General features: G+C 38.4%; 1 protein-coding gene across 1 annotated transcript; it reads right to left on the bottom strand.

The window, feature by feature from the left end:
* Positions 1-15,587: 15,587 nt before the first annotated feature.
* On the bottom strand, positions 15,588-44,901 carry TMEM244 (transmembrane protein 244). Its single transcript, XM_070461601.1, has 5 exons — positions 44,723-44,901; positions 23,852-23,937; positions 21,520-21,593; positions 17,980-18,105; positions 15,588-15,697 (listed from the first exon to the last, which is right to left on the bottom strand). The coding sequence occupies exons 1-5, from the start codon at positions 44,753-44,755 to the stop codon at positions 15,588-15,590; spliced, it is 429 nt and encodes a 142-aa protein (XP_070317702.1). The 5' UTR covers positions 44,756-44,901.
* Between the last annotated feature and the right edge of the window lie 27,188 nt (positions 44,902-72,089).

Below are 72,089 nucleotides of genomic sequence, written 5' to 3'. Positions count from 1 at the left end.
TCCCAATTTGGAACCAGTCTGTTGTTCCATGGCCAGTTCTAACTGTTGCTTCCTGACCTGCATACAGATTTCTCAGGAGGCAGGTCAGGTGGTCTGGTATTCCCATCTCTTGAAGAATTTTCCACAGTTTGTTGTGATCCACACAGTCAAAGGCTTTGGCATAATCAATGAAGCAGAAGTAGATGTTTTTCTGAAACTCTCTTGCTTTTTTGGTGATCCAACAGATGCTGGCAATTTGATCTCTGGTTCCTCTGCCTTTTTGAAATCCACCTTGAACATCTGGAAGTTCACAGTTCATGCACTGTTGAATCTGGCTGGGAGAATTTTGAGCATTACTTTGCTAGCTTGGGAGGTGAGTGCATTTGTGCTGTACTTTGAAAATTCTTTGGCATTGTCTTTCTTTGGGATTGGAATGAAAACACCTTTTCCAGTCCTGTGGCCACTGCTGAGTTTTCCAAATTTGCTGGCATATTGAGTGCAGCACTTTCACAGCATCATCTTTTAGGATTTGAAATAGCTCAGCTGGAATTCCATCACTTCCATGAGCTTTGTACATAGTGATGCTTCCTAAGGTCCAATTGACTTCGAATTCCAGGATGTCTGACTCTAGGTGGATGATCACACCATCGTGGTTATTAACTTATACTTAGGTATAAAGCAGTGAGGTGTGTGAATAAAATCCCAGGCAGAGAATGCAGAGTGGGATGAGTGTTTAGGACAGGCCCACAAAGAAGTCAGTACTTATTCAAGGAATAATAGTAAAGGTGCCCACCATGACACTGATGAGGAACTGCTGGGGAAGGAACAGGCAAGGGTGCCAAGTATAAGGAAGTGGTTGGTAGGGCCCCTGCCAGGCCATGCCCTGTGGAGGGCTGAAATCAAATCACTGCTAAACATGTCTCTTGATTATTCCACTAAAGGAGGGCTCAAGTTTCTCTAGGATAATTTCAAGAGTGTGATGGGGCAGAAGCGTGACCTGAATAGGCTGAAAAGTAACTGGGAACTGAGTCCTAGTGAGAAGGAATGAAATTCAGAGCATAAGTGGAAGAATGAACTGCAGAGGTGGGAAAGAAAACTTGCTCCATTGCAATAGAAGGAAAGGAGAAAGAATGAGAGCACTTAAGTTTTCATAAAGAAAATTTAGTCTCATCTTCAGCTATTAGAGAATGATTTTCTGATATCTAAATTATAAGAAAGAGCAATTAGAAATCTTGAGTTGTCTCAAATGTCAGAACCAATGTCAGGACCAGTGAGGAAACTAGAGAAAGATCAGGTTTGGCTTGACATCAGGAAGAACTTGTTAACGACAGTTCCCCAGAATGGAACGCTCTTGTTAGCAAATTGTGAGTTCCCTGTCATGGGTATGATTGAAATGAACACAGTCACTACTGCGAGGAAGAGTTAAAAATGTAATGGGAGACGGGATGGAGGAGAAAAGGATTGACGACATGTTTTTGAAAATCCCCTCCTGTTTTTCACATTCAGTTCTGTAAACCACAGCAAGCCTGTTATGTATTGAGTACTGTCTCTCAATTCCTTTTTCTTGGACTTTGCCCAATTACTGGTGGTAAAAATTTCATCCTTTAGACATTCAGCTTCCAGATTCAGAGACAGTTACAAGTATATCAGACCCAGAAACTGCATCACCTCCAGAATGGGGACTGGAATTAGTCTTCTGACCTATGTCTAGTTTCCAGGGTGTCTGAATGGAGATCCACAGGTCTCTAAAGGCCTGTGACGCTAATCACCACAACTGTTCGTTATAACTGAACATCTTGTTTATTACTAAACACTTGCTATGTTCTAGGCACTAGTCGAGGTGATGAAAGGGTGAGGTTGAAAGTACATTTAATAAGGATGCAGATATTTGTCTGAAGACAGTTCACTGATGTATTATTCCCACACCTAAAGCAATGCCTGGCACAGTGCAGGTCTCAATAAATTTTTGTCCAGTGAATGACACAAACTCTGCCTGTAAGTTGCTAGAATCTAGTGTACATGACAAGCATCTTCATTGCCTCCTGTGATACAGTGTGACAAGTACAGTTATAAGAAATCACACAGAACACACAGGAAGGAGACGCCTTCCCCAGCCTAGGATTCTTGATTTGTGTTCCAGTTCCCAAATACCGTGGGGGCCTAGCCTGAACTGCTTGCCAACCTGTCAGACTTTGCTATTCCTCTAGACCTAAAAATGAACCATGTCATTCTACCCCAAACCATTTTCTGGGACTTCTCTTTAATCAAGCCACAGACATCATGATGACCATGAGTGGCTATTGCTTCTGGTCAGAGGTGGGAACTTATATCTAGCAGATCAGAGTTCTTAGAGAGAAGCCTGATCGTCCTAACTGTTCCTTGTAAGTCACTCGGTCATGTCTGACTCTTTGCAATTCCATGGACTGTAACCCACCATGCTCCTCTGTTCATAGAATTCTCCAGGCAAGAATACCAGAGTGGGTAGCTATTTCTTTCTCCAGGAGATCTTCTGGACCCAGGGATTGAACCCTGTCCTCCTACACTGTAGGCAGATTCTTTACCATCTGAGCCACCGGGGAAGCCCATTGGACATCATACTTTGGACAGCTATACAAGTTCTTAGCGGCCAAGGCGCTGCCAAGACAGCATCTCTAGTGCAGGCCACAATACTGGCTCCTGTGCTGGGTACCTTAGAATCCCAGCATGACTCATACAAGTGTTCAAGCAAATTCTCTAGGAATCATGCCAACGTACTACTACAATGCAAACTGCAGTCACAGGGAGAGGGAGGTGTGGTGGAAACAGCAGGAGTTTGAGCCCTAGACAGCTTCTTTGCCTCTTTCATATGACTTTGGAAAAGTCGCTTAAATCCTCTCATTCTCCATCTCTCTCTCTCTATTCTTAAATAACTTTTCTCTATTTTGACATAACAGACTTATAGAAAAATGGTTGGTTGTGGGTCTCTATGGTTCCAGAACTGGTACCCACCCACTGTTGGGTGAAGCTGGGTCCTGGGCCTAGTGTCAGCCTACAGGTGATGGGATCTGAGTCCTGGGGTCTCTGGTTGTAAGCTTTGGAATTCCAGGAGCTGGCTTCAGCCTGATGGTGGCTAGGGTGATCCCAAACATTGGGGCTAGTGCCAGCCCACAAGTAGGTGGGACTGAGTCCTGGGCCCTGTGGTGGGTGGGGCCATGTCCTGGGATGGTTGGGGGCTCAGGAAATAATAGGGCAGCTGGTCTGCTGATAGGTGGACTGTGTCCCCATCCAGCTGGCTGCTTGGCCTGACACACTCCTAAACTGTTGCTGACTGGCTGGTGGGCAGGGACAGAACCTGGTGCTAATAAGCTAGAAGGAGGATTCCAAAATTACACTTACCAGCATTAGTGTTCTTGTGGCAGAACAAGCTCCCCCAAATGGCTGCCACCATTGTTTCTGTCCCCAGGGTGCGCTCCAGTCACCTCCTGTCTCTCCAAGAGGGTCTCCAAGATCAACAAGTGGGTCTCAGCCAGCCTCCTCCTAAATTATCGCATCTGCCCTCGGTCTTAGACTGTGTGAGATTATTGTGTGAGTCCTTTTGAAGTGGAGTCTCCATTTCTTACACCCCTCTGCTTCTCCTGAAAGTAAGACCCACTGGCCTTCAAAGCCAAATGCTCAGGCGGTTCATCTTTCCCGTGCAGGACTCCCACGGGGGGAACTTGATGTGAGCCTCTGACTCCTGGTTCATCAGGGAGAAACTCTGCGACTGTAGTTATCCTTCCATTGTGGGTCAGCCATCTGGGGATATGGGTCTTGACTTGATATACATCTCTGCCCCTCATACCCGTGTCACTGTAGTTCCTTCTTTATATCTTTGGCTGTTCAAGACGTTCTCTGCCAGTCTTCAGGCTGTTCTCACCAACAGTCGCTCTGTAAATAGTTGCAGTTTTGGCGTGCCTGGGAGGAGGGGGTGAGCTCAGGTCTCCCTACTCGGCCACCGTGGCTCCTCCTTTATCTTCCTTGCTGCTGGTGCAAATGGGGTTTTCTGTACCACTGTGTTCTCTCTGTTATCATTTTGTAAGTAACTGCCGTTGATTTCTATGTTAGTTTTAAGGCCTGCTACAGTAGTAACTTCTTTGACTGTTTGAGTTTTATCATTGATTCTCTAGGGTTTTCCAGGTATAAGATCATAACATCTGCCCATAGAGATAATTCTATTTATTCTTTTCCACTGATTATGCCTCTAGTTTCTTCTGTTTAATTGCTTGGTTGACATTGCCAGTACACCGTTGATGCTGATGGAAATGATGGTAGACTTTGCTTTAGTGTCTTGCCATTAAGTAAGATATTGGCTTTAGAACTAAGGAATGTATATTTTGTCATGTTAAGAAAGTACCAGTTATTATAATCTTAAGTGTTTTTATTAGGAAAGGGTGTTGATCTTTTTCAAGGACATTTTCCAGCATATATGGAGATAATCATGTAGACAATTTTTCTTCTTACAGTTTTTAACATGACATAATATAGTAATGAGGGCTTCCCAGGCAGCACAGTGGTAACGAATCTGCCTGCCAATGCAGGAGATGAAAGAGACATGGGGTTGACCCCTGGGTCAGGAAGATCCCCTGGAGTAGGAAATGGCCTCCCACTCCAGTATTCTTGCCCAGGATATCCTATAGGCAGAGGAGCCTGGTGGGCTACAGTTGACGGGGTGGCAAAGGAGCTGGATTTTTCTATTTTTGAAATAACCTTGCATTCTAGAAATAAATCTTACTCGGTCATACTGTATTTTATATAAAAAAAGTGGAATAGATTGCTTTTGCTAATATTTACAACTTTGTATCAGTACTCATAAGTGACATTGAGTTGCAATTTTCTCTTTTTGTACTGTCTTTATCAGGACTAACTATTGTTATGCCTGCTTCATAACTATTACAATGTTTTCCTTCATTTTCAGTGCTCTGTAACATGTTAACAGTGGAGCGTTGGGGACGTGTGATATCTAGAGCTTAGATAGTGATTTTCAGCTCTCTAGCATAAAATGAAATAGTTATAATACGTCCTTCCCAGGAAGTTGTGCAATCAATTGAGTTGATGTATTTGAAAATGCTTTACAAATGGCACATCAATAGTTATATGCTAATTATTACAATTTAGATAAGAACCAGGGCTTCCCTGGTAGCTCAGCTGGTAAAAAAAAATCCTCTTGCAATGCAGGAGACCCTAGTTTGGTTCCTGAGTCAGGAAGATCCCCTGGAGAAGGGACAGGCTACCCACTCCAGTATTCATGGGCTTTGCTGGTGGCTCAGACAGTAAAGAATCCACCTGCAATGGGGGAGACCTGGGTTCAATCCTTGGGTTGGGAAGATCCCCTAGAGGAGGGCATGGCAACCCACTCCAGGATTCTTGCCTGGAGAATCCCATGGACAAAGGAGCCTGGTGGCCACAGATCATGGGATCACAAGGACTTGAACAGGACTGAGTGACTAAGCAGAGCACACAGGTAAGAACAAAATGTGGGCAGAATGGGTAAATAAGTCAGCCTGTATTGGGAAAAGGATAGATACATAAGAAGTTTTCATAGAAATTATCCTTTAGTTTCAAATAGGATATTTGAATAGGATAGTTTCAAATAAAGAATAGGATTTTATTGAAAATGTACTGAAGTAAATATTCCAGATAAAGGAAAGAGCATAAGTTAAGATTTAAAGCTTATGATTTTAAAACTTACTAATTTTGTGATATACATTCATGACCCACAGTTGACACTTTTACTTGTTAATCTGATTTTTTGAGGAATATAGATGGCTGTTATTTGCATCTTAAGGTCAGGGAGGGCAGTGACTTCATAAGAAGTGACAGAGCTCAGCATAGGACCTGGAACAGTTGCTAAATAATTGGGGCATTTTCTGATGATACAAAGCCACAATAAATTTTTGTTTCTTTTGGATTTTTTCTGTTCCTCTGTTATTTTTGTGTATTATCTAATTAAACAATTATTACCAATGTATAGTGTTGTTTTGTATACCATATTGCCCATTCACTATTTCATTTATGTTTTTCTTTATCTGTGCAAATGGCAGCTCCTTTTAATAGGTAGAGTACACATTTGCAGTCTTGACTTCTTACTGACAGAATTTCATTCTTGTGTTCTGCTTCCTTCAAGTAGCTCATGAGTTTCAAGGGAAGCTGACACTCTCTTCCCACCCTCCTACCCTTAGACAGGAAGTGCTCAGATTGTGACAGGAAGTGCTCAGATTGCCCTAAGCCAATCAGTGCATCCTATTGCCCTGGCCACAATGACTGGCTCAGGACCCAGAGTGAGCTAATAAGACTGGAGGCTTCTGGGAAAGAAACATCCTTGCTCTTTCCCACTGGATCTAACAAGGAATATGAGCAATCAAACAAGAAACACCAAAGGTGAAACCTGCCAAGAATGAACCTATACAAGGGGACAGATTGGAAATTAGAAAGAAACAAACAAAATCTTGAGCTATCATTTCATACCTCACTTGAAGTCACATTATCTTGGATTTTTCAAACACAAAAATCAATAAATGTCTTTATTCTTAAGATCAGTTTCTGTCATTTTCAATCAAAGATTCTCACTGATATAATTTATATAGTGCTTTATATATCTGACGTACTTCATTGGAAGTAAAGAGGTAGGCTAAAAATCATTAACCCGAAATTTTGTGAAAACTATAATCATAGTGTATCTATTCATTTATTCATTTGGTATTCACTGAGCATCTACAATGCCACTGTTATTCAGTTATTCATATATAGAATTGAGTTACCATTAATATGGTCTTGGATTTATTTTTCCACAAGTGACCATTCATTCATTCACTCAACTCAAAAAATTGTTTTTGAGCATCCATTATGTGTTAGTCCAGTATTTCTCAGAGACCATTTCCCTGTGACTAGCAGGACTCATTTGTAGGAAGCACATCAGTTAATAAAGGTAAAACTATGGCTGATTCATGTTGATGTTTGGTAGGAAACAACACAATACTGTAAAGGAATTATCCTTCAATTAAAAATAAATCACTTTTAAAAAATAACTGCAAAATGAATTCACATTACCAGTCCAAATGGTAAAATCAAAACTTTGCACCACTTTCTCAGTCCTTTTCCCTATATAAATAAAAGCACAAAAAAGAAAAATGAACACAGTGAGTTCAACTTTCATATAATTACCAAATCAGATTGTTTGGATTTTATGAGCAGTATGAAAAACAGCTGAGTTTAAAAATTATTACAACTCCTTATTATACAAAAATGTCCTATAAAAACTGGAAGTGTGTTTGAAACTGACTTCATAGAAAAAAGTACATCGGTCAGCAGCTCATTATATTCCACTCTTTGTATTCCACTCCTAGACACCATAACCACATGTCCAGGCAATTGGTATCAAGAATTTGATATGAATCACAGCACCATTCCTGCCATATATCTATACACCCATACATAGTATGCAGCAATATTTGTGTGCACGTTAAAAATCTACACAAGAGAATCAACAAGTACTTTTATTATTTTCACAAACATTTCTGAGATCTATTATGTTCACTTATCAAATTTCTCTGACTTTCTTTAAAGTGCTACATAGTATTTCACCTAACAATAATTTTTTAAAACTCAATGCTCATTGATGGACATTTATGTTTCTTCAATTTACCTTATTATAAACAATGGTGCAGTTCACATTTTGTCCTTGAGCAGGAGTTTCTCTAGGGTACCCATGTGCAAGTTGACATGTGGGGCTCCTGTATCTTCCACAGGCATACGTCATAGATACTGCTTTCCAAAGAGGTTGTACCTACTTAATTCCTATCAGCAGTGTTTGAACAATCTCTTTTCTCTTCATCCTTGACAACGTTTAGTGTTGTCAGATGCACTTTCAATTGGAAATTTTCTAATCTCAAAGCACCTTTGACAAGTCCCCAAAATATAGTATCTGCAATATAATCTCTCATGCCACTAGTGGCCTCAGTGTTCCTCTATTAGCCTATTTGTTATTTGTTAGTCGCTCAGTTGTGACAGGGAGAAGGCAATGGCACCCCACTCCAGTCCTCTTGCCTGGAAAATCCCATGGATGGAGGAGCCTGGTGGGCTGCAGTCCACGGGGCTGCTAAAAGTTGGACATGACTGAGCGACTTCCCTTTCACTTTTCACTTTCATGCGTTGGAGGAGGAAATGAAACCCCACTCCAGGGTTCTTGCCTGGAAATTCCCAGGGACGGGGGTGCCTGGTGGGCTGCCGTCTATGGGGTCGCACAGAGTCGGACACGACTGAAGTGACAGCAGCAGCAGCAACAGTTGTGTCAGACTCTTTGTGACACACAAGTCTCCTCTGTCCGTGGGCTTTCCCAGGCAAGAATACTGGAGTGGGTTGCAGTCCCTTCTCCTGACACCAACACAGCGTACGAGTGAAAGTGAAAGTCCCTCAGTTGTGTCCAACTCTTTGCAACCCCATGGATTATACAGTCCATGGAGTTCTCCAGGTCAGAATACTGGAGTGGGTAGCCTTTCCCTTCTCCAAGAGATCTTCCCAACCTAGGAATCAAACCCAGGTCTCCCGCATTGCAGGTGGATTCTTTACCAGCTGAGCCAAAAGGGAAGCCCCACATCATACCTTACTAGACAATGTACACACGGTCTTTATGCATCATAGCTGGCATGACAATCTCTGGGTTTTCTATGCACTTTCTCCTTTCCTAAGGATGGATCTTTCTGCCCTAAGTAACTCAGCCTCAAACTCAGCCTGATGGGTTGAGTTAAAATACCTGCAGATGAAACCAGTTTTTCATTCATAAACAAGGAGATGCTCCCATCTTGTCAAATATAGAAGCCACTAGTTTTAAATTTAAACTAATTAAAATTAAATTAAAATTCAGTGCCTCAGTCATGGTATCTACCTTTCAAGAGTACAGTAGGCATATGAAGCTAGGGGCTACTCTACAGGACAGTACAGATAAATGGAACACTTCCATCACTGTAGAAAGTTCTGTTGGATAGAGATACTCCAGAACACACAAAAAAGTATTTCCACTTTAGTAGCAAAATTTGGCCTGAGAAGGGACTAGATTTCTTTTGGTGGAGTAAATATTTTGGAAAGTCATTTGGGATAGGTTAAAGTGATACCCTGAACTGACATAATTGGAAAACAAAGAATGGTTTTTCCTTCAGGCAATGATAACTATTTTTTAATAGTTTTTAAAAAGATTTTTTTGATATGGACCATTTTTAAAGACTGTATTGAATTTGCTACAATACTGGTTCTATTTATGTTTTGCCCTCTTGGCCCTGAGACATGTGGGATCTCAGCTCCCCCACCAGGGATCAAACCTGCGGCCCCTCCATTGGAAGGCAAAGTCTCAACCATTGGATCATCAGGGAAGTCCCAATGATTAGAATCTTGTTTATATTACTAGTATAAATTAGCCGCAGTTAGAATCTGATTTGCTGGGGACTTACAGTGTTTTTAGAGGCTGTGTAGAGACAAAGTGAGGGAAGGAACAGATGCCTGGCCATTGACAGCAGCTAAAGAAGGAGGCCAGGATGTCTAGTGAGGAGGCAAGTAAGTGTGCTCTAATGAGTGCAATCCAACCCTCTTCTCATCTCCTCCAAAAACCTTGTATAAAATATGCATTACTCATAGTGCTTTAAGAGGTGAAAATGTTTTTTGTTTTTTTCTGAGTCCACTTTCAACATGAGTACAATGAAGGTACAGTGTATCCACTTATACTCAGTTTAACATTTTATTCCCTTGTTACTAGGTACCTTCTTTGTTCAGAGAGCAGTCTATGCTTCTCTTTTCCTTTTGACTGGATCAGTAAAACAATCAATCCCAAGTGCCAGGGGAGTTTTCCAATGTGCAACTAATTTGAAGGATTGTAGCCAACTGCTCTGAAGCAAGAAAAAAAATGTATTTGCTTTTCCTCCCCATTTAATTGTGCCTCTGATATGTATGACACAACCCAGACACTGTTCTAGGAGCTGGTTACATAGCATTGAACAAAGCCATATCCCTGCCTTCAAATAGCTTAAAGTTCTCCTTTAATGCCCTATTATCTACCCAACAATAGCTGGTTAAAGATCAACAACTACTTAGGTATGATGCTTTACCTGTGTGATACTTGAACATCTCCTAATGCCTAGGAAATGATGTGCATCGTAAAATTATCATCTTATTAGGTGCATGTTAATAGTGGAAAAACGACAGTCCCTAAGGTGAGAGGGATATGGTAAAATTGGTACTCATACTTTTGTTGGGTGAACACATTGGTTCAAACATTGTAAATAGCAATTTGGAAATATTTTTCAATCATTAAAAGATATTCATGCCATATGGTCTAATAATTTCACTTCTGGTGATCCATTTTATCTGAGAATTCGAGGAGCTGCCTAATGTCTATCTACTTAATGTGAGAAAAAAAGTATACAAAATTTAAGCATCAGTAAAAAGGAAATGGCTAAATAAGTTGTACTGTATTTATATTATAGAGATATATACAGCCATTAAGAACACAGTTAAATATATTATTGTGATGATCAAATATGATACCAGCTTTGTAAAACCGGCTAGATTAATAAGCTGATATTTTGTGCAGTTGTCATTTAAGATAGTTATTGGATAATATTTTCAGTTCCTTCCTGTTTGAAGTATTGAGCATATGCGGCAGGGTGAATATTCTTCACTAAGAAGAAAGTCAGATGGTAATTAACTGTTTTTAAAGATGATTTGGTTAGAAACCATTTTACTAAACCATCAGGAAAATTTAGATAGAATAAAGGCAAACTGAAAAGGAAGAGCTAAGGTAAGTGAGGCATAATACTTGGAAATACTTTATTGTCCTCTATTCAAAATGTGTAATACTCCCAAACTTTTGCATATTTTATGAGACCTTTTCTGCAGTAGAAATCTTTAGAATATATTATCTTCACGTCAACCAAGTTGCATTTCCTCCTTTTCCTGACAATTTTTACTAAAAGGATCTATGTATGCTTTTGTTATATATTATTTTACCTGGCGATTGAGGTATACAAAGTTTATAAAGCAACAACTTTAGGAAGTGCCTTTATTTTTTCCTTAAGATTTGCTATAAAACCCACTGTCACAAAGTATATGTCTTCTCACTTCTATAGGATGATCTCTGCAGCTTTAGAGGGATACCAAACAACTTTTGAATTTATCAATTCAGCTAGTAAGGTAAATCAGTTGAGCAAAACCCATAACATTTTAGATAGAAGTTTAATCTTTAGACTACAAAAGTGAAAATAGTCCTCATATATATTTTAGGATCACAATCAACACAAGTAAAGATAGTTTCATTCACTTACGAAATAATTCTTTTAAGTAAAACATTATTTAACATGTGAGAATTAATTTATACAATAACACTGTGGGGTATAATAACTTCAGAGCATATTTAGGGAATGGTTATACATAATACAAAAATATTACCATTCTTTAAACTATGAAAATAGTATCAATCTTGCCTGAAAAATATGCATTAAAATATAGGATAGGATTCTACCAACTTATGATTCTATATGGAATACTGGAAAAGTAAATTAAATGGGCATGACTCTTGACCTTTGAGAAATTTATATATGTATATATATATATATAATAAATTATATATATATATATACAGCAATAAAAACCAAAGTGAATATGTAGTTGATATGTCAGATGTATAGTATTTTTAAAGTAAAACGTGCATCCCAATTATATTTTAAGTTTTTGTGTATTAAATGGTGTCATCTAATAGACAATAATAATTATTCTGATGAGTAGAAGAAGAAAACCAAAAAATGAAGAAACTTGTGATCAGGAGAAAAAACAGAGAAAGATTAACATAATGGTAATTACCTGAGCAGATGGGTTCCTAATCCTAGAAATAAACATGCTAATTAAGTTATACTACAGAATGACAAGATTTTAAGGTCCTCTGAGTCTAGAGAGATTCTTATTCTAATTTACTAGTGTAACTTAATTCTCATTATATTAAAAAGTACTTAATCAACCAAATCTTTTTTAATTATCAAATTTACTTAGGCAGCTTTAATGTTTCTGTAAATTTCTTCCAAGTGTGAGTTAATATAGGGGCAGTCTTTTTCATCAGTGTATTTATGGTTTGTTTGATATTTGCATTTTTCACAGAGCAAGATTCAGTTTTATGTATCACTGACAATACACTTTTCTTTGTGCTGTCAATGGGGTTTTAACCAAGGAATCAAAGATCATAATGCTTACCCTTTCCTAGTTACTGTATCCTACCTTCCTTTAAGTATGAAATTTACAGCCCCTTGACTGATTTAAAGGAGTTACAGATTTTGATACTTCTATAACCAAACATTTTGAAGGAAATTAACAGGAAGCATGGGAATAATGGATGGAAAACAAAAATTTGTGTGAGTCAGTAAATGTGAAACAGAAGGAAGGGAGACAGTATCATTATTTTCATACTTACATATGCACAGGAAGCTTACATTATTTAACAAGTAACTGATCAATACAAGTAGTTTTTGGAAGGTTACCTGGAGTATATACAATTAGCATGACGTTTCTTAGAGGTTGAATGCATGTCTTTAAGGAAGAAATAGACTTTCAGGATAAAAAGACCCATTTTGGAAAAAATTCTAGAGATAGCTTCTAATTGTTTCCCAAAATGTTTTTGTGGGAGTGTGTGTGTGTTGGGGGTGGGGGTTGGGAGACAAGGAGAGTTGTCACTTTCCTATCATTTTTCCTATGCTTACATTTTAGTTGTAATCATGCTATGCATTTCTTTTGTATATGGACATCTTTAGCTGTAGTAAAAAGTGGGAAATAGTTGACATATAAATATGCCTTAAATATATAAATTTTAGATATATAAATTTAACTCAGCTCAGTTTTAATACAATTCAATAAGCATTTATTGAATAACCATGATACAAAAACCATAGGATGACAGTACAGAGGTAGACAACCTTAAAAATACATCGTTCAAACTGCTGAGACCTGACTTCTTAGAGTGTGGTCCTCGGACTGGCAGCACAGGCATTTCCCAGTAATTGTTAGGAATACAGAACTTCATGCTCCACTCCAGCCCTTCTAAACCAAATCCACACTGTAACAGATCTCCAGGTGATTCAAATGCACATTAAATTTTGAGAAGTATTATGTTAAAACACCATAATCTAAAGAAAGATGTAGGCACTAACATTTTTAAAAGGCAATACTCTCATAAGAAGTGCTCTAATAGATACTGTGGGACAATAGTAAAAATCTAATTCTGGTTACAGGGATTTGCAGTAATTTCAATCTGCCTTTTTCTATTACAGTTTCCACATGACATATTAACATTTTCTAAACTGTGTCTCTGGTCAAATATGTTTGAGAAACAGCACAAGAGGTTATCAACTCCTACTTAGTGATGCTGTGTTCACAATAGCATGTTAAAGATTCTAAGAAGTCCAAAAGAAATGTCTGTTTTACTAAAATACTTAAACATGCAACTTTTCTTTACAAGGCATTAGTAACATTGTTTGGAACTAGGGTTCTATGGAATATACTTTGGGAAACACTGTATTTATGACTTCGCATATTTTGCTCATGAATTCTTTACTAGGATTCTTTTGCTCTCCATTAATTTCTCTTGTTTCTTTTTAAAGTTACAAACCATCTAGTCTTTTTACAGTTAAAAAGTATCTAGAATAAATTCAACCTTGAATATAGGTATGAAGAAAAAATACAATCTAGCTTGGATACCATGTATGTAATAACATAGAATTGGCTGTTCTGTTAGAAATCATCCAGATCTGGATAGATAAAATTATCTTTGAACAAACAGTATGCTAAAGTCTGGCCTCCACAGATCATTGAAATTAAGCCGAATCCTGCAAGTAATGAAAGGGAAGTTTTGGTTAACTACTAATAATGAATAATTCATTGGTGAGATTATGAATAAGAACAATCATCATGACTAAAATAATGTTCCTGAAACTGACACAGCATTTGCAATGGAGGAGTTTATAGATTCAGCTAAAAGAGAGTAGGTATGTATTCTGTGCTGGTAAATTATTGAAATTCAAAACTTCCTTCAGGGAATAGGTGCGTGGTTCTGTCAAATTAATGGTAAGGAGCTCTTAAAACTCAGAAATTCAAAGGCAACAGAGTCAAAGCACATGCCAAGGAATTTACAATTCTCCATTCTTTCAGCTCATGTGACCTGCTATTTGTTTGTGTTGTTGCTATTTTAAAATATTCTTTAGAAGGTATTTTTCCCCTCTAATTATAAAAGAAAAATGTGCTTACTAATGTGGAAACTATTTTTGAGTAGAGAAAAGATTTTGAACACAAGAATTCCACCTACCTGAGCTATTTGGTTTTATGAAAAGGCCTTTAGCTTTGATTTCATTGGCCTGATGATTCTTGTTTGTTTTAAAATATTAATCTAGCCTTACAGGGCTTCCATAAATCTGTTGTTCCTTGCAAGGCAGTAACTCCATAACTCCCATGAATAGTAAAAGTCCCTGAGGTTAAGAGCCCTTTGTGAATCAGAGGCCTGGCAGGACTACACAACTTCCCCACACAAAGACACACATCCAGTGTGTGACCATGAGATAGAATTTCCAAGATGTTTGGCCACTATTCTCTTACTTTTAAATTGCTAATTGAAAGAAAAACCAAAGAAGGCTACCTTGGACATCATTGGGCAACTGTCCTCTGAGGAATCCAAACTTGACTATTGAAACTGAAATCATTACCCAATTATTTTAGCAAATTCTATTAGTTCTTTCATTATGCCAAAGTTGACTTTCCTTGTCATCAGGGTTGCATTTGATATGTGACTAAGTTGGCTAGGCCTCAATAAATTTTGCAGTATTGTAAATAAAATCACAAGAGAGAAGTTCTTGTTTTCCATAGAGACAAGATGATTTCTGCTTGGGCTTATTAAAGTATTTCTTTCAGTATCATATTTTCTGATTTATTAAAAATTGACATCTTGGGAAGGTTTATGCAAAATAAAACATCTACTTTCTACAAGTGTTTTCTGTATGCACTAAAAATTTTGGAGAATTATGGATATGCAAGGTAAGTAGGGAATTAAACTTGAGGGAACGGGGTTAGTAAATAATATAAATACTAGTACTAAAAGTAGATAACTTTAGGAGAAAGAAAGTGGTAAAGTGCTACATTTCCATTTCTCATTGATAAACATGAAAATAATTAGATAACAACTATTGCCAAGTTTACTGAAAAGAGAAAATCTAAAAATATTTTGAGACCAGTGTCTGGCTTAATCTAAAGAAAAAGCTTTAGAGAAGTTTACTTTTACTTGGCTAATTTTCTTACTACATACGTGACTGATGAATTCAGTTGTTCAATTGGTGGATAAAAAAATTAATGAGATAAAATAGTTTCCCTTCTTCTGTACTACTATAAAGACTATATTATCATTCATGGAGAAAGATAACTAAAAGAATATGTCACAAATATAAACCCAATGCTTTATCCTCTATAATTTTAGAATGATAAAACCACTGAGTAATCTTCTGGTCCAATTATCTGACCCCCATAAAAATATTTTTATGCCATGAGTTTATTTATAAACATATATTTATATTAAATAAGTATCATATATATGTATAATATATACATATATAATATATATCTATATCTAATCTCTCTATATATATACCTAAAGCAGCCCACCAATGTGATGTCAAGGGGAATTCCAACGTAACTGCAATAGAAAAGAAAAAGGCAGTGTTCATTTTTGAAATACACATTATTGTTTTACTCATGAAGAAATACTTGTTTGGTCAAATCATATCTCCATAACAAAGAGAAATCTTGTCTATATTCACAAAATCAAGTAGTGCCAAAGTGGTACTTAAGTCATTGTCTAAAAAGGTCATTTGTTAAGTCAAGTATTTGAAACTCCTCTCCTAGGAATGATGTCATGGTCTGTGGGATTCTCAGGTCAGATTCACACAGTCAACCTGAAGTAATACGTGGCAGCAATGATCCTAAGACTGTTTGGAATCCTCAGTTCCAGTTCTCTGGAGCTCTGGGTGACCTTCCTTCTGAAAGATCTATTGAGCAATATTTTGTAAGTGTTTTCTATGTGCCATGTGTTGGATAATTAACTTGTAACTTTTCTGGATCCAGAAAACCTATTGTCTGAAGGCTGAGACCCTAAAGACTGAGCCACTTTATGCTCCAAAATCTTTTTTGCAAATATCCTATGACTGTCTTCCAGGAATCCTTAAGCCCCAAAGTAAAATTGAGAATTTGAGATGGGCTTCCCTGATCCTCCAAGTTACTAAAAGAGTTTGTATCTGAGGAAACTGAAGCTAGGAGATTGATGTACTGGTACTTTCTCATAGCACTGAGGCTGAGACATAGCAATTCATTTTGAAATTGTGTGTTCTTAACTCGGAGACTGATTATACCCATCGATAGATCAGAGCACTGAAAATATGAGTGATATTTAGGTAGTTACATAGTAGTTAAACAGAATCTCCTGCAGCAAGAGGATAGCCCATGGATTCCGGAGAAAACAAGAGTTGGCTCCAAGTCCTGCTGGGACCTGTGGGAATTCCAGCGCTCTCCTCCTTCAATATGAAGGCCTGTTGAATCAGGAGCATGGACTCAGGCATCCTTCAGTGCATCTTTTCTTCTGGATTTAGGCAACAGTTTGAGGGATTTCAGTGAGGATAACTTCACATCAAAACTGGTTATTCTCATGTAATTAGAGTTGGGAGTCATTTATGTGGCTCAGTGGTAAATAATCCACTTTCAATAAAGGATGGGAGGGTTTGATCCCTGGGACAGAAAGATAACTTGGAGAAGGAAATGGCAACCCACTCCAGTATTCTTGCCTGGGAAATTCCGTGGACAGAAGAGCCTGGTGGACTACGGTTGATGGGATCACAAAGAGTCAGTCATGACTGAGCAACTAAACAGAAGTAGTTAATAAATAATAATAGCATTGAATTATAACTTGTGGTTGATTACCACTCATGTTTTTACTAACGTGTTTCTCTTTAATAGTGGAAGGCAGTAAGAAATAAAAAGTTACAAGGGAAGAGTAAACCTTGAATAAATGGATGAGGGAATGGATAAAATTACTTTTACTCATTAATTATAGGCCAAACACCATGTCAGACAACTTCTCGCACACAAGCTTCACAAGATACTACCCATTTTGTAGATGAGGCAGTTATGTCTAACAATATAAGTGATGTTATATCTTGCCTCAGACAAACATCTGACAGAAAGTAAGGACTGGAATTTGAATCTGTTTTATTCAAAGTCCAAAGCTCACAAGTAGAAATAAAAACCCTTTGATCTTAGAACCTGATGGTGGTAGTGGTTTAGTCACTAAGTTGTGTTTGACTCTTGAGACCCCGTAGACTGTAGCCCACCAGACACCTCTGCCCTTGAATTTCTCAGGCAAGAATACTGGAGCAGGTTGCCATTTCCTCCTCCAGGAGATCTTCCCTACCTAGGTACTGAACCTGCATCTCCTGCATTGGCAAGCAGATTCTTTACCACTGAGCCACAAGAGAAGTCATATTTTTGTTAAAATAATTATTAAGAAGTTTGCAAGGCTGCAAGTACAGATTTCCTCAGGTCCCAGCTCCCAGTCTTTGGACAAAATCTGCTTCAAGAAAGGATTTGGAGAGAAAGAATCTAACAGCGGAAAACCCTTTACAACTGATAACAAGTTGAATGGGAGCAACTGATAGAAAGTTGAACGGGAGACAATAGGAAACCGCTACATTTCAATACAGTTTTGAATTGGACAATGTAGCTAATCAAAACCTCTCTGAGGAAATGGTAGAGGAACTTGATGGGGGAGAAGGTGTGAGGGAGGTGATGAAGAACTTTTATCATCAGTTTTTATTATTTCTCCATCAGAGGACACTATGCATACATCAAAGTTTTACTCTTATGTATCGATTTAGGTACAATATCCAGATTGACTACATTTTGTTTCCTTTATTTTAGTTTGCTTACCAGTTGAAGTGATGGCAACATGAAGAATAGTTACTGAAATACCATAATCCCAAACCCACTCTTCCACTACCAGAACGAAAAGTAATCCACAAACAAAGTAGGTGACCTCTGTTGAGACTAAAAGAACTGCAAATAAAAGGAAGAATAATAGAATTATCGGGGATTAGAGCAATTAATAATTCTAAAACACAATTAGTAACAGGACCACCACAATTTATTCTGCAAAAAAATTTTTGTAAGAAACTTTTAACATTTCATCTAACATTCCTCAAATTTGAATAAGAACTTTAAAAATATTCCATCTCTTAATAATTGTTGGACTTATAGAGAAATAACAGTACATAATTTCTCTTTCATATTCTTTATATTTAGTATTTTAGAAGGTAAAATACAATAAAGAAAAGTTACAATGTAACTGATGCATGCTGATCTGTAACTAGATTTCAAATCTCATTTGAAGATATATTAAAAACTAATGAAAAATTCAGCTCTGGGTTTTCAGAAAAAAAAATGTTAATAGTTTATTGAACAATAATGTTTCCTTAGTACCAGTTATTGCCTAACTTGGAAATGAGTTCCTTTGTGTCTTTGTAATAAAAGGGTATGTTCAGATAGTCATCTGGGGAACATAATGGATAACCATGGATGAAAGAACGTCTCATAAATGACTCATGTGGATGGAGGTACTTTTCTAAATCCAGGATGCTTTTTCAGAGTGTTTTCCCTCAACATATATAAATAGCTAGTTATTCCTAGGTCAGTACCGTAGATCTCTAAAAGCCTTTAACATGTGAAGAGTCAACCTTTGCCTTTTTCTTTGATATAGATCTTAAGAGTGTGGTGGTTCCAAAGATGAGATTCATCAAACTTTAAAATGAAAATACATGGGACATACCACCAAGGTTCCTTCATAATGATACCAATGTCCATAAAAGCTATCTTTCTTTTAAAACACAGAAAATGATAGGTATGCTCATATAAATAATTAACAAATTGATCAGTCCAGGCAGGCAAATTGTGTACTTTTCAAAGCTAAAAGTAAAATAGTCACATGATCTGTTATTGTGCAGAAGTAATTTTTTTTTTCTCTCTTTTTTTTTTTTATTTTTATTAGTTGGAGGCTAATTACTTTACAACATTGCAGTGGTTTTTGTCATACATTGAAATGAATTAGCCATGGATTTACATGTATTCCCCATCCCGGTCCCCCCTCTCACCTCCCTCTCCACCCAATCCCTCTGGGTCTTCCCAGTGCACCAGGCCCGAGCACTTGTCTCATGCATCCAACCTGGGCTCAGAAGTAATTTATTAACAGACATGCCAGCCATTGCCTAGTGGGTCAGCAAGACATGAAATAAGTAAGCAAGTCTCAGGTGCCAGCCTTTTAAAAGACCTCACACTTATTCCTCTTCAATTCTACTTCATTCAATTCAACAGATTTCTAAAACGGAACAGAGAACTCCTACTAGCTTCTTTTCTGTTGTATGGAGTTACAATTATAGCATGTCCTGACCTCTAAACTCAAGGCTGTGGACGGAGCTATACTGTGGTATCACATTGCCATTAGCGCTGCCCATCACATCTCCATTTCTGCCTTCATCGGGGCTCACGGAGTCTCTCCATGTTACTATAAGGAAATAGATATGTCTCTTTTATCAGTATTTACAGATTTGACGAGTTAACCTGCAGGTGCTTAGAGACACTGATTTCGGTCTTGAACAAACTGTATTCACCTATATTGATAGAAGAGGATTGTGCTTTGTCTACGATATGAGATAGCATGATTTAAAGGAAGTCATACAAAATTTGAAGTCAGGATACCAGTGTTCTAGTCTCACCTTATAGCTTAAGAGTGCTATGACCTTGAGTAGGATTATAACTTCTAAGTCAGTCTAATTATTCCTCGCTAAATTGGGAAATGTATTACTATCATATCTACCTCAAAAACTGTTGAGAGGATTTTATTTTAAAATGAAAACAGTTTACAATCCAGTCTCTATGATGCAAGAGAAAGATGTTAGTAGTCAAATGTCTCAATTGGACCCACACTTTTCAATGTCCTTGCTAAGCCTGATCTCCTAAGTAACAAAACTGTTGAAACAGACAAGAGCCTGACCCTCAATACATGCTCAAGGCTCAGAGATTATGCTTACATTTTATCTCCAAGATTAAACAAGTCTGGATTCTCAAAGCAATAACTTTGAAAAGTTATGACACTTATCTCTCCAAGACCAAAACTAAAGATCTAATAGGCTAAGGGTTTATTGATATCTTTGTACAAATGTTAGTTGTTTTTTGAGAGAGGAAAGTACAACTTTGACTGTGCATGGCATTCTGAGGATTTTCACTAATCTCTGCTATGTCAAAACACAGCTTTCTCCAATAAGCCTGTGTCATTGTCCTATCTATCACTAACCGTCTCAAACGCAAGAATTAAATAACAGTTGGATTTTAAATCTCTCTACCCCAAACACTCAACCCATTTGTAACTCTTTCTTGTGACTATTTCTTTATCATTTATGGATCAGCTTGGAAGAAAAAGTTAATTCAGTCTTCAACAGGGAAATGTGTGAAGTGGAAGTTAAGATAGAAAGTTAGAACTCGTATCTCATTAGAATGAAAGTTTCTTGTACTAAGATATCTTTGTCTATCCCAAGTTGAATCAATAATGGCATGAGAAAAAGGTTACCCATTTGAAGAGGCTGTTCTGAAAGTTTTAAATTCAGTAGTTCTAGCTGACCAAGTTTCCTATACAAGTCACATTTGGCTTCAGGCACTTTTTGTACATTTGCATATTTGTTCCAAAAAAAGGTGTCCAGTGGTTTTCTAAAGAACTTTACTGTTTGAAGAATCCACAATTCATTTTTTTTAAATGTGGTAAGAAATTTAACATAATGTTAAGAATGATTATTTCTTCAACAAAAATAGTAAGTTTAAAAGAGATAAAATTTTTTCCTACTATATTCTTGCTTATCATTTTTCCTTTGCAACAAGTTTTACACTATTTTGGGGAAGGAAAAAAATCAAACTAAGCAGAAATGTACAAAGCAGAAAATGAAAGTCCTCTGTCATTCCAGCTGGGAGATAACAGTTTGTTGCATAATTCTCCAGATTTCTTACCACTGACATGATGTATTTTACTCTATTCTACAAAAATGAATAATTAGACTATACAAACTCTTGGTAGTCTTTATTTTCCATTTCATATGTCATAAATATCTTTCTACATCATTCCATTAAGCCATTTTTCTGCCTTTTCTTTGAAAAATATTTAATGCACAAACACTTATCCATAATATCACTAAAATAAAAATTTGTTTAGGAAAACTATCCTCTTATTTCATCCTATTCCATCTTTTAGCAATAGTCGTTTAAAAAAATTTGATGGCACTTTTCCACATTTTAGGAGTCAGATATAGGATACAGATGGCTGAGAAGAAGGCTTCATATTTTTAAAATTTTTGTAAAACAAAAACTATTTTGATTTTTGGAGGCATTTAGTTCACTAATTAACAAAGATTGGAAACTAAAACCAGTTACCTTTATAATTTGTGTTGAGCCATGAAGGATTTGTTTTGAAATCAAATGGTGCCAGGACATTCAACTCATACACCCTGAGGATGTTACAAATGAAAATAGTTTACTCTGGAGGAGGTAGTTCATAAGGTTGCACATTAACATTTTGCACCTCAAATGTTCCCATACAAGGACAAGTCAGCTTTAATCACTTTGTGGCACATTTGAAAACTGGCTGGCTTGAATGGGAGCCGAATGTCTTCCTTACCCACACTGTCTTCTTTGTCCAGTGACATCTGCTCTCCAAGGGGACTTTATGGTATTTGAGGTCTCCGCTGTAGTCTTGGAGGTCCCTTCCATCAAGTGTGGGTGCAAAACCTAACATTGTGATGAGGGCTTATACTGGGAAGCAACAGGGCCCAGCTGTAATTCTGATGATGCTGTTAACTATGAGCTTGGGCAGCTGCTTAACCCCTCTGAGCTTTCATTTCTTACCTGTACATTGAAGCAATTAATCTCTGAGGTCTCTTTCTGTCTAAAATCTGAGTCTACACTCACATTGGACATAACATGAGCCTACATTTTCATAGTAGACATAGAAAACAAAGTTCTAGCTACCAAAGGGGAAAGGGTTGGAGAGGGATAAATTAGGAGCTTTGGATGAGCAGATACATGCTACCACATATAAACTAAACAACAAGGACCTACTGTATAGATAGGAAACTATATTCAATATTTTGTAATTACCTATATGGGAAAAAAATCTGAATCACTTTGTTATACACCAGAAACTAACACAACATTGTAAACCAACCATACATCAATACAAAAGTAAAATGATTTAAAATGAAAAAAAAAAAAAAGAAAATTAAATCTGATTATAAACTCTGCATCTCCTACCACGCCCAAGTTTGTAGCTGTGTGTAGCTGGTCAACCAGTTATCTGCCTCCTGGGGCTTTAAGGCCTGGTTACTCCAAATTCCTCACCTCTGATTCACATTAACTAAAAACCCTTGGAATCCCACGCTCAGAGAACTTGGAGTATTCTGAGACCTTCACTGCTCTAGGCGCTGCCTCACCCTCTCCAGTCCCAGGCAACAGCTGAAACTGTGTGTGGACACACCAGACTCCCCCTCACTGGGCTTGCCTCAAGCAAGCTTTATAGCATCATTCCCACTGCAAAAGTCAATAGAATCATTTCTGGGCGTTGATTTCCACACTGAAATTGAAAAGTCCCAATTCTCTGCTTACACAATAAAATTCAATTGTATAAACAATCAATTTCTAGGAAATTCTTTGTAGCTATACAAAATGTATTTCAAAGAAATCAATGTATTGGCAAGCTAAATTTGTAAGGATAAAATTCAAGCCTAGCAAGACAAAGAAAAATTACCTTTAAAAAAATGCCTCACACTTAAAAATTTCTTTAAAAGTACATGTATTACTTAATCCTCATGATAGCTCTCTTTTGGATTATTACCTTCACTTGACAAACGAAGATAACTGAAGTAAGAGAAGCTCTCTGGCTTAGTCAGGATGATTCAGGAAGTTAGTAAGAACCTGGGCTGGAATGCAGATCTCCTGACTTCTCAGTCTAAAGCTATTTCCAGTATGTAGCAGAAAATATTTAAATTGGATGTAGATTATATCTAAATTCCCTTCTAGTTCAAATGCCCTCTGATCTCTGATGCAACACCAGCCCAGGGAGTAATAGCTTCACTTTCTTTCCATGATCATCCTCATAAGAGGAACAATCCTGCCTGGTTCTACTCATTTCATGATTGCTACTTGTATCACTTTCAAAGGTGACACATTTGCTTGTTTTCACTTTAAAAACAAACGAAGAAAGTATACCATGGGGAAAAATCTGCACCCTTTATTCAATAAAGATACGTTGAGTATTCTACGTGAACGTCTTTCGTGTTGGACCTGAACTTTTTTTTTTTTTGCAAACATCTCAGTTCCTTGAACTTATTTTCTATTCCTATAACAATCACATTAGCCCTTACTTAGAGTTACTTATCTTCATGCCTTTTTTTTTCTTCCATTTATTTTTATTAGTTGGAGGCTAATTACTTTACATCATTACAGTAGTTTTTGTCATACATTGAAATGAATTAGCCATGGATTTACATGTGTTCCCCATCCCGATCCCCTCTCCCACCTCCCTCTCCACCCGATTCCTCTGGGTCTTCCCAGTGCACCAGGCCCGAGCACTTGTCTCATGCACCCAACCTGGGCTGGTGATCTGTTTCACCCTAGATAATATACATGTTTCAATGGTGTTCTCTTGAAACATCCCACCCTCGCCTTCTCCCTGAACTTTTGAATTGTTTGAAGGTGATGTTATACTTACTTGAGCATCACACAGCACACACCCAGAACCACGTAGTACACAGCGTAGAAAAGGATGACACATACAAGAAGGTTCCTCCAAACGACCTGCGGAGAGCACAGGGGTGAGCGCCAAGAGCCTGGGCTTTTTCCCATGGTTGTTGGTAAGGAGGTTGACAAACAAAAGACAATGAATGACTGCTAGATCACATTGGCTAGCCTTGTTTTGCCTGCAGACCTATGTGGTGGGAACGACTTCAAAGTACACAGTAAAAGTGTTGCCGACTAGAGAAGCTGGCATAGTACATGTCTGCAGCAAGGATCAATGCAGTACATAAATCCGTACTACCTATCCATCATCTACCACAACAATATTTATGTTTTTACATAATTACATAAATTTTACAAAATTTATGTTTTACTATATTGTGTCAATATTTATGTTTTTACCTGATAAAATGATTCTAAATCTCAGCTGCCACTACAGTAAAATATGAGAAAGGCTAAGAAATTTTGAAAAGTATAAACAAAAAATTTATACAACAATAGCTAAATTCCTGTGCTAGAATTTATAGAGCAATTGGCTAAAACAGAATAGATGGTCCTGAGACGAATTTTACCACCTGTGAGACTTAAGAAGGAAGCACTGCAGATGAATGAGGAACAGATGGATTATTCAACAAATAGTGTTGTGAAAATTGTCTAACTTCTAGATTAAAAAAAAAAATCTCATTAGATTGCAGTCTTGTATGAAACACCAAAATAAACTTCAGATGGATTTAAGGTTTAAATGTCAAGAACTAGAACAGGAGAAAACATTTGCAACATATATCACAGGCAAAGGATTGCTATCTGCAATATTTAAACAAATTTGAATATAAAAGAGACAAACCAGTGAAAAAGGGACAAGGTATATAAATAGGCAGCTCATATGAATAAACATTTGAAAAACCGATGAGCAATTGAAAATGTTTAGAAGACCTTTGTTGATCTTTTAAAGATATATTTTTGTGAATATAGTAAAAATGTTAGCATTTCATATGGGTTTTTTTTTTTTTTTTGGTTTGTTCTTTTCCTTTGGAATCTTTTAAGAAGTCATCTTGTTTACTCAAGACTTTAACACTTCAGGATGGCTCTTTTCTCTGAATAACCCATCCACCAACTTGACCAAGTCTTTTAATTGGCCTGGGTACAGAAGGAGCCGTCCTTCTGTAGAGGCAAGAAGAGAAGACAGTAGCACAGAGCCCATCACAACCAACTGGCTGAATGGATTAAATTTGTAGATTTACTAACAACTCCCTTCTTTCAACTACTAAAACTAGGTGACCTCTCGGGCCTAAGAGGGCCGTAAGAAACCCAGACTGCAGGGTTTTGACCCCTTCAGAACCCTGCCTCTCTCTCCCCACCTCACGTCACTGTTGGCCTCTCATACCCTTTGCCTGGAGACTCCTCTTTGCTCATCAAATCCCTTCTCTTTCTGCCCATTGTTCTCAGCCTCCCCTTGGTCTTCAGTATTTCGCATTCTTTGTCTTCTGTTCTTTCTTCCTTCATGATCCTTCTTTTGTGTGTATTCATTCCCTAAGTCATGCCTGATTCTTTGTGACCCCATGGACTGCAGCAGGCCAGGCTTCCCTGTCCTTCACTCTCTCCTTGAGTTTGCTCAAACTCATGTCCATTGAGTCAGTGATGCCATCCAACCATTTCATCCTCTGTTGCCCCCTTCTCGTCCTGCCCTCAATCTTTCCCAGCATCAGGGTCTTTTCCAATGAGTGAGATTTTTGCATCAGGTGGCTAAATTATTGGAGCTTCTGCATCAGTCCTTCCAGTGAATATTCAGAGTTGATTTCCTTTAGGATTCACTGGCTTGATCTTCTTGCAGACCAAGGAACTCTCAACAGTATTCTTCAGCACCACTGTTCATAAGCATCAATTCTTTGGTGCTCAGCCTTCTTTAGGTCCAACTTTCACATTGGTACATGACTAATGGAAAAACCATATTTCTGACTATATGGACCTTTGTTGGCAAAGTGATGGATGTCTCTGCTTTTTCTCATTTGTTGAGAAGATGACTTAGAGGTCAAGAGAAAATATGAAAGCTTCACTTGAGTTGAAGGTCCAGATACTGCTCCCACATTTAAGTTGGATCAATTCCTGCCCAGCTGTTGGGATGAGAATCTGCTGATGGAACATGAGCATTATGATAGGGAGCAACTTTGGGGCTTCTGAAGTCTTACAGTTTTCTGGAAGGTCATACATCTTTGGATTCGCTTTACTTTTTATTCTATACATTAATATAAATTTGATTTTCTTTTAATTTGGGCATTAATAACCTCTAGTTGAAATATTTCTAGATGATTGTTTACTCATTTCCAACAAAAAAAGATAAATAACATGTAGTCTCTATACTAATATGTAGTCAAACATGAAACTTTTCTTATTTCTATGTTAATACTGAAATTTAAGTAACATTTTAATTTTTAAATATACTCATTTGCTATAGAATTTTGCTTTCATAATCCAAACAGAGGATTGTGCTTCACACTTTGCAAGCCCAAAAATGATAAAAATGTGTAAGATATCTGGAACTACTTTTTAATGAATCATAATTTGTGAGAGAACACATTGACAAATTTATAACATATAGGTATACCTACTTTCCCCAACAAATTTATAAAACACTACTTACCAATAGAATGGTATAATACACATTTTAAAACTGTTTTGAGTGGAATATATTGAAAAACAAGGCACTCTTTTTGTAAATAACTATTTTTCCTGCCTGCATAATAAATCTAGATTTTCAAATGATAATTTTCCTATAAGCAAATTCAGTTGCCTCTAGTAATTTCTGCCTGTAATCTTTTCTCTATCAGCCTACAAAAGTAACTTTATAAAAGGCAATCAGACCATGACATTCCCCTACTGGCTATCCTTCAATGGCCCCACACTGTCATCAGGATTCATTCATCCATTTTTTCATTTGACAAATAGTCACTGGGCTGGGTGGCATTGCAAGATGAATTGGATGTGGTCCCAGGCATAAATACCCAGTGTAGCAATGTTCATCAAATGTATAAACATCAGAACTCACATTGAGGCCCTGTTAAAACAGATTTCTGGGCCCTAGCCCCAGAGTTTTTTATTCAGTAGTTCTAGGGTGGGCTCCAGGAATTTGCATTTCTAACAAGTTTCCAGGGGATGCTAGCACTGCTGCTTCTAACACCAAGCTTTGAAGACTACTGATCTAGAGGCAAGACTGGTGGCTAGCTATGACACAGACAGAAAAGCTGGGATTGAGGAGTGCAAAGTGCAATGGAGCTTTCCCCGGTGGCTCAGCAGTAAAGAAACCATCTGAATGCCAGAAACATGCGTTCAATCCCTAGGTCAGGAGGATCCCCTGGAGGAGGGCGTGGCAACGTAATCCAGGATTCTTGCCTAGAGAATCCCATGGACAGAGGCGGCTGGTACAGTCTACAGTGCTGCAAAGAGTCTGACACAACTGAAGCGACTTAGCACGCATGCACACACAGAGTGCTCTGGAAACCCAAGGGAGAGACAGGGGTTTGTGGAGGGTGGGGTGACAAGGAACATTTTTCCAGGGGGAAACATTCAACACTAACATTCACTGTAGGTTAGCCATGTACTTCCCTTATAGCACAGTTGGTAAAAAATCCGCCTGTAATGCAGGAGACCCCAGTTCAATTCCTGGGTTGGGAAGATTCCCTGGAGAAGGGATAGGCTGCCTCTGCCCATTCCACTATTCTTGGGCTTCCCTTGTGACTCAGCTGGTAAAGAATCTGCCTGCAATGTGGGAGACCTAGGTTCAATCCCTGGGTTTGGAAGATCCCTTGGAGAAGGAAAAGGCTACCCACTCCAGTATTCTGGCCTGGAGAATTCCATACACTCCAAGGGGTCACAAAGAGTTGGACACGACTAAGGGACTTTAAAAAAAACAAACAAAAAGCTGTGTACTTGGCACCATCTATGTATTATCTCAGGCTTCCCAGGTGGCGATCGTGGTAAAGAACCCACCTGCCAATGCAGAAGATGCAGGAGACATGGGGTTTGATTCCTGGGTTGGGAAGATTCCCAGGAGGAGGGAATGGCAACCCACTCCAGTATTCTTCCCTGGAGAATCCCAGGGCAGAGGTGCCTGGCAAGCTACCGTCCACTAGGTCGCAAAGAGCTGGACACGGCTGAAGCGACCGAGCAGCACGCACGCGTTATCTCATTTAATCCTCATAAACATTTTGAAAGATAAGTCTATTCACTTAGTCCAAGTCTATTATTATTATTATTATTTTTAGAGAGAAGAACAATGAGGCTCAGAGAAGTCTAGTTAGTTTTTCAAAGCTTGTCAGTAAATTGCAGAGCTGGGATTCAAATTCTGCTAACTCTTAACCATTACGCTGGGGTCAGGGTTCTGCTCAAGGCAAAAGAAGTACCTGCAAAGATGTAGTGGGGGTGAGAGGTGGTAAGAGAGTTTAAAGAGGATGGGGAACACATGTACACCCATGGCTGATTTGTGTCCATGTGTGGCAAAAACCACTACAATATTGTAAAGTAATTAGCCTCCAATTAAAATAAATAAATTTTAAAAAAAGATCATGAAGGGAATCTTATGCTTTAATAAAGTTTCCAGTGTCTCTGAAGGGAAGACTGTGAAATATTCAAGAATAGTAGACTGGAGAATGGCAACCCACTCCAGTATTCTTGCCTGGGAAATCCCATGGACAGAGGTGCCTGGTGGGCTACACAGTCCATGGGGTCACAAAGAGTCAGACATGACTTAGCAACTGCACAGTGTAGACTGGAGAGGGGCCATTAAGTAAGGAAACCATTGAAAGAAATGCTGACTTTGTGACATGATAGAGGTGTTAGCTAATGAGCTGGTGGTAATCATACTGCAGTATATAAATATATCAAACCAACTTTCTGGGCACATTAAACTAACACAATGTGATATGCCAATTATATCTTGATTAAAAATGCAAAGAATAAAATAAAGGGGTTTTCAATACTCTTGACCAGCAGTGGAGATGGAGAAGATGAATGTGAGGGCCAGTGAAGAAATAGAATCAGCAAGTTGTGGGGGCTTAAGGAAGAGGGTCATTTGATCTAGCCCAATTCTGTCCAATAGATTTCTATAAATAGTAATATATAGTCTATCAATAGATATTTATAATGCAAGCCACATGTATGTCATCTAAATTTCTCTATGGATCACTTTCATAAAAGTAAAGAAAGAAAAACTAATTCTGATAATATTTTATTTAACCCAATATATCCAACATACAATTTCAACATATAGTAAATATTAGAAGTTATTATTGTGGTATTCTTTGCTTGTTCACAGTACATCTTAGAATCCCAGGGTGAATTTTACTAACACATCTTAACTTGGCCTACTCACATTTCAAGTGCTCATGGCCTTCTGTAGCCAACGGGTGCTGTATTAGACAATACAATAATGTATTAGCTCTAACCACCGCCTTTCCTTCCAGCCTCTTAACCCTGCCCCAAAGTCTTGAGAGTCTAACTACACTTACTATTTATTGTGGGATTACTATGCGGCAAGCACTGTACCCATATACTCTCATTTTATCCACCCTCCCCATACCACTCCATCATGAATCTGGGTAACTATCAACTGTACTTCACAGATTTAGAAATGGAGGCAGAGAGAGGTTAAACTTATCACAGCTCACATGGCCTGTATGTGGCAGGGTTCCAGTTCAGATCTGTTGGACGTCTGAAATCTCTTCACCCTGGGCTGTCCTGCCTTCCACCTGGTAGGCTTGGAAGAAAAGCATACTGAATAATCAATCCTAGTTCAACACTTTCTTTTTAAAATTATAGAAACTGAGATTTGGATAGGTTGAGTGAATGGCCCAAGGTCAAATCTTTATTGAGTGGCAGAGGTGAGTTAGGGAAAAAAAAAAGAAATGGTATTGAATTACCAAAGGAAAGTAACTTAAAAATGCTGCCCAAATGACTGAACACAAAATTTCATTCTGATACGAATATTATTACTGTACTTTAGGAAAATTCAATATATAAGAGTCAGAATTTGTCACAGTCTCAGTACATAACTAGCACCAAAATGTTAATTTATTCTTCTAAAATATATATTCGGATCTTGAATCAAACTATGAAATATAAGATATTTATGAGAGTTTTGGCTATTTGAATTCAACTGGATATTTGATAATGTTAAAGAATTCTTGTTAATATTTTAAGGTAGTATGGTGGTATGATGACTATTTTTTTATTTTTAAAGATACATATGGAAATACTTGCAGATGAAATAATAAGATTTCTGAGTTATCCTCGAAGTAAAAACATGGGAGAATAGGTGGCGATGTAGATGTAACAAGATTGAACTGAGTTGATAGCTGTGAAGTTAGGTCATGGATAAATTAAATTCATTCTATTTTTCTATTTGCATTACTAGATGCTTATTTTTCCATAATAATTTTGTAAAAAGTTCTCAGTAAGTTTATGTAACCAGTGAACATCTTTACAAACTGTAAAAATATAATTTTATTAATAAAAATTTGAGGAACACCCCTGTTTCCTAGGGGTGGGGTAGGGGATCACCCTTGTTTAATACCTACATGTACCAAGGCTGAGCTAGAAGGACTTTGGAAACACCTCATTTTCTTTAATCCTCACAACAACACTGCCCAATAGGATGTCTTATCCATATTTTATAAGAAAATAAATGCTGCCACTTTGCCTTGTGTGTCCCCTGGGATCAAGGACACCAGGGTTTCAGGGAGGTTATGAACATGTAACATGGACCATTGAGACAGAGAAGAGGGCCACCTGGGCAGTTCCATAGACTCAGCAAAGCCCCAGGGACTGGAGGGTATATTGTTTTGCTGGACTCTCCAAGGCAATGAGGAGGCATTTAGCTAAAAACATTGTATGTTCCTTTGGGGTGCATTCCGGGGACAGCAAGCCTAATTCTTCAGATTTTCTCTCTCTCTCTCTCTCTCTCACACACACACACCACACACACACACACGTTTCTCAATATTACCTTGTACCTATCAAAGGTCACCCTTTTAGATTCTGCTATTTTGGTGTTTATCTCCTCTTTGTCACTCTAGCCATCTTTAAGTACTTTCTATTCCGAGGAACGTTCAATGATATCCCCTAATATAAAATCAACTCCTTCTCTTTGGAAAGCTAACTCTCACTCACTTTGTCAGGTCACCTCTGAGACCTCATTTCCTCCAAGAAGTTTTCCCTGGCTTATTATCCTTTGTTGGGTGCTTTCTAACTCTCTCTTTTGTCCCTAACATAACCCTCATTAGTGTGAATGTGGGTAGTAATTGATTGTAACTGGAGATTTATCATGTTCACGTACAGATTAATAATGCAATTTCTTCATTAAAAAACATTTCCCCTTTCGTATTTGTGAAAAATTGCAAAATTATTTTGAGAGTGGAATATAAGTTCACAAGTCTTTAAAGTGTGCAAATGTAGGATATGATAAATATGTTTTTTTTAAAAAAACTGTCTGCTACAACTAGTCTCTATCATCTTTTGTGATTAAGATATTTGGATGCCAGACTTCCTTCTTCTGTCCTAAACAATAAAACATTTTTTTTAATGAGTTGAAATTAAGGAAGAACTGTGCTCACTATAAAAGAATAGAGGAAAGTTCTATTCATTTGAGGTTTCAGAATCTGGCCAAACCAGGACCATTTCCTTTGTAAACACTAGACTGGGACTAAGAGAGCATATGAGTTTGTGCAGGCAGCTCCATGAGGACTCAGAGCTTCACTGGAGCCGAAGAGTTTCAACTGCATAACTCACTCTACTGTCTTGCCAGATCCTATCCTGGTTTGACTGGGCGTAATTCAAAAAGGAAAAGCTCCTACTAATTCCATCCTTCTGGAATTGATAGCTACATTTCACTCTTTTTGTCTGTTAATTTCTCTTATTGTCTGATAACAATCTGATGGGATGTCTTCCACATGTATGGAATTTCCTCAAGGAATTGCTAAAAGAGAACATGTGTAATTGCTCTATGATACCCATTTCATCTAGAAGGGACTGGGAGGGCAGGGATTTGTCCATTGTGCTCACTAATGTACTTTTAGGGTCTGCTGTGGTTCCTGGCACATAGTAGGTACTCAGGGAAATGGACGGAATGACTCATTACAGTCTTAGGGTTAATAGAAGCATGGCTGACTTCCAGTCTGCACAGGAATTGTTTGAGGAGTATCCATTATGATTAGTCAGAACCCAGACCACAGTGAACACCACCTCATATTAAAGCAGTCTTTGATGTACCTCGAGATGGTAATCAATCAGTAGATAATTATCGAGTGTTGATAGTGTGCCCAAAGTTGTTTCAGACTTCCTGGCATTATAAAGGAAGTGAGGCAGCCAAAATTACCATATGATAAACAATTAGAACAAGAAAATATATCCAACATTTATATGACCATTTACAGTATATTTGTGTAGATTAGCTCACCCTTCAAAATAAACACATGAGGTAGGATTATAACCACCTCTTTATAGATAAAGGGAAGTTCATAGAAATTAAGGATATTTACAAAGCTGGTCACTGGTAGATATGTAATTTTATACCAAGTTTATTAGCCCTGAAGCAGAAATTAAACTTTATAAAGGCAAAATTACCTCATAGAAGAGAGATAACCTGGGTTTCATAAAGATAGAGACTTTTAGTAAGAAATAAAATGGTACACACACTTTATATTTAGTATCAGCCTACTTGTCCTTTAAGTAGTCCTCAAATTTTATTATTCTTAAGAAATATGAAGTGTTTGCATGTTAAAAGTACAAATTTCTCACACCCATACCTAGACATTTGGATTCTGTAGACAGTGGGTAGGACCCAGGTATTTACATTTTAACAAACCTCTCAGATAATAGCAAAGCAAAGATCTACTGAGAATGCGAGAACAAATCCAGGAGATTAACAGAAAACGTGTTTTTCCTATAGTTTTCTCCTGAGGTAGGATTTCTTAAAAGGATTGGATGGACAGCTAAGAAAACTGGGTTCTTTATGTAAACGGACAAGACAGACAAGAGACTTATTTCCAAAAGAAATAAAAAAAATAAAACCTTTTTCTTCACTAATAATAAAAACACACTCTACAACAATGAGACACTATTGAACTCTTACCAAGTTAGCCAAAATATTTTCTATTTTAAAAAAAGAATAAATTGTTCTGGTGATAAAATACTCACTATTCTAGATTTCTGATGTGAGCGGAATTTAGTGCAAGTCTATTAGAAAGCAATATATCAATATGTATTTTCAAAGGTGTGATTCTGAACCCAAACGTATACTGCTGGTAAGAAATAGAAACTTCTTAATGGTGTTTGTCCTTACATGTTAAAAGCATTTCTTCTTTTTCTTTTTTACTATATTTTATAAATTTTTGATGACAGAATGAAAGAAACTTAGTCTCTAGTAGTTACAGATTGCTAGATTGTGGATAAATTACTCTGAGTGATATTTTTATCTGTAAAATTAGGCAGTGAGGTTTTTAACCCTTTTGTACTTAACTGTCTTGTGGAATAGCTAATGCAAACTGTCGACTATGTGGAAAAATAGATATGCTCAACTACACACACACACCAAAAAATGTGTGCAAATTCAGTATTGTCCAGAATCTCAGAAGCCCACTGTGGATCCCAGATCAAGAATTCCTAAGCTTGAAGGATAATTCCAACTCTACCAGTCAATCTTAAATGAAATCAACCCTGAATATTCACTGGAAGATCTGAGGTTCCAGTACTTTGGCCGCCTGGTGCAAAGAGCTGATTTACTGGAAAAGACTGATGCTGGGAAAGACAGGGCAGGATGAGAAGTGGGAGACAGAGGACGAGATGGTTAGACGGCATCTCAGACTGAATGGCCATGAACTTGAGCAAGCTCCGGGAGCTGTGATGAACAGGGAAGCCCAGCGTGCTGCAGTCCATGGGGTCGAGAAGGGTCAACACGGCTCAGAGACTGAATGACAACAATTATACTGGTGCCATTTAAGAGCATGTAAAATTCTGTAGATAAGTGATTATCTCCATCCCCACTAGAAGAGCTAAAAAAAAAGCATCGACCTATTCATCTCGTCAACAACTATGGCAGATACTACAAGCTGTATAAATATTATTTGTAGGACTAGTATTTTAAATTATATTTCAAATTTCAATATGTTCATTAGGCTCTTTTTCTAGTTGTACAGAACAGAACTATCATGGTGACAACTGAAAAAATTTCAGAATCAAAAAATATCACTGTAATAGTTGCTCGACTATACTTTGCCACCATTTAGGACCAGCAGCAACTCAGAAGATAAGCGAACAATAACACTGCAAACCCACAATAAGTTTAGGACTAAACTCCTGGTCTCCTTTTCCCTCTGTTCCTTCTTTTAACTCTACTCTCAACTAATTAACTCCCTCTTGTGCAAAACAAAAGAAAGAGAGAGAGAGACAGAGTGAAAGTAAGAATCTGATCAGATAAGCCAATCACTATCTGGTATATGGCACTCTGGTCGGATAGAGTGTTATCAAAAGGTGCTGATGAACAGCTGGCTGGGCTCTGAATGGCTGTCTTTGCAGAAAATGAACTCTTCTAACCAAATAGGGGTGTCCACTTATAGAGTTCACCTCATATGAAGCATGGCAACCTATGTAAAAAGTAACCTATGAGTAGGGACCAGTGCATTTTCTTGGCAAAACTCTATTAGCTTTTGCCCTGCTTCATTCTGTACTCCAAGGCCAAATTTGCATGTTACTCCAGGTGTTTCTTGACTTCTTACTTCTGCATTCCAGTCCCCTATAATGAAAAGGACATCTTTTTTGGGTGTTAGTTCTAAAAGGTCTTATAGGTTTTCATAGAACCATTCAACTTCAGCTTCTTCAGCATTATTGGTCAGGGCATAGACATGGATTACCGTGATATTGAATGGTTTGCCTTGGAAATGAACAAAGATCATTCTGTCATTTTTGACATTGCATCCAAGTGTTGCATTTCAGACTCTTTTGTTGACCATGATGGCTACTCCATTTCTTCTAAGGGATTCTTGCCCACAGTAGTATATATAATGGTCATCTGAGTTAAATTCCTCCATTCCAGTCCATTTTAGTTCACTGATCCCTAAAATGTGGACGTTCACTCTTGCCATCTCCTGTTTGACCACTTCCAATTTGCCTTGATTCATGGACCTAACATTCCAGGTTCCTATGCAATATTGCTCTTTACAGCATTGGACCTTGCTTCTATCACGGGTCACATCCACAACTGGGTGTTGTTTTTGCTTTGGCTCCATCCCTTCATTCTTTCTAGAGTTATTTCTCTACTGATCTCCAGTAATACGTGAACCATGAGCTTCCAGATGTTCAAGCTGGATTTAGAAAAAGCAGGGGAACCAAAGATCAAATTGCCAACATCCGTTGGATCATTGAAAAGGCAAGAGAGTTCCAGAAAAACATCTACTTCTGCTTTATTGACTATGCCAAAGCCTTTTACTGTGTGGATCACAATAAACTGGAAAATTCTGAAAGAGATGAGAATACCAGACCACCTGACCTGCCTCTTGAGAAACCTGTATGCAGGTCAGGAAGCAACAGTTAGAAATGGACATGGAAAAACAGACTGGTTCCAAATCAGGGAACGGAGTACGTCAAGGCTGTATATTGTCACCCTGCTTATTTAACTTACATGCATTGTACATCATGCAAAATGCTGGGTTGGATGAAGCACAAGTTGGAAGCAAGACTGCCAGGAGAAACATCAATAACCTCAGATATGCAGATGACACCACCCTTACGGCAGAACGCAAAGAAGAACTAAAGATCCTCTTGATGAAAGTGAAGAGGAGAGTGAAAAAGTTGGCTTGAAACTCAACATTCAGAAAACTAAGATCATGGCATCGGGTCCCATCACTTCATGGCAAATAGATGGGGAAACAGTGGAAACAGTGGCTGACTTTTACTTTTTGAGCTCCAAAATCACTGCAGATGGTGAATGCAGCCATGAAATTAAAAGACACTTACTCCTTGGAAGGAAAGTTATGACCAACCTAGACAGCATATTAAAAAGCAAAGACATTACTTTGCCAACAAAGGTCTGTCTAGTCAAGGCTATGGTTTTTCTAGTGGTCATGTATGGATGTGAGAGTTGGACTATAAAAGCTGAGCACCAAAAAATTGATGCTTTTGAACTGTGTGTTGGAGAAGACTCTTGAGAGTCCCTTGGAATGCAAGGAGATCCAACCAGTCCATCCTAAAGGAGATCAGTCCTAGGTGTTCATTGGAGGGACTGATGCTGAAGCTGAAACTCCAATACTTTGGTCACCTGATGCGAAGAAGTGACTCATTGGAAAAGACCCTGATGCTGGGAGGGATTGGGGGCAGGAGGAGAAGAGAACCACAGTGGATGAGATGGTTGGATGGCATCATCCATCTCTCAATGGAGATGAGTTTGAGTAAACTCCAGGAGTTGGTGATGGACAGGGAGGCCTGGTGTGCTGCAGTCCATGGGGTTGTGAAGAGTCAGACATGACTGAGCGACTGAACTGAACTGAATAGGGACAATACTTAGAATACTTCCCAGAAAGTAGCAGAGTTAACCGGCAGGTCTGTGTATTTGTATTTAACAGCAAATAACAAGCCTGTATTTAATAGCAGGTCCTGTTAAACTATTAGTAAGACAAAGATCTGGAAAACAGGTATATAGACTTTTAAAAAACTATATGATAATGTTGGTTTTAAGATTGAAGTAGTTCTGGTGGGTAGGGGAAGACAAAATCAATTCTCTTGTTTTCCTGTACTGGTTAGTAGTTTTCAGTCAACTCAGGTCTTCTCAATTCCTTTCTTAGCTTCTAAAGTTCAAAAAGTTCTAATGTGCTAAAGAGGCCGCAGTTGCCTCTTTGATTTTCTAAATTCTAGAGATTTAAACAATATACATTCATTAGTTCAGTCCCCAAAGTACTTACTTAGTACAAAAGATAAAAATACAAACAAATCTGACTGTCAACCTAATAGTCATTGTGGAAAACTTGTAAAACAAAAACATGAAGCAAAAAAAAATGAAAATCACCCATAATTCATGAATCAAACAAACCTAAGTTAAACTGCTATTCAACAACAATTTAATTGCTATCAATTCCTTTAGTCAACATCTGTAGCTTCCAGAGATTGGAAGTCAGTGGGGGCTTTAGGTCTATACCATATCCTCAATTCAGTACCTACAAATTATAAATCTGATAGAAAACATGAATGTCTTAATGGTGTTTGTCTATAGATGTGGAAATCATGGGTATTCTGTTTTCCCTCTTCTGTATTTCATACATTTCTAATGAAGGAGAAAGGCCAGATTTCTGTATGTTACAATAATAGCAAGTCCTACGCAATAATAATAGCAAGTTCTACAGTGCCAAATATACTGACATTTATTAGCAAACAAAAAAATATTTATACAACCTGTTTCGAAAACTTGGGGAAGTCCCACTCTCTTAGCAATTTAAACAAATACTTTGAGTTTGTCATGTTGACTCTGAGGCAGTCACAGTGACACCCTGAAGCCAGATTACCCCCTACTCCGGCCAGATCAATTGACAAATTCCTCCAGGAAGTGGGGGTACAACACAAGGACATGCAGTTCTAGATCTTGGGTGCTTCTCCAACGGTATTACGTTAATGAGCTTCCCGGATTCTGAAATGGCAAGGATTTCGAGGCCTGCTCAATCTTGCATATTTTGACAACACTCATCAGTAGAAAAAATATCTTGTACTTATATTCATGAACAAAGTATTTGGTATTGGTTTCAATAGCAATTTTTGAGCTGCATGACAACCTCTTCAAGTGAGGATTCCTCATAGGGATATTTCACATGCTAAACAACATCGACTGGGATGTAGAGTAACATTAATTTATGCATACAGATCTCACACTGTATTATACCAAAGTATTTTGTGTTTCACACAAAACCTATTTTTAAAATAAATCTTTTTTACATTAATATTCACATTTCCCCCTTTAAATTGCTTAAAACTTAACTATAAAAAACTTTGCAAAAAAGATGACTAGGTTTAATATGCAAGGGTAAATGAAATCGTAACATTTATTTCTCAATGGAAGAAAGTGGAAATAACATTTTCAAAGAATTTAAGTGTTTTTTCCCCAAACTCTCACAAGAGCAAGGACACTTTCTAATAATATAAACACAAGACTATTATCATATACAAGAAATTTTACACAGATATAAAGTCTTATTCATATAGAGTCCACACTGAAACTTCTCCAATTGTCCTTAAAATCTAAAGAAACTAGAATCAATTAAATTTATACATTACATTTGGTTGTCATATCTCTTTAGTGTCATATTCTAAATTTGCCTGATAGTTTCCTCATGATTAGAGTTTGGGGGAAGAATTCTACACAGGTTTAAAGCTCAACATTCAGAAAACTAAGATCATGGCATCGGGTCCCATCACTTCATGGCAAATAGATGGGGAAACAGTGGAAACAGTGGCTGACTTTATTTTTGGGGGGCTCCAAAATCACTGCAGATGGTGACTGCAGCCATGAAATTAAAAGACACTTACTCCTTGGAAGGAAAGTTATGACCAACCTGGATAGCATATTTAAAAGCAGAGACATTACTTTGCCAACAAAGGTCCGTCTAGTCACAGCTATGGTTTTTCCAGTGGTCATGTATGGATGTGAGAGTTGGACTGTGAAGAAAGCTGAGCCGAAGAATTGATGCTTTTGAACTGTGGTGTTGGAGAAGACTCTTGAGAGTCCCTGGGACTGCAAGGAGATCCAACCAGTCCATCCTAAAGGAGATCAGTCCTGGATGTTCATTGGAAGGACTGATGCTGAAGCTGAAACTCCAAGACTCTGGCCACCTGATGCGAAGAGCTGACTCATTGGAAAAGACCCTGATGCTGGGAGGGATTGGGGGCAGGAGGAGAAGGGGACAACAGAGGATGAGATGGCTGGATGGAATCACCGACTCGATGGACATGGGTTTGTGTAGACTCCGAGAGTTGGTGATGGACAGGGAGGCCTGGCATGCTGCGATTCATGGGGTGGCAAAGGGTCAGACACAAATGAGTGACTGAACTGAACTGACTGAACATTGTGCATTTCCCCGTATCGCATGAGGAATACATAACGTCATCTTGTTTCATTATCAGTGGTGGTCAATTTGATCACTTCATAAAGGTAATGTCTACCAGATCTCCTTATTTTAACTGCACTGTTTATCTTTTGTAGTTGATAAGTAATCTGTGAGGTGGTACTTAAGATTGTGTGAATGTCCTGTTTCCTCAAAACTTTTTACCCACTAGCTTTTCACAACCACTGATACACCTTGTCTGAATCAACTGTGGACACTGTTGTTACAAAATGGTAATTTTCTAGTCTTATTTTTTCTTCTACATATTAGTATATGCTCATCTATAAAGAGGTTTCCCTTCTTACCACTGAACTTCTGTATATATTATTTCTTTGTCCATTGTTGATAACATGCTCTTTTTTATATTCAATATGCTAAAATACATTAATACCATGACTTTTGTTGATGCTAAAACTGTCCCAAATACGAGCATCTATAAGATATCTCCTATGTTCATCTTATGTATCCCCATCATTTTTTTTGGTACTCCTTTGCTTTCCCTCATAATCTGACACTGCAATGAGATAATACCTTTCTCATCACTATATTTCCAGATGATTTTCATCTGCTTGTGAGCTATTTTCCCCCACTACTCTCTCTTTCTATCTATTCAAGAATCAGTATTACACTGTTTTAATTACAGAAGTCTTACAGTATGTTTTAAAAGTCATCCTTCATTGTTCATTTTTTAGAAGTCTCATGACTATTTTTTTTTTCTCATGACTATTTGTATGTTTCTTTTTCCATATAAACTTCAAAAATCTACTTGAACAACTCCATAAAGTAAACTTTTGTTATTCTTATTATGATCATGTGCAATTTATTAATAAGAAGGGAATAAATGATAGTTTTATAAAGTTCACTCATACTATTTAAAAATAAGAAAAATCTCCAAATTAATTCAGATTTTCCTTTCAAAAGTCTTTAATTTTTCCTCACATAGATTTTACACAGTTCCTGTTTAGGTATTCTTAAATGAATTTGTTTTTTTGCTATTAATGTAACTGAAGTTTTATCTTCTGTTACATCACATCATGAGCTATTGTTTGTGTATAAAAAGGCTTATGATTTGTTTTCAGCTTAATATTCTAATACTTTACTGAATTTTAAAAATGATATTAGTGTTTTCATCAGCTGTCTTGGATTTTTCCAAATATACTGCAATACCAGCTGTAAACAGAGATAGTTTCACTTCTGTTCCAATTCTTGGAGCTCTGTTGTTTATTCTGCATTGACTAGTATCTCCACTATATTTTTATTTAGTATTATTTATTTACTGATAGAAAATTTTAATAAGTACAAAAAATAGTAATTATACTGGAGTAGATGTGTTAGTTGCTCAGTTGTGCCAGCCTCTGCACCCCCCATGGACTGCAGCCCACCAGGCTCCAGTGTCCATGGGACTCTCTAGGCAAGGATATTGGAGTGGGTTACCACTTCCTTTTTCAGGGAATCATCCCAATCCAGGGATGGAACCTGAGTTTCCTGCATTGCACTCAGATTCTTATCATCTGAGCCACCAGGAAATACTGAGGTTCCCCAGGTGGTGCTAGTGGTAAAGAACAGACCTGTCAGTGCAGGAGAGGTAAGAGACGGGGGGTTTGATTCCTGGGTCCGGAAGGTTCCCTGGAGTAGGAAATGGCAATCCACTCCACTACTCTTGCCTGGAGAATCCTGTGGACAGAGGAGCCTGGCGGGCTACAGACCCTAGGGTTGCAAAGAGTGCACAGGATGGAAGTGACTTAGCACACAGGTATGAAAAACGGATGGCTAAAGGAAAGCTACAGTGTAACAGAGGGAACCCAGCTCAGTGCTCCTGAGGACCTAGAGGGCTGAAATGGGGGAGTGGGGAGAGACTCCGGAGGGAGGGGATACATGCATACACATGGTTGGTTCATGTTGTTGTGAAGCAAAACCATAGCATTGTAAAGCAGCTATATTTCAATTATTAATACAAAAGTTAACTTCTCTCATTCATTGCCACATCCAAGCATGTGTGCATGCTAGTTCTTGAGCCTGGAAACCCTTCCTTACCTCACCCTACTGGGTTCCAAAAATTAGAAGTGCTCCAAACAATCCCTGGTCTGGATGACGGACGATGCTCCAAGAATGACTCACCTCTGGACACCCCGAACTCTAGGGCAGAGAGAGCAAGAGGATAAAAGCCCTAGGGCGACCCAGCCCTGAGGCTATTGGACTACAGTCCCAGTGGCGGGCTGCCTGAAGCCCACCCACTCACTGGGGTCCAGCTCGCTCCCGAGACTCAGTTTCCCGCGTTTAAGAAAGGCTCAGGGGGCCCGGAGGAAGGAGGGTTGGTGTGGAGCAGAAAGAGCAGTGAAGCGGAGGTCGCGCCTTGGTTAAGCGCAGAGGTAGGTCCTATCTTCTCCCCGCTTCCTTGCCTGAACCCTAAGAGACGCCTGGAAAGCAGTCCTGGCCCAGGGCTCGGGTCACTAGCGACGTGGTGCACTGTTCCCCGCCCCCACCCCGCCCCTCCTCCCCCCTGCCCCGCATTCCCCCTTTCTCAGACACATTTAATATAGTTTTAAATAACAGTGAAGTTAGTGGGTGGTTAGTGACCTTAATACGAATGCCTCTAGTATTCTCCTAACATACTGGGTCTGCATTTTGCGTGTGTGTATGTCTAGTTATAATCATATATTAACATCAAAGAAGAATTAGTTCCGTTCCTGTTTTATTCACTGTTTTGATAATTAGAAATGGTTGTTAATTTTTGTCAAAGGCCACTTTAACATCTGAGAAGATGATCGTATGATTTTCCTCTTAGATTTTGGGAATAAGTATCACTTGATCATGCTGTTTAACTTTTATGATGAGTTCTTGGATTTTATTTGCTCCTATGTTATTTAGATTTTTACTTCCATATTTATAAGTGAGATTGATCTATAGTTTATTTTTTGCTATCTTTATAAGGTTTGGACTTCCCAAGTGGCTCAGATGGTAAAGTATCTGCCTGCAATGTGCAAGACCTGGGTTCGATCCCTGAGTCGGAAAGATCCCCTGGAGAAGGAAATGGCAACGCACTGGAAAATTCCATGGAGGGAGGAGCCTTGTAGGACTGTCCATGGGGTGCAAAGAGTTGGACACAACTGAACGACTTCACTTTCACTTTCTTTATAAGGTTTAGATGACAATATAACTCTTGTTTCATAAAAATATCTTGTGGCTTTTCATCTTTTTCTATACTCAGAAATTAAGTAAATTGAGAGTATATCATCTCTGCAGATTTAGGAGGGTTCCTTTGTGAAAACTGGGCCTAGTCCTTTTATAATAACCTTCTTCATTTATTCTATGGAAACTGGAAGACACATGATTCTACAAAGCAGAATATTCCAAGCAGCTAACAGCTTTTCAGGGCGAGTATCTATATGTTCTTCCAGTCTCGCTCACATATTATATTCACACTCCACCCGCCACTCAAGGACAGACTCAATCCCTCCTTATTTCTTTACATCCACAGCATTAGGCATATGTCTTACAGATTTGATCACATGTGTTGTAGCATACTTATTTATGGAGGTGACAGCTTTCTCTAGACCCTCAAAGACAGAGACGCTAATTTAACCACATTTGATTCTTCAGCCACAAAATATTGCTTAGCCCTTGGTAAGTGTTCAGGAAATATATTCGGAATAATAATGAGTGAAGAGAAGGGGGAAAAAAAAACAATGAATGCCCACTTCAGTGGGAAGTGTCTGTTTATTAAAAACGTGGACTCTGGGATCAAATATACCAGGGTTCTTCTCTGGTTTCTCACTGGCAAGTATGTAACCTTGGCCGGTTGCTCTGTGTGATTTTTCTACTCATACGTAAAAGATAGGTGAAGTCTCATGTGAGGTTTAAACGTATTCAGAACACAGGTAAGATTCCTAGCATTAGGTGCTCGATATGCTCACAAGGTAACATGTTATTCCCATATGAAAGCCTGTTGTTTGGTTCTTTGGAAAATTCCTAGAGAAGTCATGAAGTTTCTCTCTTGCCTGTGGTAGCATAGCAAAGGAAACAGACCCTGCTGATGGTAGTTCCCTCTGAAAATGTCTGTAGGGATGAAATTCTCCAACTGAGGTCAACAGCCATAAGGAAATGCAGGCATGCGTTGTGCCTTTGAGATTTTTACATGCAGTATTTGGTTTAGAATAGTAATTTTACATTAGTTGAATATAGTTTTGAAATGAGTCTTCCACTGGAGTTCTGAAAAACAATGCACTGTATCCTGAACAACAACTTAGCAGTTCTCATACCTGGGCTTTCTTCCCAGTTTCTGTGCTGTTTCCCCAGACAGCAAATTAATTAAATGGCCTTTGGCCATAACTCTTTCCCTTGAGTCAGCTTTTCTCTCATTTAAAGTGTAGAGATAGGGGGGATTTAATTAGCCCAATGCCTGGCACATTACATGCACTCCATAAATGTCTGTTGAGTTTTGGAATTCTCTTTAGACAAAGGTCACTTTTGCTATTACTATTAATTTATGAGCATATCAGTAATTCCTGTGCTGATAATATTGACAATGAGCAAGGACTTAGGAAAAGTTAACTCATAATTTATAGGAATGTATCACGAGAATTCAGATTTTCAGCAACTCTCCCTTGAACATATTCACTACTGGTTTAATGTTCTAAGACGGTATTCTACACATAAAGCTCTGGGATTCTATAAAGCTCCTCCTCCTGGCAGGAGTTACCTAGATACTTCCACTGGAAAGAGTATATGTGCATGTGTGTGTGTGTAAGACCAGACTAAATATAGAGTCTTCATTCTTTAAGCTACTTAAGGGAAAGATATTGTCTTTTAATTTTCGTTTCTCAAGTGGAGTTATAACTGCTAGTTCAAACCCAAAACTATACACAAATTATGAACAGTTTAAAATATTCTTAAAAATGTTTTAAAAAAATATTTCACCTAAAATACTGTTTTAAGGACCTAGAAAATTTTTCTTAGTTGCTGTGCTTAACATTTCTTACTGATGATCTATGTTGTGATGATGGCAGTAAGCAGAAAAAACTTAAAGAAGTACATACAGCACTGATATTTTACTAAAATGAATGTAGCACTAATTCATAATCATAATTTAAATTTTAAATAAAAATCAGACTTTCCAGAGTGTCATTCCCTTAAGGCTGAATGTTTATAGCCCTGAAGCCTACGTGAATTTACACAGCTGTTTTGAGGCTTTGCATATTTCCTTGTTTTAGGTACTTTGATTTTTTAAAAAGGGGTATTTTTATACTGAAATAAAACACAGCTATTAACACCAGCCTCAAGGGAAAAAGAAACTAACAAACCTACAGATTAAAAATGTTTCAGTACTTTGCCTTTAAAATCTTGTACATCCTTTGGAAGTTGGAAAAATAAAAACCACCCCCGGCCAAAAAAAGACTGAGGACAAACTGTCATGATTTCAGAAGATGATAGCAGAAGTGCAGGTGTTAATACTAGAAAGTCTGCCTGTGAGTAAAACGATCCCTCTGAAACAACCACTATTTAGAGGTTTTTTTGAATCTTTTCTTGGGCCCGGGTGCCTCTATATTGCCACCATTAGCACACAATGTGAGGAGGACTGCAGAATGTTTTCTGCATGGTGCCCAGCCAAAAGTGAAACAAGTTGCCTACAGACAGAGAGGCCATTTATAGAACATATTTGCTTATCCCCGGGCTAGGCAGTAACTCAGAGGCAATGCAAAGAAGTCATTTCTCTTTACCTTGCTGGGTGCCACTCTGACCTGGAGAGCCATGTACACATCCTATGGCAAAGCAGTGGTGAAAGCCACCCTCCTTACATCCTCGACATCTGGAAGAAGAGACAATTGTCACGGCGAGCTTTGCAAATTACTCCTGAAGACTGTGAGACGCAGTAGTGCAGGATGATTGGATTACACAAAACGAGACAGGAGCCATCTGTGAGCCATGCATAAGCTGCTGAGTGCCAAAATGAACATCCTTATTAGGCGACCGAGTTCTCATACCATTTGTAGTTTGGTCAAGTTTGGAAGATGAGCCGAATGTTTTTAGACAGGGCTACAAATAGGCAGGGACTTAACATTCTTCCTGGCTGGAAGAGTAATTACTGTCTCCTACTTAAATTAGAGACTTGGCTTTTCAGTTAGGAAGTCCTGAGGTTGTCTCTAAAGGAGGCTGCTGCCATTCATGTTAAAGTATGACCTCCTCTTTGTTTCATTTGCAGAGATCAGAGACAAATGGAGAAAGAAATCACTAGTCCCTTTCACGTCATAACAAAGCAATGTAAAAATTCTGACTTTCTGTTTGGAGTGGAAGGAGTCTCATGTCCTAAAATAATGGCTTTTATACAGTCAATGGAATGTTTTCAAGAACTGCCAAGATGCCGTCAGGATGGGAACTCTGTGTCTCTCTAGAACCAATGCTGCATTTGTCACATTTCTTCCCCCATCTTTTGATTGACGCTCACTTGTAGATGGGAATTCAACTGTGTTCTGTAATTCTTTTCCCATTATATCTTCTCAGCCTCTATATAGATCACATTATGCAATACATATCCCTGGGACTTCCCTAGTGGTCCAGTGGCTAAGACTTCAAGCTCCCAAAAAAGGAGGCCCAAGTTCAATCCCTTGTCAGGGAATTATATCCCAAATGCTGCAACTAAAGATCCTGCAACTAAGATATATATACATCCCCATACATTAAAGTATGTCTCTAGTAAAGGTGAAAAGAGTGTCTTTAGCAATCCCAGCACTTGATATTTTTCTTCTCAAAATGTTTTAAGCTTGATTTTCATAATGGGTTTTAATGACTTTATCAATACTCTTTTATTAATATGCCTTAAATAATTCCTTTAATATGTGGTTGCCCTGCATCTCTAATTATATTGTGAGTTCTTCTGAAAAAGACTCTTTTGCTGGCTGGTAATTTTGCAACAAGGTCCCAGTGTCTGCTTCAGATTTTGACACCTGGTGGACCTTCAGTAAGTGTTGATTCACTGTTTGAATCCTGAGCTTTGCCTTGTTTGTGACAGCTGCTGGCCAGCCTTTCTCCCCAAAGAGGACAGGAAGTCATAGCCCAGTGCAGAGCGAAGTGCTCACTTGCTGTGCTTCCAACACATTCAGTGTTTTGTGTACAACTCAGACTCCATTGGAATTATTTAGTTCAATAGCATCTACCCCAAATCCTCAGGAAGTTGGCACTATACATTGGGAGCCAATACTAATTTTATTACAACCATCCCACTGGATAAAACATTGAAAAGTACTAACTTTGTATAATTATACTAGAAAAATTAAGTGGCCCGTAGAGTACATTGAATGGAATGTGTGGATGTGTGTGTGCTTGGTTGCATTTGCAACAACAAGTGTATTTTATTTGAACTACTAATATGATCTACTGTAAGAATTTAACATTGTGTCCACATTTAATAGCTCTAATTCTGTTTTTCAAGTTTTCCATTAGATTGATAAAATATATGCATGTGTACCTACTGTGTGTGTGTGTGTGTGTGTGTGTGTGTATTGTCATTGTTGTTTAGTTGCTAAGTCATGTCTGATTCTTTTGCAGCCTCATGGACTATAGCCTGCCAGACTCCTCTGTCCATGGGATTTCCCAGTCAAGAATACTAGAGTGGGTTGCCATTTCTTCTCCAGGGCCTCTTCCCAAATCAGGGCTCGAGCCCACATCTCCTGCATCGCAGGCAGAATTTTTAGAACTGAGCCACCTGGCAGCCCCGTGTGTAAATGTGCGTGTACACACATATTTATTTATTTTTATTCAGCACCCACATATGGAAGTGAAGACATAAAATATGAGAAACCTCACGCTCTTGGATTCTAAGATTATACCCCTTGACATGCAATCATATTTTTAGAATTTATTTATTTTTAATTGGAGGATAATTGCTTTACAGAGTTTTGTTGTTTTCCCCCAAATGCCAACGTGAATCAGCCACAGGCATACATAGGTCTCCTCCGTCTTGAACTCTGCTTGCAATCCTATTTTAAAATGTTCTTAGTCCTTTTGTATAACTTTAGTCCAAAGTTCTTCTTTGTTAAAACCTAATTTAGCTACTTCCTTCAGAGTGGAGATGTTAAAAAACTAAGGTATTAAAGAGATAGTCTCAAGATAATAAATAATTTCCAACCTCTTCCTGAGAAAACCAGAAGAGAAAATCAGAAGAGAAAATGAGTTCAGGTCCACAATCACCAATCCTAAATCTCTGGAGCCAGATTGTTTCCAAATTTAGAACATTTGAATTTTAGAGAGATAATAGGATCCATATAATATATTACATCACACTCCCAAGAGGACTGGAACTTCATTCTGTATTCAGATGCTTTGTTTGAGCAGTAAAATGTATGAATATTCACTGAAAGGAAGATACATAAAAATGGTAAATAATTTTATGTCAGTTCAGGTAAGGTTTTGCCACCAAATTAATTTAGGTCAGGTGGCTCAGGCAGTAGAGAATTTGCCCGCAATTCAGGAGAGCTGGGCTCAATCCTTGAGTTGGGAAGACCCCCTGGAGAAGGAAATGACAATCCACTCCAGTAATTTTGCCTGGAGAATTCCATGGACAGAGAAGCTTGGCGGGCTCCAGTTCATGGGGTCACAAAGAGTTGGACTGAGTGAGTATCACACACATAAGAGAAAAATAATTAACCTTCAGAACATCTTATATTTGGGGATTCACAGCTAACAAATTGTGGACATGTACAAATGTAACCAGAAGAATCTGAAGATTGGTATTGATGATAGAACTCAGAATAAAATGTAAAATGATGTGATGAAGATAAAGACGCTTCTTTTACAAAGTCAAATTATCTGTGAGAAGTAAAAAAGTAAAATTCTTTGCCTCCTGTGCCAGGACTGAATGAAACCAGTTCCCACTAGTGCTTTCTATTCCTCTTTTACAGTTGGCTTTGCTTTGGGAGCTCAATGCTGTATATTTTTAGTTTTAACTGATTTTTTTAAACCCATTTCTCCTTTTCATGGCCTTCTACCACATCTGTTGTTCGCTGCCCTTTTGAAATTAAAATAAAGTACTCTACAGGATATCACTAAACCATAAAATATATTAAGAACAAGCAGGCTCTATTTTATTTCAGGGAGCCATGGAAATACCAATCAAAATTGAGGTGACTTTTTTTCTGTTTATAGCCTTAATGGAGTTTTCTTTAGGTTTGGGTCCATATTAAAGAGAAGATATATGTCTACACTTATAAGTACACACTGATTTCATTGTCTCGGATTTATGAAGTAAGAAATTGTGTCTTGAAAGATAAAATCACAATAAGGGATAGTACGTCTAAACAGTAATGGCACAGAATGAGAAACAGTGGCATGAGAGAGTAGTTCTGTGTATTTAAACCCTAATTAGATGGTGGCTTTCTTATTCCTCCCGTGAGCTTAAGCCAGGACTACTAATAGCTGCAAATGTGGACACTTGAGTTTTGGTATATCACTTTAGTCCTACCTGGTGGCTCAGATTGTAAAGAATCTTCCTGCAGTGCGAGAAGACCCAGGTTTGGCCCCTGGGTTGGGAAGATCATCTGGAGAAGGGAATGGCTACCCACTCTAGTATTCTTGCCTGGAGAATTCCATGGACAGAAGAGTTTGGTGGGCTATAGTCCCTGGGGTTGCAAAGAGTTGGACATGACTGAGCAACCAACACTTTTGCTTTACTTACCTACTTGTAAGTCCATTGACTGCAGTTCTGGGGCTGAAATGGGCCTTATACAGTGGAAGAACTTTAAGAGGTTATAGGAAAGAATGGAGAGTATATCCATTGTATCAGCTTGAAATAATGCCTGGAAAAGAAATGTCCAAGTTAGGGCAAATTTAATACAATGATCACAGGGTGAAAATAAATACTGAATGATTAAGTTAGAGTCCTGATTCAAAGAATGCAAATTGGATTTCCGATAGGAAGAGAATGCTGATTGGAAAGAGAGGAAGGGCATTCCAGATAAGAGAAATATAAAATACAAGGCAGTGGGAACAAGCCAGTGAGATCTGCTTTGCTCGAAACTGATGAATGAGACTAAGGCAGTGGAAGGCGGCTTATTGGTGGATGTCTGAAAAGACAGATAATTATTTTTGGTTCAAAATAAAATAGCATTGTTCTTGAGTAGTGGTTTAACAGATTAAATCATCATGTAAGGGAAATCATTTTAAGAGCAGAATAGAATAAAAGACCACAAAAAGGGTATCGGTTGGCTTGTTAGAGAAGGCTTGGGATTTGATTTTTGTGGGCCTAGAATAAGTGAGAAGGAATAGATTTTTAAAAATATCTTGGGTACAAAATGGGCTGTTTTCACGATAAAGGACTGAAAAAGAAGACAAAATGAAAAAGTAAAAATGACTTCCAAGATGTTGATGGCAGAAAATGAAGGTGATTGTGATGCTGTTAGTAAAAATGGTGAGGTTAAGAAAACAGGAAATGAGAAGCAAACTGTTGGGTTTAACACATTAAGTTTCAGGGCCAGTTCAAACTTCAGTGAGCATCAGAATCACCTGGCAATCTTGCTAACAGAACACAGATTGCTGGGACCCACTCCCAGAGTTTCTGATTCCACAGGTTGCAGATGAGCCCATGGGTTTCTGGGTTCCAAACTTTGAGAACCATTTATGTAAGTCATGTCCCTCAATGACAATTAATGATGATGGACTACGGGGGTCTGAGGCCAACAACATAAGTATGGGAATTATCCATACCTAGGTCATGGTTGAAATTGTGTTGTGGACATTTCTGATTTATAGCACTTTCCATCATTTTTATATTCTCTATCATCTGTTTCCTTAATTATATTGCTGACATTAAAGCGAAATAAATGTTCAGTCTCTGGCAGCGGGGGAAAAGGGACTGATAGTTTAAGAAATAAAAACACTGATTCTGAAAATGATGGGTGTATAAGGGAATATCAGGCATAGCTTTCAACGGAGGCAGCAGAAAGAGATGTAGGAACAAGTTGCATGTGGTAGTAGGAATAAAGGACCTCTGGGTACTTGGCAGTCTATCCTAGAAACTTCGTTTCACTCTCCGTGAAGAAGCAAAAGGTAGAAAGTTAAAAGGAAAACTTAATAAGTCTACTTTGTATTTTAATTATTGTCAAGTACCCAGGTGCTTCAGTGAAGAGTTTCATGTACATATAAATTACTTCTGTGCCCTTGCATATTTGCAGAAATCTAAATGAGATGTTGTTCCATTTAAAATTTAAATAACTCTCTTGAGAAAATGCCAACCAGATTGCTTCAACGAGAAGCCAATGCATAAACATGTGTTTGTTATTTACTTGTTAATGTGTTCGGCATCTTGACATATTTTGATGTTTTCACGTGAAACCTGAAGTCCTCTATAGTGTGACTTGATGCCCCTACAGTGGTGTGTGGAGAAGTAAACAGACAATGCGGTGGAAGATGCACAGTACGTGATTCACAGAAAGACTGTTTCCTTTTCCACTTCCAGAGATGATGGTTACAAAGTGTGATGTTCCATTGTTCCCAAAGGGTTTAGATCTGCCTAACTCACACTTTTTACAAAATGGCAGGTTCAGACCCACAACTGCAGCTCTTTAAGGAGTGACTCAGCAGAGGGAAGTTCGCTTGAGACTTAAGGGGTGAGTTTGGCTTTGTTCAGCAGGCTCTGGTTGATTGAGTCAGCCTCGGTTCTGGCAAGGCAGCTGCTGGCAGAAATGTGCACTCATTTCACATTCTCTGTATTCTGATTGGAACTTACCTCGTATAAGAATAATTTGAAGTTAACTAGGGGTGGGGGGAAGTTCAATGCTTAATACTTGAAAATGCACAACTTCCATGCTCCAACAGGGGAAAAATTTGACCAAAAACAGATTATTAAAAAAAAAAAAAAATGCCCCTAGGGTTTCTTGGACATAAAATTGTTTTTTGAAAACAACATTATGATGAGTTAAGAGTGAATGAATCAGAAACATACGGATTAAATTTTCCCTGAAATTTACATGGATTTGAAAGTCGTGGAGAAAAGGGCACTTGGCAAGATCCCTTTGAGATTTTTATCCAACCAAAAACATTTGAGAAATAATCTGAGGTGCTTTGGTGGACACAAAACAGTGCCAAATTCTTTCACTTTTATAAACTGCACTACAATAAAAATGAAAAAGAAAATGACCTAATTGTAATTTAATGAAGACATGAAATACTGCTTGTACATCAGCTAGCAAGCTCTGCAGATAAGCACCAGCTTTTTAAGAGATCAGGATATGGGTGGTGGTGGTTTAGTCGCTAAGTCGTGATCAACTCTTGGGTGTTTGACAACAAATCTCCATCAAGCTGGAGCAATAGTTTTGCAAGCTACAAATGCTGTGGGCCAACAGATACAGCCTGAACACAAGCTGAGGCTGGGAGGGAATCATTTATTTGCTGGCCATTTTTCTTCCTCACCTAAAGGAAATCAAGATCAGCAACAACAATAACCAAAATATAATTTTAAGAAGAACACATAGTGTTGCCTATTTATATTATATTACTAGCTTTTGGTTTGTTTGTTTGTTTCGGTATTTTTCTTACACAGCATGTCAGTAAGATCAAAGTCTGGGGCTGAGACTACTTTAAGTGCCTTTGGTGCTTCTAGTTAGTATCAGGTAAGACAGAGCCAGATCTGTACAGACATTGGCACTTTAACAAGTCAAAACAAGCTTTGAGTTACTTTAAAAGCATTTACAAAGTCATTAACAAAATGTTTATGGGGAAAATCCATGAGAAATCTCAGTTTTTTGGTTTTCATTGTGCTAAGTATTTTTTCAGCCTCAGAAAAGTTCTTCATGTAACATTTTTTCCCCCTGCCTTTTTCCGGAGGATCAAATACTAACGTCCCATTCATACAGGACTCATGTGAGATCCTATTCAATAACTACATTCGTGTAATAGCTTAGAAAGTAACTACTATATGAAGACAGACATTTTCTAAATATTCACTGTTTGGTTGTAAAGCGAGGTAAAGAAGGGGAAGCATTTATGGATATGGAGATCAGAAAGGATGTAGTATTTAATCCACGGACTTAAAATTTGAACTTACTCTATAGAAACAAGCAAGGATATTAGAAACCTTGACTTTCTTCAGACTTGCTCTTGACCCCGGGTAAGTAAACTCACTTTTTCTTACCTTGCAGATAGATGCTAGCTCCTCAGAAGAAAGGCTCCTGTGAGCATAATAAGATCTATCATAAGCACTTCACTTTCTGACTAATAAGCTAATAATAAGGGCAGTTTTTAAGTGGAAACCAAGGTGAACTGGGGAGTCATTTTCAGAGCAGATCCTGCTAGGTGTGTATATTATTACTTAGGCAGACTAAATTAGTTGTATAAATAACATTTGAAATACTTGAAACTTAGTCCCTCTGGCTTTTTAACTCCAGTAATATCATATCGTATGTAGGGAAGGGGAACTTGGAAATGACACAATACAAAAGTTAGCTCAGAAGATGGTAACAGAGACCCAAGATACAAATGCTGGGTTTCTGCAAGTCTTTCTTGAGAGAAAATATTGTATCTAGCTGAAGGGGATAATGCCCTTTTGTTTCCAAAGAGGAGGCCCGAACCCTTCATGAATGTCAAACTATGCAAAGTTCATCATAATATGCTGTTCATATTTTCTCACAAAACAAAAGCAAAACCACAAATGGACATCAGTGTACCTCTTCAGACACGCAGTGATTTATCTCTCTCCCCTAATAAGTACATTTTACTATTTCTGGTACTTGCTGAATCTGTTTTACAGTCAGCTTTTGTGTGTTTCCATGTAGAACTCAACAGGGGAGCTCAGCTGCCTTATAGAGTAGAACCTTTGTGAACCCCAACATGCAACATGCCACTTTTCAATACATCAGAAATTTCTATGTCTTGACTGAAAGCCTTGGATTTTTTGTGCCAGTTTGCTTCATCTGCACTTCCATCTTTGGCCTTGACAATTGACTTTCTTTTCAGGGCCTGTTTTTAAAAATGAATACAATTTTTGTCTCTGTATCACGTTAGAACATTTCTGACATGTTCCACATTAGGAGAAGAAAAGATGCTACATTGAGGTATGACTGCTGAATGAATGACTGGGCTCATTCTTAGGAAAGTGACCAGTTCTTACCAATAAGTTTCATAGCATATGCAGCTCAAACTGGGGTTTCAGCCTGGAAGTCACCTCCCCTAGCAGGATTTCCCAATACTATCTCTCACCCCAAGTTGCCCACCTTCTTATTAGTTTGTGCTTATGCCTGTGTGTTCCTATGGCAGCCTGAACATTGCCCATCACAGCTCTTGTCACTTTCCATTGAGATTGTCTGTTTACTTATGTTTATATCATATAGATTGTAAGCTTCATGAAGGCATGTACTATATTTGACCTAGTTTATTCATTTCTGTAACTGAAGCACATAGAAAGTTGTCTGGGATAAGGCAAAAACTCAATATATTTTAATATTTGAATAAATGTATCTGGGTGACAGTATATATAATGTGATAGTAAATAAGATGTGATATTTATTAAAGGGCTGTATACATTTAAAAGTATGAAAACATGACTGGTATCAAAGTGAAGTGAAGTCGCTCAGTTGTTTCCAACTCTTTGCGACCCCACAGATTGTAGCCTACCAGGCTCCTCCTTCCATGGGATTCTCCAGGCAAGAATACTGGAGTGGGGTGCCCTTCGCTTCTCCAGGGGATCTTCCCGACCCAGAGCTCAAACCCGTGTCTCTGGCATCTCCTGCAGGTGGATTCTTTACCACCGAACCACCTGGGAAACTGTGTACCTTTTCTTTTAGAAACAATATTCAACAATACATTAATCCATTTTCTTCAATCTTTAATTTTCTTGTATTCCTCAGTGTTGAATACACCACTGACTGCTTTAGGGTTCATTGAGAAACCACTGAGGCTAAATTTTTTTGCTTTCAGCATGCCAAATGATATCCATCTCTGTCTTGAGATGTCATGTTAAAGAGATTCATGCTTTTTATCACCAACACCAACGTTTTTCATTTTTTCCAATTTTTGTTTTATAAGATAATAAGGTAAAGGTTACTGAAGGTTTAAATGATTGTACAAACAGTGCTGTCTGGGCCAGAAAGGTGACTGTGCCAGAACAGCTGAGGTTTGGCAGGCAGCTGTAGACCCCCACATGCAATCCATCAGCAAGCTCCTCGCGATCTTCTTCCGAGCACGCCTTGTATATATCCACCTCTTTTCTACCCTGTTTCCACCCAGCCTCCATAGTCAAGGCACCATCACCCCTCCCTATCCTGCTGTGTTAGTCTCCCAACAATCCTTGCTTTGAGTTCTGCCCCCAATAGAGTATCCCATATACCACAGAGCGGCCAGAAGGATCCTTTAGAAATATGTCATTGGCTTAAAATCCTCATTGGCTTTTCATTGTTTTTTAGAAAAAGGACTGATTTCTTACTCTGTTGCACAAAGGCCTTGCTGATTGGGCCAGTTTGCCTCTCTGACCTCACCCTGCACCATCCTTGCGTCCTCTTCTCCTGCCCACGGGTCTTCACTTTGTCCCCCAAATGCTCCTCAATGCTCTGCCCCTGCTCCTGTGATGTTTTCCTTTCCTCTTCACGCCCCCTCCCCCCTTTTTTTTTCAGATCTCAGGCTCTCTGTCCTCTAAAGCAGCCATCTCTCTTATTTTGCATCTTGCATGGAAGCCATTGCTCTGTACTAATTTCCCTTTTGGTTGTTGTCAAGTTTCTCATAAGCATGAAGCTCTTTGAGAGTAGGAACCTGTCTGTGTCTCTTGGGGAAGTGGAAGCCATTGGTTACTGGGTAGTTCTCAGATTTTCTTTCTGCAAACCAGAAGCTGATTACATCCTTAAAAAGAAAATCATGTCAAGGAGATTCTAAATGCTGACAAACTCCCTTTGTTCATGATTGCCCCTCCCCTCCCCCCAATACATTGGATTATTAGAAAGGTAAAGTGTGTGTGAAATACTATAAAAAGGACTGCACTTATACAAAGGGGTAATGCGAGTGGAAACATGGAACATAATATGTGAAACATTTAACACAGTGCTTGACACATATTAGGAACCAAAATCTGCTCATAGGTTTGATATTTATCACACATTATTCACTAATAGCTTTATACATTCACTCAGTAGATGTCGTCCACCAAACCCAGGGGCACCAGTAGATATTGATAGTGAAAGGGACAGGTCTTCAAAGAGGAATAAGATGTAAATCCAACAAGCAGTTAAAGGCCAGAAAAGCCAGCCCAGAATTTTAGTGGTCCAGAATTGAATATACTTAATATACAAACTTTTCTAAGATGAGAAATTTGATAGAAGATTATTGAAAGATTTAAGTATGTGTTTGATCTTAGAGTTTCTATTGATTTTCTATACTCTTAAAAGTGAGAACTAAATCTGTAAATCTGCGGCATATTTAAATATTATTCCAGTTACTACAATAGTATAACAGATTACCACAAAATTTAATGGCATAAAATAAGGAGTTATTATGCTCACAAATTCTAGGTCAGTAATTCAAGAAAGGCACAGTTGGTTAGTTCTCACTTAGGACTCTTTTGTAATGGGAGTCAGATTAGGGTGACAGTCATCTGAAAGTTTGACTGTGGCTTGAGGACCTGCTTCCAAAGTGGCTCCCTCACAGCTGTGAAAAGCTGATTAGGTGCTTCAGTTCTCTCCATATGGGCCTCTTCAAAGTACGGCTTTGGCGTCCTCTTAATTTGTGCCTAGCTTCCCCCAGAGTGAGTGATTCCAGAGCTCAGGCGACCTTGAGAGTCATATACTGTTGTTTCTATATGCTGTTGGTGACACACAGCCAGTCTGAATTCATAAGAGAAAATGACACAAGGATGTGGATAACAGGGGATGTGGATCGTTGTGGGCCATTTTGGAGGCTTACTAATGCAGATTTCATTAAATATTTGCTTTTGGGGTAGATAATATGCTTAGAGGATGCCCAGGGACCATAAAAGAATTTTTTCTGTAACTAAAGTTAAGGAAAATGAATCACTTGTAGCCATCAGTATTGTAATTTTTAAAATATTTCATATATTTTAATATATTTTTTCTTCGTTTTTTCATTTATTTTTATTCGTTGGAGACTAATTACTTTACAGTATTGTAGTGGTTTTTGCCATACATTGACATGAATCAGCCATGGATTTACATGTGTTCCCCATTCCAATCCCCCCTCCCGCCTCCCTCCCCATCCCATCCCTCTGGGTCTTCCCAGTGCACCAGCCCTGAGCACTTGTCTCATGCATCCAACCTGGGCTGGTGATCTGTATTTTTATATTTTTTAAATAAAATCTTATTTTTTAAAATGAAAGTACATAATTACACAAAAGAATACAAAATTGTACTAATCATAAAAATTCAAGATATCTTTTAGATAGCATCTTTCATTCATTCATTTAGCCAAACATTCATTTTACTAAAATTTCTTGAATAACTGCTCTATACATAGTCCTGTGAAAACAGCTGTAAAAAAAATGATTTTTATCATCCTCTTTTCTAAAAGAACTTAGGCCAATAAATGTATTGGTGCTTTGACCAAGAAATTACAGAAAGGAATGACTCTGCATAGATTGCTGCCTTAAAAAAAATTAGTTCCAAAAAAAGTTTTGGAACATTTAGATCTATTTCCTGACAGTTTTCCACTGTTCCTTCCACTGCAAACCCACAGTTAGGGAGGAGGGGTAGGAGACTTAAAACTTGATTTGAATAATCACTAGTTTTAATGTATAGTATAATTTTTATTTAAAGACACATACTAGCATACACACACAAACATGCATGCACACATATGCCCCACATGCATACACACAACTTATAAAGCGTTGAGTTGACAAAAGTTGTGCAGCTGCATTTTGATCTCCAGGTTCTTCTCTGAAAATCAAGTCCAGATGATTGTGAACCAAGCTGACTGTAGGAAGGAGAGAATAGTTTTGAGCAAATGTAGACCCACTCTGAAACTTCCTGGAATCTGTTTGGAATAAACCAAATTTTCCAGATCTCTCCAGATTTTGCTTTTCCTAACACCAGGGAGATCATCTTTCCAATAATTTGAAAGAAGAATAGGAGGAGAAACAGCAGCAGCAGTTTGAGAAATAACTTCTGCAGCTTCTCAGAACTTAAGCAGTGCAGATAAAGCAACACTCTGATAACTCGCTTAAAATCTTAGCAACAGACAAAGGATTAATCTCAAAAATATACAAGCAACTCCTCCAGCTCAACTCCAGAAAAATAAATGACCCAATCAAAAAATGGGCCAAAGAACTCAACAGACATTTCTCCAAGGAAGACATACAGATGGCTAACAAACACATGAAAAGATGCTCAACATCACTCATTATCAGAGAAATGCAAATCAAAACCACAATGAGGTACCATTATACGCCAGTCAGGATGGCTGCTATCCAAAAGTCTACAAGCAATAAATGCTGGAGAGGATGTGGAGAAAAGGGAACCCTCTTACACTGTTGGTGGGAATGCAAATTAGTACAGCCACTATGGAAAACAGGGTGGAGATTTCTTAAAAAGCTGGAAATAGAACTGCCATATGACCCAGCAATCCCACTTCTGGGCATACACACCAAGGAAACCAGATCTGAAAGAGACAAGTGTATCCCAGTGTTCATCGCAGCACTGTTTATAATAGCCAGGACATGGAAGCAACCCAGATGCCCATCAGCAGACAATGGATGAGGAAGCTGTGGTACATATACACCATGGAATATTACTCAGCCATTAAAAAGAATTCATTTGAATCAGTTCTAATGAGATGGATGAAACTGGAGCCCATTATACAGAGCGAAGTAAGCCAGAAAGATAAAGACCATTACAGTATACTAACACATATATATGGACTTTAGAAAGATGGTAACGATAACCCTATATGCAAAACAGAAAAAGAGACTCAGATGTATAGAACAGACTTGTGGACTCTGGGAGAAGGCGAGGGTGGGATGTTTCAAGAGAACAGCATTGAAACATGTATATTATCTAGGGTGAAACAGATCACCAGCCCAGGTTGGGTGCATGAGACAAGTGCTTGGGCCTGGTGCACTGGGAAGACCCAGAGGGATCGGGTGGAGAGGGAGGTGGGAGGGGGGACCGGGATGGGGAATACATGTAAATCCATGGCTAATTCATTTCAATGTATGACAAAAACTACTATAATGATGTAAAGTAATTAGCCTCCAACTAATAAAAATAAATGGAAAAAAAAAAATCTTAGCAAGTATCTGTAGAAGGATTTCATTACCTTTCAAGGTATGAATAGCTCCAGATGGGTGAGAGTAAGAGGATGTTTGGTGAAGTTCTTCTGAATTTTACCAAACTGGAAGCATTTGAAAACTACCTGGAAATAAATGAGCCCAAACTACTACTGGATTTATAATAGATTCTACGTTACAGAATTGAGCATATTCAAAATTTATGAAAAGAACCACTCAATAATAGCATTGGAGACTGCCACATTGTAGATAGGTGTTCCATAAATAAGTCCATAAGCTCTGTATTTGCATTTCTAGCATGGTGTTGTTGTGAAATTCAATCAGAATGGCTTTTGAGCACAGTTAAACATATACAAACTTACGTAGAAAGTTTTGTGCCTACACAAGATATTTATGTTTGCACGTAGCAATGACATTCCTGGATGATCTGAAGTTATTTTTAACCCAATTATTAGTTAAAGTTGGCTAGCTTGAACAAATTGCTATGATATAAACTGACATAGCTTCTTCATCATGCATTAAAAAAAATAGCAATCTATTACAGGAAGTGAAACCTGATTGCATGAAACTGAACCCACGCAAAGCTGAAGCTGTCCAGATAAACAGTTTCCTCCAGGAAAGCTCTCCTGTACCCTGCGATTGGCATTGAATGCTTAGTACAAATGTGATACAAACTTTTCAGCCAGAAACTTTACCAATAGAATATTTGTCTTATAAGAAGATTTTTGTTTCTTCTTTCAGCTACAAGGTCACAGTTTTTTCTTTATTCCTGTTTACTTTGGAGGCACATTTATTATGTAAGAAAGAGAATTTGAAGAAAGTCATCATATTATACACACCATTTTGTTTGTCAGTGTTTATATAAATATTCATTCACAGGTCTGATCATCCTTGTGACATAATGTACTCTGACATACATAATATTAGTAAAATTGATTTGAGAAAGATTTCTCCTCTTTTCTGTTAACACCAGAGTTTTGCTTTGAATAAATTATTAATCATTTAACTCACAGCAGTGAGTAAGATGCTCAAGAATGACTGAAAGGAAAAAGGTTTTTTTCCTATCAGGACTTCCCCTTGACCTTACCAAGAGAACATTGACAAAACAATGGCAACCAAAACCAAACCCCAAAAAACAGGCCAAACTGAGACCAGGAAATCGTGATGGGTCACCATTACCTATGACAGATGTCATGGCAACAGGACCTGGCCAGGATGGAAATCTAGACAAGAAATGAATCAAATTTAGTGGTAACTCAAGAGTTAATACTTAGAGATGAGACTGGGGGAATATGTCAAATTCATAGGAATATTAGGGAATATGAAAATTCACAAAGAAGAAAGTAAAATCTACCAGTAATTGCACCTCTCAACTATAATCTTTATTAAATTTCAGAGTATTAATATAACATTTTTAAAAATAGAGAACATATTTTGTTAACTCTTTATTGCATTTTCATGTACCAACAGTTATTCTCTGTTTAGAATGGCTATAAAATATCTCATGGCATGAAAGTATTTTACTTAACAAATCCTTTATTGCTAGACTTTTACCATATACAGATTTAGTTGTACTGTATATAATTTGGAATTGTTGCTTTTTCGCTATTTTAAGTGATGCTGTGATTTGAATTCTTTTATGATTGTGAATGAATCTTTGTATATGGTGAGTTGTTGAGTTGTTTTTGTTGTTTAGTCACTAAGTCTTGTCTGACTCTTTTGCAGCCCCATGAACTGTAGCCCACCAGGTTCCTCTGTCTATGGGATTTCCCAGGCAAGAATACTGGAGTAGGTTCTCCATTTCTTTCTTCAGGGGATCTTCCTGACCTGGTGATTGAACCCCCTGTCTCCTCCGGATTCTTTACCACTGAGACACCAGGGTGAGTTGCTAAAAGTGAAATTGCTAGGCTTGTGGGATTGCACATTATTTTCTGGGCATCTGTAGAGTATTGAAAGTGTTCTCCTAGGAAGATTTATATGACTGATAACCAGCAGTGTAGTCATGCGCGTCTCTTTCTAAGGACTCAGCCCCATTCCTTGTAACTGTGCCTCAGTGGTTCTTATAGGGATAGTACCCAAGGCTCAGCATTTGGGAAAGAAAGGGGAAAGCCCAGCCAGACTTGAATGCAATCACACCTCCTCAGATTTCTCTGCTTATCCCATATCATCTGTTAAGGGGAACACATTACAGATAGAACTACTGGACAGTGTTAAGTGGCAAAAAGCAGGATGAAATTAAGCTTCATAATTTTTATCTTAAGACTGGGAGAAATTTATTGACTTTCTGAAGGTTATGTAAACAACTCAAGCCTTGACCTGAGAATAAAATGCAAGCTGGTGACTATTCAGATAATTACCAAACCAATTTTTCTTTCTAATAAAAGCAACTCCCTTTAATTTCTAGGTTAATTTAAAATTAATAAAAGATGTTAGGTGAGTAGCTCAGAAGGCTCCTACCTTCTTAATCTGTGATCCAAACAATAGCAAGCTTCTAATAAAATAATGCACAAGAGAACTAGAACTGTGTCTTCTCCATGGCCATAACTCAGGACTGTGGTAGAATTTCACATGTCTAAGAAATTCAGTCAGATCAATATCTTGAGACTTTTTAAAATGCCCCGATGAATAGAAAACTGGAGGGTGGGAGTGGGGTTGGGAGGAAGCACCTAGACAGGCACTGTAAATTGAAACGACTGAATCACTTTGATGATGTTTAATTCTTCTGTGGTCATCTTACCACAGATTATCTTTCTAAATTTACTTTCTGGCTTTCTTCACATATTATACAACTGGGAGGAAGCACACTTTTGAGAAACACACTCAACAGGAAAACCGGGATTCTTGGCTTTGCTACCAGCTAACCCAAAGACTTGGGATAATTCCTAAGGGAATTGTCTAGTCCACTGTTACTTAGCTTGTCACGTAGTAACTTATGTTTGTAACAAGCAAACACCACTAATTAATGTAGACAGGAGCCAGGTTAGCCTATATGGTGATTAAGATATTTGACAATGATGCCTGATTATAGGTTCAAATCCTGGCTGTATACCACTTAATAACCATGCAACTTTGGGAAATTTGCTTAACCTCTCTGCATGTCAGTCTCCTCACTTATAAAACACGATTATAATAGAATCTACCTCTAAGAGTTCATGTTAGAATGCAACGATATTGTTCTAGTGCGTCATCTGACAAGCACCCACCAACTGTTAGCTGTCAATAGTGTAGACTCATCATAGTGTGGTAGTAATTTATTACATAAGACCCCTTAATTCATCTAGTGTAGAAATTATTTGGACTAATGTTTTTATTGCATCTATTTGAGCACTATTTAGTCTAGCTTGGTATCTTTACTAGCAGTAATGATTTGTTTATGTCGTTAAATTTGCTTCATTTTCTGAATAACCTTTTTTACTTAGAACATCATTTTATCTTTGTCTTCTTGTTTCAAAGCTGCTTTCACAAAAACACTGAAAAATTGCTTATATTAACAATATAACTATTCAATTAACTTTTAAAACATGCTTCAAATTTCACAAGAGCCTAAAATTTGTAACTTAGTTTTGAAAAATTACTTTGATTCATATTATTTTGTTAATAATAGTTTAGACTACACACTCTACTGCAGTGAAATTTATCTTTATGTGACTACATTTGGGTCAGCCTCTAAGGGGGATCAGTTATCAGAAAAGAGAAGCCTCATTACAGTATGATTCACCCCCAAAATGGTCCTTCAGTTGTTTTCAGAGGGCACTTAGACCAAGAAGTAAGGCTTTTCACAAGTGTAAAAGGAATATGTATTAGTATCCAAAAGTTAATGTCATATCTTACATTGGTTCAGCTTTCATGTGATAAAAGTCAAATTAAATAATAAGCTGCTAACATAAATTCAGATAGGGCCCTGCAAAGGTTTTAGTATTTTGATAGTGGAATAGTCTTCCATGTCAAGAGGAAATATGTTAAAACTATACAAGTCACTAATGAAGCTAATAAGAGTTTACTAGGTATAGTACATTGCTGTAACTTTCTTTCTAAATCTTAGAAGCAGATTAAAGACCAATTGGTAAAAAAGAAAACCATAGTATAAGCTGTTAAAAACTCCATTATTTGAGTTGATGAAAGACACAAAAGAAATCTGTTTTCTTTCTTTCTTTCCTTCTATCTGCCCATCTTCTATCATTATCTATCTATCTAATTATACTAGCAATTAAAAAGATAAATCTGTCACTCTCCCACATTTGTGATCTTTTAGTTTTTCTTGGATTTATATCAACAAGGTAAAGAAACAAAACCATTTCTGAAAAAAAAAATCAATCCTCCTTACCCCCACTTGGTTAGTTAAGAATAGATTTTTCTTCAGAATACATTTTTGAAGTGAGTTACTGAAGTAGTTGTAATTTATGATTATTTGCCTCAACCTGCATGTAAAAAGGGATGATTTTGTGTATTTTTATCTCTCTTTTTATCATACCTAAGTAAACTTGGGGATTCTTTAAAATTTCATATTTAAAACACACAATGCAGGGAAATCAGAGCAATAACTAAATTTGAACATCAAGCATTCTGATGAGGATAGCATCTCATCAATTTGAAGTGCTTTCTAAATATGCAAAGTGATTAAAAGATATGTTATTTTTTTTTGGCCAAGAAATATTTTATTGAGAAGCAGGGACACAGCCATAAGAGAGGGAAGCACACAGGACTGCAAACTAAAACCCAACACCAGCAAGGGCCCCTCGGGCCAGGAGCACTGCTTCCTGGGGTCCTCACAGTCTCCCACCAGCAGACACACAAGACTGGGCATCCAGGGGAGCGGGCAGCGGCTCTGGGGTCCCGCAGAGTGAGAGGATATGCGATGCCTCATGAGTGACAGGGCCAGGAGATAAGACGGAGCAGGGTCCATCACTGCCGAAGACCACCCCTCCTCTCAGAGCCAGCCCCAGAGTCAGGACTGAACCGCTTCACATCCTGTGACCAGCTGATGTCTTCCCAATGCTCCTCCGTCTGCCGCGGTAGAGGAACCACAGCTGCCCGGAGGGAATTCCCTCTGTCTCCTCCGCACACTCCTTGCCTGGGTCCACCTTGTCTGTGGGCCCCGTGTCGACCTCCATCGCCCTTCTGGTCCGTGTCTCTACTTTAATTAGCATCTTCCTCCCAGTCTGGGGCCGCACAGATAAACTGCTGCTTCTGCTGCTGCGGTCGCCCATGCCTCTCCTAGTCCCAATGTTTGATAGTGCAGCATTTCTGAATTTCATGCAATAAAAGGACCTTACTTGTAACATTTTCTCATAAAACTTTATGTGATTCAAACCACAAAATTGATTTTATCCAAAGTAAATTTAAGAATAAATTGTGTTTGAAATTCATATATCAACAGCTAAAGATGAAAAGGAATGTATATATGGCACTGGATCAAAGCAGTTAGTGAGTTATAAATGCCAAGTGTACTAGGTGTGGTGTCACAAAACAAAAGTAGAAAACCTAATTTAGCTCTCAAGATAATTCATACACGTATAAAAATCTATGGTTCGATTGGAGCCCATTATACAGAGTGAAGTAAGTCAGAAAGATAAAGACCAATACAGTATACTGACGCATATATATGGAATTTAGAAAGATGGTAACGATAACCCTGTATGCAAAACAGAAAAAGAGACACAGATGTACAGAACAGACTTTTGGACTCTGTGGGAGAAGGCAAGGGTGAGATGTTTCGAGAGAACAGCATCGAAACATGTATATTATCTAGGGTGAAACAGATCACCAGCCCAGGCTGGATGCATGAGACAAGTGCTCTGGCCTGGTGCACTGGGAAGACCCAGAGGGATTGGGTGGAGAGGGAGGTGGGAGGGGGGATCAGTATGGGGAACACATGTAAATCCATGGCTGATTCATGTCAATGTATGACAAAAACCACTACAATATTGTAAAGTAATTAGCCTCCAACTAATAAAAATAAATGGAAAAAAAAATCTATGGTTGAAGCCAATATCTCCACAGTAGAAAGACGCACACACTATGGTGAAGGTATTGCCCATGGAATTTCTCAGGCAAGATTGCTGGGGTGGGTTGCCATTTTCTCCTCCAGGGGATGTTCCTGACCCAAGGATCAAACCCACATCTCCTGCACTGGAGGCAGATTCTTTACCGCTGAGCCATCGGATAAGTTCCCAAATGTCTTAACTGGGTTTTATTGTTACCTTACTTCTCACTGAGAGACATTTCAAGAAATACTAGTATGAGCTGACATTTCTGAAAATATTGCCTTCTTTATCTCCTACTGCCTCTTCAACTAGAAAAGTTCCCTGGGGAACTTTTTTCTTCTCTAAAGGAAATGAGATCTTTTTTTTTTTTTCCCCCTTCCTATTTTTGCTTTGTCTTCCTGGAAGCTCGGAGCCAAAGTTGTTCTCAAAATATAACAGCTCTGCTGGATCTTAGGACCTACTTACATGTATTTTTCATTGTGTTCTCTTTTTTCCTCCCCTGGACCTGTTTTCACTTTAGAATGTAATAAATTCTTTGTAGACAGGTCATGGCTGGAGAGCTAGCTAGTTAGCTAGATGTGATTGATAGATCTGAGGAACATGGTAGGAATCAGAGTTAGTTGAGGTTAGTAAACAAAGTCTACTGGGAGAGAACAGGTTATTAAAAGTAATATTTTATGTCAATGGTAGAAGTATATGTTTGTTCATTAAAGAAAATGCAGATAAATGAGAAAAATACAGAATTTCCACAATCCTACCAGCCAGGTGGGTCAGATGGTAAAGAATCTGCTGCAATGTGGGAGGCCCAGGTTTGATACCTGGGTTGGGAAGATCCCCTGGAGGAGGAAATGGCAACCCACTCAAGTATTCTTGCCTGGGGAATTCCATGGACGGAGGAGCCTGGTGGGCTACAGTCCATAGGGTTGCAAAGAGTCAGACACAACTGAGTGACTAACACTTTCATTTTTCACTAGCCAGAGATATTTGCTGTTAATTTTTTGGTGTCATTCTCCTTAATATCTTGTCTCCATGAAGAATATGCATCAGATGGACCTCTTGGCCTCCCCTGTGGCCATCTTCAGAGCCGTCCTTTACTCGACACTCCTGAGGTACAAGCCCTGGCCTGGGCAGCTCCCGTATGCTATCATATCATTTTCACCCCTAGGTGAGGGCTACTACCCTCTGCCCACAAGCCATGAGTGAGGAAACTGAGGCACAGACAGACTATATAACTGGCCTAGAGCTAATAATATTTAAACTCTGGTTTCCGTCTAGGCAGACTGACTTGAAAGTATATGCCTTGCCTGAGCTACCATTGAGAACAAGTATTACGTTTATTGAAAATCCTTCTAAGTTCTATGTACTTAAACCTCTTCCAATGTACCTGATTAATTGGAAGCTCAGTCTTTTCCTGAGATGAATCTTGTGACATTACCCTTCTGGAAACTTCTGGAAGGGTTGGGCATGATGCCTTTCTGCACATATTCAGAGCCACTGCCTTCGACTCTGCACTTTCACATGCAAGGGGACACCATGACTTATTCGTTGTGCCATTCACTACTGCCCATCTTGATACCGCGTTGCTGGGAGTGTCCAGACTACTGATTCCGCAATGTTCACTTGGCTGACACTGATTTCCTCCAACCTGGGGAAATACATATGTATTACATGTCACAGACGAAGGCTAACAGCCTTCAAAAACAAAAAGCACTTGATAATCAATAAGAAAATAACTTACTGGAGAAACCTCAAAGGATAAAATGCATAAAAGGCAGTTCATAGAAGGAAAAATATTATCTGTTCAACAAACATATAAAAATGTGTCTAACCTCATTTTTAATTTTTAAAATGCAAGTACAAATAGAAACCAATCTCAGCTTCCTCCCTTCACTGTTGATAAATTGGCAAGCCAGAGCATTTGGGTGTGAAGAAAATAAGCATTCTCATAAACTGTTAATAAGAGAAAGGTTGATAGCAATTTTTTCTGAGATAATTTGGCATTATTTATCAAATGTTTAAAGAATTGGCCTTTTGATTTTGCAACATCACTGCCAAACATTTATCCTGAGGCTATCTTGCATGTTTATACAGAGATAGATGATAAATGTAATTTTTTGCAACTTTCTTATAATATAGAACTGAAAACAACCAAAGTACTTATAAATAGTAGATTAAATTTATAGACTTATTGGATCATGGTTGTTCATGAAATGAAATATCACTCAGTTATTAAGAAGATGATGTCTATGTACACTTGTGGTGGTTTAGTTGACTGCTAAGTCTTATGACCCCATGGACTGCAGCCCACCAGGCTCCTCTGTCCATAGGATTTTCCAGGCAAGAATACTGGAGTGGGTTGCCATTTCCTTCTCCAGGGGATCTTCCCAACCCAGGGATCAAACCTGGGTCTCCTGCACTGCAGGCAGATTCTTCACTGACTGAGCTACCAGGAGAGCCCATGTATACACTAAGATTACATATACTGTCTGTACATACCAAACAGAGGCTCAGCTTAGTGATTAGAAGTAGATTCTGAAACCTCAGTGCAGACTCTGAAGCTATACCTTCATTCAAAACCTGGCCCCACCACCATAGCATGTATGATAATCTCTGTGTGCCTCACTTTGCTTGTCTGTGGACACAAGAACAGTACCCATCTCATAGGTTTTTATGAGGATTAAAGGATTTAATGTTTGCAAAGTGCTAGATGATGGCTTAACACATAGAAAGCATTACATAAAATTTTGTGAAATAAAACAACTACTGATCCGAAAAGTTAAAGTACATGGAGTAGAAAATAAAATGATGCAGAAGACTGTAACTCCATATACTAAAAAATGATAAGGGTGAGATCCATACTTGCATGAGAATACATTTCTGGAAGCCACCACAAGAAATGTTGCATTTACCCCTGGGATATGGAAAGGAGGTAGATGGTCTTGGAGCCCTTTCATCTTCACCCTTCTTGCAGTTTGGAGTTCTTTTGTTTCTATTTCATCAGCAACAATCCTGGTTTTGACAGATTTTATGACAGGCAGAAGACTGGTTTGCCCCAAACTCACAGAAGACTTCTGCCAGGTTGTGGTGGATTGAACGCCGCAGGTGAAGCTCACATAATCTCATCTCTGACTCAGCCAAAATATCAGTACTAACGCACACACACACACACACACACACACACACACTCAAATACACTCACGTGCATACTCACATATATGCATACACATACACACATGTTACAAAATTGCAATCATGCGATAAACACAATTTTTTGTCACTGTTTTTTTCAGTTAATGATTCTTTAGGAGTATTCTTCCATCATTAAATTTTCTTTGAAAACATCATTTTGACAACTGCATGATATTCTACCACGTACGCATTCCACATGCTTTCCTGGACTGTTTTATGGGACCAGGCAGCCCTAGTTGCACAGAGATTCAAGCCAGGGTGTTGTGTGAGGAAGCCCTGCACATGTCCCCACAGCCTCCCTTTTCATTTTTTCCTGGCCTGTGGCATGCCTTGCTCGTCATTATAAAAATGCAGCTAAGCTAATTCACTTTAAGGCATGGATTACTGATATGGTGTGGGAAAAAATAGATACTGATATGGAAAAAAATGTCTGTATTTTTACAGAGAGCTCACCATTCATCTAAAGAGTAATTTCCAGGGGTAGATTTCCAGTCATCAGGAAGAAGAGGAAGGGAGCATTGAGTAAAATAGAAGAAACTATGAGAGTTAACATTTGCCATTGAGGCTCAGGAAATGCTGGTTGAATTGAAACATTTGGAGGTTGGCACAGATAGGCCTTCAATTTATCTTCCTTGGATTGTTGCAAATCGCTGCAGCATACAAACCATAGGAAGTAAACGAGTCACAACAATAACAGGAAGTCACAGAGAGTTCTGGAATATAAAGCACTAGCTTTCCAATTTTGTCCACTCATGCTTTCTAGCTTTGTTATAACCTTGGGCAAGATTACTTGAGTTCTCTGTGCTCGCTTTTATCGTCTACACAATATGATCTACCTTCAAAATACTGTGAGACATCAAGGTTCAATGCGCTTCTTGATTTCAGGCTTTCCTTGCAGGGAAAGCTGAATGTCAGAGTAGACAATGCAGAAAACCCTTGACAATAAATATGAATTCAACACAGACCATCTAAGTGGGCAACTGATCTTGGCCTCACTTCGGTAATAAGTATATAAATTCATGGTTTAACTTAATTGAATGTCAACGACTAACTCCTGAACACTTTTTAAAACTTGGAGTCACCCTTGTCTAAAATTTTTATTTACTTATTTATTTTGGCCATGCCACAAGACATGTGGGATCCTAGTTCCCCGACCAGGGATCAAACCTGTGCCCTCTGCATTGGAAGTGCAGAGTCTTAACATCTTGACCACCAGGGAAGTCACCCACTCCCTTACACTTTTATTGTTATTGAAAGGGGAAGCAGAGGGATAGAAATACCTCTAACATTTGGGAGCAAAATAGAGTTTTTTGTTTGATTACCTCCTTTAATCCTCAAAGTGGCTGTTTTAAGGTAGATTCTTTATACAGAGAGAGATGAAAGCTTAGCACTTTTACCCACATGCACATACTTCAGAAGGAGTATAGCTGGAATTAAAATTTGAAAGCCTCTCTTTTCGGCTCCACACTACCTAGGTGATTTTCAGAGGTCTGTAGAGGCACATACAAATTAAGCATTACTATTATCATATTACTCAAAAGGTTATAAAACCAAAGGAGCATGAGTCACCAAAATGAGAGTGACTCACCAACATCTCTATTGTGAGAACTTTTTGTTCAGCAAATCTTCCCTCAACATGGAAGGGACTAATTTATGATGAAGTGTTTCATAAAATAAAACCATGATATGTCAGTGACTATAACTGTATATAACAGCAAGAGCTGGATTTTTCTATACAGATAACTAAGCTTCTTAGGGGCCTATAAAGTATATTTGATATAGATATTTACATACAGATATTTATATATAGTTATTACATTGGTAAGATAAAATTGTATATGTATTTTGTATGTGTAGACATGTACAAATATGTCTGTTGTTGTTGTTTACTTGCTAAGTCATGTCTAACTCTTGTGTGACCCTATGGACTGTAGCCCGTCAGACTCCTCTGTCCATGGAATTTCCCCGTCAAGAACACAGGAGTTGATTGTCATTTCCTTCTCCAGGGGATCTTCCCAATTAGGGAATCAAACTCACATCTCCCGCATTGGCAGGCAGGGTCTTTACCACTGAGCCACAAGGAAGCCCCGAAAATACATATATATGTGTGTGTTAGTCTCTTAGTTGTGTCCGGCTCTTTGCTACCCCTTGTAGTGTGTGTAGCCTGCTAGGTTCCTCTGTCCATGGAATTCTCCAGGCAAGAATACTGGAGTGGATTGCCATTCACTTTTCCAGGGGATCTTCTGTACCCAGGGATCGAACCTGGGTCTCCTGCATTGCAGGAAGATTCTTTGCCATTTGAGCTACCAGGGAAGCCCACATATATGTATATGTTTATATATATATATATATACATAAAGGGTATATGGTTGCACTTTTATTTTATTCCTGATCTATTGATAGTTAACATTGAGTAAAACATTTGAAAATAGAAGAATTAATTATTTTCTTCCTCTTTGTAAAGTGAGCTGTACGTGTTCCAGCTCCTTTCCCAGACAATCATCTTAGCATTATGTCCATTCATATCATTTTGCCTTTCCCACTCATGTCATTCCCGTGGGAACCAAGGCAGTGCCTCTTATACACCTGTCTCCTCTCCCTGTCGAATGTGGCGGGCTGTCTTCCCATCCGTTCGACAATCACTTCGGAGTCCCCGCCTTTGTGCCCCTTGCTGCGCCAGGCCAAGCAGGGTGAAGCACCAAACTCACGTGCAGAAGTAGGTCACTCTTCCTCCTCTCCAGAAACTCTCAGTTTAATGACATGAAGATGCGCTGGGGCCGTGCTGAGGGCGCAGCTGAGAGAGCTCCGTGAGATGGGAAGCTGAAGAAGGGCCAATGACTATTTTTTTGAGAAAGTGTGAGAAAGCTGGTCAGGAAGTGTCGAGAAGACCCCAGAAGGAGGTGTGCTTAAAGAGTTTCAAGCCACAAGGTTTTATAACATTCTTCAGCTGATTTTGAAAAGAAAGAGATTAGAAAACAACCTCTATATTCAGGAAAAGAAGCCTTGAGGCATGTTTTCCCACCTTGATATTGACACCCCTGCTCCCATCCCCTGTGCCATCAAAAAACTCACCAAGCATCAATGGCTGGTCCTGAGCCATGGCGCCAACACCCCCCACACCCCCACCAGGTAAGAACAGTCATAGCCTTTCTCCCCTGGTACATGCTGACTTGTGAGGTGATGACTGGGTCCTGCCTCATTCGGGTCAGACAGGCTCAGCCTGTCATTTAGTTGCGTTGCGACCTTCACCAACTTGCTTGAATTTTTGAATTCTCAGTTTCCTCACAGGTATAATGGAAGTATTAAAACCTGTCTCACAAAATTTTGAGGGAGGAATGCTGAAGATTAAATAAAAAAATATATCTAAAGCACCTAGCCTGTACCTGGTATATTGCAAATATTTTAAACTATATTTAATGTTGTTTTGATTCTATACATATATCATTTTCCTCCCTAGTCTAATCTTAATATCCATGGTTTCTCATTTTATAGCCTTATTTTTGCAGCATTATCCCCCCTCCACTGCCTTCTGTTTAAAAGTGCCTCTTGACTCCCTCACACTGTCCAGAGCCAATGTTCCTTGGCCTGATGCAGCCTTCACTGGGTCCCTCCCTTAACAGACTATCTGTGTCCTTTGGATTTGCCCCCTTCCTCCATCCTGGTACTAAAACCTGCCCTTGGTCATTTACATTCCTATTCTGGAATATTCTGCAGTTGCTGAAAAAGTACAACATATGTGATGTGACTATACTGAAAAAGATCTACTAATGAAAAAGGGAAACACAAATCTGGATGTATGGTATGATCTCAGTTTTGAGACAAAATCTATTGCTCTTGTTGCTTGAAATTTCTGAATAAGCATGTACTTTTACCATTGTGTGTGTGTATATTTTTAAGGAAACTGGTATAAGTTATAGGCATTGCAAAGACAGGTGAAATGGAAAATATAGGTTAAAATGAAGGGATGATGGTAGGCAGTTCACTAAAGCTAGTGTTTTCCCAAGTGGCTGTGAAAGGCATGTTTGGCAGATATTAATGGCTTTCTTTGTAGAAACAAAGGTGACTTAATCAAGTAAGTCTGAGAAGCACCAAGTTAGGTGAAGTCAACAGGTGTATTTGCTTTACACAGGTTATCTCTATAGCTTTAAGGTGCTCTTATTCCCTGTGGGTCTGCAAAGTGGAGTAAAAGGTGGTCTGACAACACCATCATTCTCTATGGAGCAAGCGCAACATTGCTTCCTAGGTGGGTGCTAGTGGTTAAGAACCTGCCCGCCACTGCAGGAGACATAAGAGATGTGGGTTCGATCCCTGGGTTGGGAAGATCCCCTGGAGGAGGATATGGCAACCCACTCCAGTACTCTTCCTGGAGAATCCCATGGACAGAGGAGCCTGGAGGACTGTGGTCCCTAGGGTCACACAGATTAGGACTTGACAAGCAACTCAGCACACAGCACACAAGCCCAGCATTGTTTTCCCACTTGAGATAGGACTCTCAGATTTTGACAAATGCTGACCACAACTATTTTTCCCCTTAAATATCTCTATTTTTATCTTGTTCCCTTTTATTCACTTCCCATCTATAGTCCACCGAGTGTTTGTATCAGTTCAGTTAAGTTCAGTTCAGTCGCTCAGTCGTGTCTGACTTTTGTGACCCCATGGACTGCAGCACGCCAGGCCTCCCTGTCCATCACCAACTCCCGG

The sequence above is a fragment of the Odocoileus virginianus genome, chromosome 34, assembly GCF_023699985.2.
Source record: "Odocoileus virginianus isolate 20LAN1187 ecotype Illinois chromosome 34, Ovbor_1.2, whole genome shotgun sequence".
NCBI classification, from domain to species: domain Eukaryota; kingdom Metazoa; phylum Chordata; class Mammalia; order Artiodactyla; family Cervidae; genus Odocoileus; species Odocoileus virginianus.
This window is presented reverse-complemented; position numbering and strand designations above follow the sequence as displayed.

Coding starts and splice junctions, on each gene's coding strand:
- TMEM244 (XM_070461601.1), bottom strand. CDS start 44,755: ATGGCTCTCCAGGTCAGAGTGGCACCCAGCAAG. Junction 23,938..44,722: donor TCAGAGTGGCACCCAGCAAG/GTAAAGAGAAAT, acceptor TGCTCTCCGCAG/GTCGTTTGGAGGAACCTTCT. Junction 18,106..21,519: donor GCTCAACACAAATTATAAAG/GTAACTGGTTTT, acceptor TTTTATTTGCAG/TTCTTTTAGTCTCAACAGAG.